Source organism: Pipra filicauda, unplaced genomic scaffold, assembly GCF_003945595.2.
Source record: "Pipra filicauda isolate LSUMZ 115617 unplaced genomic scaffold, ASM394559v2 scaffold19_size4547281_pilon, whole genome shotgun sequence".
NCBI classification, from domain to species: Eukaryota; Metazoa; Chordata; class Aves; order Passeriformes; family Pipridae; genus Pipra; species Pipra filicauda.
Window position 1 is genome coordinate 2,147,093 of NW_024104309.1, and position 60,948 is coordinate 2,208,040.

At 45.5% G+C, this 60,948-nt stretch overlaps 1 protein-coding gene across 1 annotated transcript; it reads right to left on the reverse strand.

Moving 5' to 3' along the window:
- Positions 1-16,132: 16,132 nt before the first annotated feature.
- PLPP3 (phospholipid phosphatase 3) lies at positions 16,133-60,738 on the reverse strand. Its single transcript, XM_027748692.2, has 6 exons — positions 60,145-60,738; positions 35,668-35,825; positions 30,757-31,040; positions 29,658-29,715; positions 22,350-22,526; positions 16,133-17,956 (listed from the first exon to the last, which is right to left on the reverse strand). Exons 1-6 carry the CDS (start codon positions 60,281-60,283, stop codon positions 17,831-17,833), a joined length of 942 nt encoding a protein of 313 aa, XP_027604493.1. The 5' UTR covers positions 60,284-60,738; the 3' UTR covers positions 16,133-17,830.
- Between the last annotated feature and the right edge of the window lie 210 nt (positions 60,739-60,948).

Here is a 60,948-nt window from a genome sequence, read left to right on the forward strand (position 1 = left end):
GTGTGGAGGCCAGACTTTGGAGAGGATTTCAGTGAGTTACTGAGGGTTTGGGAAAGCAGGCCTGAAAAATGATATTTGAAAATCTGGCTGGAGTGAGCATCCGAGAAATTTGACCCATTGAGTTCCCCAAGGATGGGGGCAAGAGGTGGCTCCTTCACAGCTGGATGGTACTCACAGCAGGGAAAGGGCTGCTGGTGCCAAATCAGCCTTTCACTGAGCCATCAAAAATTATGCCAGGGCTGGAAACTCAACCCAGATAAAATCAGTGCAAATGGGAGGTGGAATTGTTAAACTATTTCTAGTCATGACCCTTTCTAAGGGGCAACATAAAGACTGCTAAGGGAAGGCAAGATGCTTCTGGGGGTGTTTAGGCTGGGACTTTTTTTAAAGACATACTCTAACGCAATCAGGGAATTACAGGCTTGATGTAAAGATTATACAATTTAATTATCCAGCCTCTGTTATGCAAGAGGCCGGGAAAGATAATATTTCTGCTAGGCCTTTAATCAGTGATATGCCCATTGCAAAAGCACTGAATGATTTGGGGCTCCCTCAGTTTTCAGGGGTTCTGCTGCAAGAAGTCTGACTTTCCCAGGGGAGGTAACAGCTTCTTCTGGGAAGTCCAGCATCTTCCAAGGTTTCTACATCTATCTACACAGATATTAGGACACTGAAAATTGCTGTTCACTTCTGAAAATGGTTTTTCCATCATTGCACCAAAATATGGACTCCAGATATAGACAATTTAAGCCCCTAGGAACCCCTAAAGCCCCACTTTTTTCATAAAGACAATGACTTTCCTATAGTTTGACTCTTTCATCCAAAAATGTCCCAGAGTGCTCTGTCCATAAATGAATCTTTTCACCTGAGGAAGACATCTATCTGCTTCCCCATCAGGGCCATTTCTCTTCTCACTGCACTCCCAGCGATCTTGCTGTTCTTTATCTGTCTTTTTTTTTCCTTTCCTTTCTATTACTGCTGAGGTGATGGCAATTCCCTGTAACAATATAATCCCATGTAATTTATCACGATAAGTCTGTTCCGCTAGTGCAGTGGAGTCCCTGTTAGCTCAGAAGAAAAATTTACAGGCAGGAAAAATCATTGTAAGCCATACAGAACTTGCACACTACCGCAGCTGAAGAGCTGCTGGGGAAAAGCTTGCCTGCTGCTGATAATCAGTGCAATGTATCGCTGCTGTGGTCTCCTCATAACCCTTGAAATGAGGTTTTAATTCCTGAAGTCTTGCACAAACAAAAGAGTTGCAGAAAGAGAGAGAGACTGGGGTGGGGGGAGAGGAGCGGTGACCTTTGCAAGTGAACTCATAAGGAAACAACAACGTGCCTCATTCTTAGCCTGATATTTTTTATACTTTTTTTTCCTCCAAATGAAGTTGGCTGTTGGAAACCCAGAAGCACTGGCTGTCAGACACCAGCCAGATCCTGCGTGCTTTGTTATTCCGGTGTTTAATCCCAGATGAGGCCAAGTCACACTCAGATTTTAGATATGACAATTGGGTCTGGGCCCCTCATTGCTCTGGACTGTATTTCTGGCTGGTACCCCAGAAAAACGTAAGGAGGAGGCTGAGGTGATGAGTAGGTTTTATCACTGGAGTAAATCTCACCCACACTGAGCCTGGCATCCTTGTGCAGAACAGCACTTTCTTTGCAGCATCAACTTTGTCCAGAAGACCACAGATTAAATCATCTAGAAGGAATAACAATGAGGAATGAGACCCGTTATCCCATATATAATGTATATGATATATCATATATCAGGCATGCAGTGTCATGATGACCACTTTTCTTTTTGATGGTGATGATTCACGAAAAATAATTTAACAGCCCCAGTGATTTCCCAACTTCTCTTCATTTTCTTCAGCTTCTTCCTCTGTTTTTCTCTTGCTCAGGAAAGTGGGCAAAACTGTGGCGGGCTGAGGCTCCAACCTGGGGGTTGCCTTCCCATCATTTTGCTTCTGCCATCTTCTAAAAAGCCATTTATTTCCCCCTTGCTCCCTTTTGTCTGGGCTGCTTGTCACGAGTGCTATTGCCCAACATACCCCCCTCCACAGCAGAAACCACCATTTGCCACTATCGTTATTGTGTGAGATCCTGCACTTCTGGAAGCAAACAAAAAACACCCAAGTTGCCGCCTCTGGCTCCAAACTTTACCCGTCAGCTCCCTGACTCCACAGAGAGCATTCCCATTTCAGTCCTTGCTGGAGCTCCTCAGGGTAAGATTGCAAGCGCCAGGGAAAGACACATGTTTCCCATTACATGCCTAAGTCTTCGCAGAGTCCTGGTGACAAGAGATCTTACAAAATAGCGCTCGGTGGAAAGGGGCCGCAGGTGGGGGAGGGACTCGCTGGTTGCAGGGGCTGGTTCACAGAAGGGAACCCCGTTATTGATACAATAGAGGGAGGGTGGAGACAGGATAATAGAAAAAACTGGCAAGGGATTATTTTAGCAGAAAATAAATAAAAATAGTTGACTTAATAAAATGCTCTCCCAAGTTGCCCAGATCTTTGTTCAAATGCATCTTATATCATGCAAGAAAAGAAACACCTAACACCTCTGTTTGTATACATTACTTCATTTAACCCAAAAGTCATTTACAGTGCTGCTCTCACACACCACTGTCCTGCTCCCTCGCTCCTCTTGGAAGCACTCCCTTGTTTCCAGGGTTGTGTTACGATCCCATTTGTTTCTCACTATAAAACCGGCTCATTACGTGGCTCTTCCCATCCCTGCTGTTCCAATACAGTGTGCAATTTTGCATTTGCTCATGACACACCATGATCCGAGCAATATAAATATCATGGCTGATCTGGTGTTAATCATCTTGGTCCTGTCTGATGAGAGAGCAATTGAAGCTGCAGTATAGCTCTGCAGGTTATTCATAGCATCAACTTCACTAATTTTTACTGAAATACATTCAGATTTGAATGACATGTTTATTGGAACTTCTTTTGCAGTCAAAGAGTGTTATTGTGGGCATGGGTGAAATGCATTCAGCCATTATATTCTGCAAGCCGCAGTTAAATGCCAGACTAGGGTTGAGCTGGGTTTGAACAGCCTATCTATAAAATCTCCTTCATGTGTCACCAGAATAGGCTGGCTAAAGAGTTTACCATCTTAATATATTAGCCTAATACATTAGCTCTTAGCCTAATATTAAAATAACAATAACTGCCAGAGGTACAAATGTTGCGGCCAAGCAGAGAGCGCTTGGAAAACGCAGCCCTTGAAGGGAGCAGGTCATCAGCCAAGAGAAATAAATTACCTTCAGCTCCCAGCACACCAGCTGTATCTAAATCAGCTTAAACTCACACTATCCGCAGACTGGTTTTATCTCCTTGGAAGCAGAGGAGGGTTTGCTGTGCTGTTTGGCTGTCGGGGGCTTCTCTTTGCTTTGTCCTCTGGGGATGGCCAGGTCAGAAAGCCTTGTCTCCCAGGTCTGCCAGCCCTATCTCCCAAGGAAATCTGTGTCTATATCAGATTCTAAAGTACTTGGTGGTTGCTTTTTGTGGCACCGCGCTGTCCTCCAGCTCCGGCTGCTAATGCTCCCACTGGCTCCTGAGCCACACTCCCCTAGGTCGAATATGGAGAATATTCGTTTGGGAAGTGAAGTCAATGCAAAGATCCTTTTCTCTGATAGTTTATATAGAATAAGCATGTGTTGTCATGGAGGACTGGTATTTAGAGGAGCTCCATTGGAAAAGAGACTCCTGACACTTTCCCACTGTGATGGTTTTATGAGGCACATTAGCACCTCCATGCCAGATCCTCCTTCACTGAGGGCAAGGGCCCCACTCAGGATGGGGTTCGATTCCTCCTCTGCCCTTGGGAGCCATGTAAAATAGAAAACAACACACATTTCAGGTTCGCTGGGGACATGAAACTTGGCAAGTCTTGCACAAAACTCGGTGGAGACACAAATCTGTCCTCAGAGCTGCCAGCAAGCACAGCCCTGGCCCCCCAAAAGTCGCTGCTCCGCCTTGCAATAAAACGCTCTGTTGCTTCTGCAGGACACAAGGGGTTTTCACCTCAAGGTCAAGATTTTTTTGGAGTTTGTGAGTCTGCAACCGTTTGCCTTGCAGTGGGCCAGCTGATATTTGGGGGGAAAAAAAAGAAAATCAAACCAGCGCAAAGCACAGAGCTAAACAGAGCTACTTTGGCTTTTGTTGTGATCCTGCCCCTCCTCAAATGCAAAACTGAATGAGTAGAAACCAACACGGAAAAATTAAAGTTGCGAAGTGCACCTTTGTGTATAAAAGAACCTGGGATGCCAGTCTTTCTTTTGTCTCTAATTTGCAAATTCCTCATTTCTTAGGGAATATGCCTGTTCCAGTGAGGGAGGCCAGGACAATAATAGCAATAAAAGCTTTCATGGAGTTGATTCAGACAACAATTAAATGATGTGTAGGCTTCCAAAATTATGAGAAATAACTTCTTTCCATCTTTGAGCTCTCAGTTCCTTGCTGACACCAAAATGTGAATCAAAAACTGAAATAACTCTTGCTGGTATATTTTTGCCAAAACTTTGCACAACTATAGGCAAAAACTCAAAGATTGCTGAATGCAAAACGCAAATGACTTTATGCATTATAAACCACTCCAGCTCAAGTATTGAAGAACTGCTCAGAAAGAATCAAGGGAAGTTTTTTTAGTAGTTGGGTGGTTTGTTTTTTTCAAGAACACAACATTTCTTATTTTAAAAAATTGCTATTTTTCCCAGACCTCAAATTTAGAATGAAACTGGAGTTCTGATTAAAAGTGATGTGAAAGGAAAACGTTCAATTGGATAATGCAATATTAATGTTTTTCTTAAGAGTATAATGCAGAGGACATTTTTACAGGCTTGTCTTTTTTGGTTTTACTCCTTTTTTTGCAACTCTCTTGTTAGAGGGAGTGACAGCAAAAAGAGCCTGAGCAAGGCTTAAATATGGACAGGAAATTTCCCACATGAGGACAGGCAGAAACATTTGCTGAGGCATCAAAACTTAGCCCTGCTCTCCAGGAAGTGAATGTGAGACCAACACCTTTAAAAGCTTTCAGATAGGAAGACAGCTCATGTCTTGTCCCACAGCTGGTCACAGTCCAAACATTGGGGGATAAAATAATTTTAAATACTTTTTTTGAAAAATAGTTAAAGCAGTAATGTGGTTACTTTGGCTGGATGAACCATATATTTGTGAACAGCCTAGACCAGTTGCACCATTCTGGTGAGACCACAACCAGGAGCTGTGTTGCGGATAGGGAGATTTTGCCATGAAATCTGACACAGTTCTGGGGTTCCCACATCTCCACCAAAGGCCTTTGTGGCTAAACCCACACATTTTTGGACCACAAAGCACCTTATGATGTCAAGAAACCTGTCTTCAGGAAAGCTTTGTTAGAAAGAGCTGGTTCCCGTGAAAAGTTTCTTTTGGAAGAAAACCAGAACAAATAAAAGACAAAGCAGAAGTAGTTCATCCAAAACTTCCCAGGTGTCTCCTCACCATTAGGTTTTGGGAAACCTCATGCTAATCCATTTGAGACAGTAGGTCAGCAGCTATAGATTCTCCTTTGAATAATTCTCCTTTGAATCCCATGGACTCCTAATTCCTGCCACCCCCCTCATCTGATCACTAGTTTGGGACAGATGTGGTGTTTACCTTCCCTGCACCTCATTTTCTCTGCTGGTAATAATGGGAAGCGGTGACTGCTGCCTGCTTTGATGAAGTCTCCTGTGATCTACAAGTGAAAAATACAGTGTAAATGCAAGGAATGTAATTATTACTATCACCAAAGAAACTGCCTGCTGACCTCGGAGCTGATTTGTAGATTTGTAATTGATTTAGATCAAAATGGTGATGAGACATGTTTAAACATGCCATTGCATTCTTGCTATGCCCAAGCCAGTCTTGGGGGACAGTAAATATTGCAAGCATAGTTAACCCACATTTCAGGACACTGCAATACCTTCACCTTTGATAATCTACAGAGGTCCAGCTGCCCCAGTGATGCTGGTATTTGGAAATTCCCAATCGATACTCATTGTGTCACACAAGCCAGGTTAGTTTTTAGCTTATGTTTTGCCACGGCAAATTGTGCTCAGACCTCAGGAATGAGAACCCAATGCTATTTGACATTTACAGGGAGTATTTAATTTCAGAAAGAGGTTTTGTGTATAACAGCAATGAAGAGCCCCTTCCAGCCTGAAAACAGCTACTATTTATTATACCTTACTCTGCCCTTGAAAACAGAGGGTAAGGATTCGAATGTTGCATCCAGTTAAAATTACAGGAAAAGCCCCTATAGACCGAAAGCCATTTTCCAAATGGGAGTATAGCTGTAATTATGGGTCAAACAACTCCTCTTAAGTAAGAAGTGTCCTTATTTAATGATGTGACACAGCATCGCTGTAGGGGCTTTTCTTTTCAGCAGTTTTTTTCCTGCCTCTCATTTATTAAAATAATCTGGCCAGAAGGAGAAAACAACATAACCATGGGGAGGGCTATAAATCTTCCTGCTTTTGAGCAGAACTCAAGCCTTAAGCAAAGAGAGCTTGGGAAGCCACTTCCTCCATCAACAGGTTGTTCCATAATTATCCTCTCCTGGGCTTTCTCCACCTTCCCCTGCAGCCTGTAACCAGAGTTGGAGCCAAGATCCTGGGCAGAGTGGACACACTGCCAGGCCCCCTCTTTCCCAAAGTTGTGCAATGTATTCTCTGTTATCAGTGTCCTCAGGATCTTCCCACAGCTGAGACAAAAGGTCTGGGGTTATTTGTAGATGTCTATAATTTGCAGGGTCCTCCCTTTAGTTTGATTTGCTCTTAAATATAGGACTGGGAACTACTGTACAGAGTCGTCCCTCTTATTGCTTGATGTTTCCTGTGTACTAAGTGTGCTGTCAAAACAAATATTCCCCTGTCCTTGTTTACCACGTTCAAGTCTGGCATCTCATACATCGGGCCCGGCTTCCTCCCACCTGCTTATAATCACGATTGCCTGAACAGGAGCTATTAAAGGCCTTTAGCAGTTCTTTCCCACCCAAGAAAATTAACCCAATCATTCAGCTTCTTTCTGTGAAAACGGATGTTAGAAATCCACTTAGCTGCTGGGTAAGATCGGGATCATCTGTCCTTAGCTTCCAGCTGTCCCCCTGTAGCCAAACTGGCTCCTGGCTAGTATCCTTCGCAGATATTCAAAGACTTCTGTAGTATTTATCTCTCTTTTCTTTGCTCTTTGTGTGCTAGATCCTCGGGTTTGTGTTCCATCAGTTTTCATTGCTTTTCCCATGTTTCTGCTTGCTCCCGAGGTTGTGGATAGAGGAGACCCGTGGAGACCCTGTGGATGGCAGGAATGGGACCATTGCATTCTACAGCTGCTCCCAAGGTGCAGCATAAGGTGGGGCTGGTGTTTCCCACAGGTCCAGCCCACAGACCCAGCCTGTTTCACACAGAGCAAAACCTCTGTGATGGAAACTATCGAGCTTAGGCTGAGTTTTTTTCTCCTTTAGGACTACAGGCTATTCTGGACTTGTGAGCTGCAAGGGGACAAACCTGATGATTTATCCACTAAGCCACATAGGCCCCTCAAACAGCTCCTTAATGTGAAACATGTGCTGCCGAGCCCCGCAGTTAGTTCTCACTTCGGCTTAGCCCCTGTTTGCTCAAACGCCGCGCATTCGGACGACAGATTTTTTTTGGTAAGGAAAGCAGCATTCCTGGAAATCCCATTGCTGTAAGAACTTGCTCTTTCTGCTGGCACTTATTTTGACTCTGTCCTGAGTTATTTACAGAAGGTGAAGGATGTTTCGCTTGACTTTTATCTAATTATGATGGGCTTACGCAGATTAAGCATTATATGGCATGCTATTTGTGACAGCAGAACATGGGTGCAGTGTGCAGGGCTCATGCTCAGGACGGGGGTTCCGTACATAAAAGGTTATTTAGATCCCTTGTTTCCAGCTAGCAGTAGCTCCTGTTAAAATCTGCAGGAGCAGAGCATCCAAATAACGTGACAGAACAACCTTTAGGTGCTTGGCAGATGCCACTCAGCAAACTGAACGTGAAACCAGAGCTGGGCGACTTGTATTACTGAAGTCATTTTAACCCCCATCACTTCATTGTTGTTGGCATATTAGCTCCCACTTGTCCTCCCTACATTGCTCTAGGGAGAGGAAATGGGTCGTTACAACAAATATCACCTTCCCCGGAGGCTTTAGCACAGGGATGGCCTCACCATTTCTAAGCGTCCTCTAAAGCCTTAGGAGCGATTAGCACAGCTCGGGGGGAAGGAGACAGGTAATCTCTGCTGAGGAACCCGGCAGCTATGCCAGGAGGACCTGAGTTTTCCTGAGCTCTGGAGCTCTGGAGCGCGACTCCAGGCAATATCTCGCAGGATGGTAAGCAAATGCACTTGCACAACTGCTGTCTCGGTGAACACGAGCTCACCACACTTCTATCCCAGCCAGCGGGCTGGCAAAGAACAAGCCTTGCCACTACACTTACTTCAAAATAATTAATCTTCTGTTCCTCCTTGTACCATGTCTTGAAGCACTAAAGAAAAGAAAAATGTATGCCTCGAGTGCTTTGATATTTTAAGTGATGTTGGAGTCAAGGTCGCTTCTTCAGTGCTTAGTGCCTGCAGCTATGTGGGGCTGCACTGTAGAGGGGCAAAGAGATTTGCACAAAAATGCTTAACATTTCCTAATGGGGATTGTTTGGAATTTCCCATTCCATGGAAAAAAAAAAGTTAATATTTTGATTTTCTGACTCGATTCAAAGGAAAACACACAGTAAAATATTGGAATTTCTCGAGGGAAAACCCCAAATTCAAAGCTGCCTTAATAAAGTGAGGAATGGCAACGAGAAACCCCAAGCATTTTTGGTGACTAGAAATACCAGCAGATTGGCTTCCTCTTCATAAGGTTACCTACCTTGGCTGATAGTGTAGATAGGGGGAAATACCATACGGATGTCTCTTGAGGATACACTTCCCTTCTGACTCTTGACACCCTCGCCGGTTTCCTGGAGAACTTAAACCCACCCATGAAAGGTTTTCCATGGGTGGAGCAGGGTGACTGCTTTACAGTCAAACCCACCTCCATGCCCCAACCTCACTCCACTCCTGTTCACCTTGGCACCTTAGTTTTGCCTCTCTTTGTTCTTAGGCTCATTTTCTGTTTAATAAACCCCTTGATTACCTGGCTTTTATCTGCAAAAATGTATATATTTTCCTCATAACAAAAAATAAAGCACAGCAGCACAGCAGCTGATGAATGGACATGAACCGCCCCAGAAGGTTGCCCTTTCCCCACTGCAGCAGTGGGTGCAGGGGCAAATGAAGCTCTTTCCATGCCATTTTCCCCCCCTTCAGTACTTAAACAAAAATAGCTGCTCGTAAATATAAGCAAATTGGGAGAAAACGTCCTGAGGCAAACTGGAAGCTCATTACAGGTCCAGTGCTGTAAATGTTTGTGTTAGGTTTCCATTAAAGCACAATGTGTATTTTGGGAGGTTGGCTACAGGCATTCTGTTCTCTCCCAGAGCCTCTGGCTCCTTGCAGAGGTGCCAGCCTGTCGAAGGCTGTACCGCTATGTGCTAATATCTTCTCCCAGTGAGGTCTGACGGTGGTTCATTAGCTTAAGCAGTAATCCATGCTGCCTGTTCTTATTTGTATGGAGACCTGCTCTGCAAGAAAGCTGTTTTCCATGCTCTTTCCTCTGAACAGTTAATCCACCTGCTCGGTGCCTAACCCGGCTGCTTCTGCAGAACGGCTCCCTTCACTGCAAGATAAGACATGCATGGCTTAATGCCTCCAGTAAACCTGCCTTCTCTATTCAAATCTTCCTGCAAGAGCTTAGCCAGGCAATTGTCTTCCTATTTTCAGTGCCAGTTCAGACAGGGAGCAGGCACACAGTTATTTGAATATTTTGTCCATAATAAATAAGACTGAAGATGTAACCCTCTGTCTAGCCCTGCTAATACCCCTCCAGCCTATTAGCACAGGGTGGGTGGAAAGTCTTCTGCAGCCTTTTGTTCAGCCTGGGTTTGCTGGTGTCTGTGCAGTTATCCACTACCAACCCATCCTCTATCAACCCCTACTGCTGCTCTGTGCTCTCAGCAAGGTCACATCTGCATTCAGCTTTGCTCTGGCTCTGCTGGTACATGAGCTGCAGTGCAAGAATTTAGCATAGAGGTGACTTCCAGTTCCTCTGTAGCTCCTTTGGAAAGCTGGAATCTTTATAGATTGTTGTGCTCTGTGAGTTTAAAGGCACATATTAATACACGACAAAATCATCTTTCCAAGACTTAACCCTTCAGCTTCACATCACCCCATGGAGTCATCTCCAAACCTCTAAGACTTTTGCCATATGTTCCCTGGTTCATGGTGGCCAAGTTCACTTGCCTAGCAGTGTCATACCTGATTTAAACCAAGTATAAAGGTATTTATCCCCCTCCCCCAAGCTTGGGAATGATGCCCACCTTCAATGTTGCTTGATGAAATGCATCTTACACATTGGTTTGGAAGTCATTAATGCTCATTTTGAAAAGGGGCCTCTTCTGCAGCTACAGACAATCCCATGGAGGGTTATCTGCTGTTCAGAAGTGCCCTGAGGTCTAGCAGATAAGATGCCTGACTGAAGAAGGCTTGAAGCAGGGCAAATGCTGTCAAGCCTCTATTCTCCCAGGACCTGGAAGGTGGAGGGGTTAAGACCTGATAAGGAATCCCTCCTTTAGGAGAGCACCAGATTAAATCTGACCTACAAGCAGAAGGTGCTCCTGTCTAATTGCTTGTGCAAAGGACAATTGGTCCCCAGATGGTCCCTTCCCCACTGATTTTGTGAGAACTTGCAGCCTTTCTCATGTTCTTGTAGGGGAAGCAAAAGCCTGAGCAAATTTTAAACCTAGAAGCATTATTTATGAGGAAACCCCATGAAAAGTTAATCAGGGAATTCAGCTCCGGGAAAATGGCTCAATTTAACAAGAAAAAGCTTTGATTGATAAATAAAAGGAAAAGGATATGGGGCATGGGAACACAGAAGCAGTTATTAATGAAAACCAAGGGAAGAATTAACATATTTTTAACAGTGAGGCCAATGAGCCAGTGGGACAGCTGGCCAAGGGATGTGGGAAATCCAATTTAATCTGTCAACTTCACATCAAGCCTGGATGTCTTCCTAAAGGACTTGCAGTACCTTAGCCATAGGCAGCTAAGAGTTACTGGATGATTTCTGAGCAAGGGCTGGAGCATCCCACCGGCCTCAGCATTAAATAATTTGTTTGATGGTCACTGTTGGTGACTCTCAGAAGTAGGTGAGTTGGAAATGCCACGTCTAACAGACCCAGATTTGCACCATATCCTTCAAGGGTTGGGTCTGCTGAAAAGAATTACCTCTCCTGAATTAAGTAGTGTTTTTTCAGCTGCAGTTGTCTCATCGTTTACAAGCAAAACTTTCATAGACTTTTTCTGGGTTTTATTGTTTTCCCATGGAAAGAAATACCTTGTAAAGAAAAAAAATCCCCATTTTTTTTGTTTTAAATAAAAGCTTGGATGGGCTTTTTTCTCCTTCCCCTAAGTCTTGGTAGCTATTCTTCCTTTAATTTAAGCAAGGTTTATATCAGTTGACGTTATTCTTGTGCTTACTTGACTTGAGGTAAACACGACTAATCCTGCTTAAAACTGAACTAAGAATATCTACACAGTTTAATGAAATGGATTAAAATTTTACCTCATATTAAACATTAACAACTTTTCTTGTTCAGACAAGCCCTGGGAGGCTGGAACAATGTTACTCATTTGCCTTCAACATCACTAAAATTTCTTTGAAAATAAGCAAATTATGCACTTGTGCAGAAGGCAGGTCCCTTTGAAATGATGGTGCTCATGGGAGATCTGGCTCCCTTCCTCCTTTGGATAAAAAGAGGGTTTCTTTTCTTTTTTAGATTTTATTTTCTTTTTAGATTTTATTTTCTTTTGGAGTTCCTTATTAAAACAGCACTGTTCTTTCTGTTCCATTCATGGTGTTTCTCCAGGGGAAAAATCAGCCTAGCAAGAATTAAATGCTCCTTTATTTAATTTATATCGCAGGCTGACCTCAGCTCTCATGCAGTCACACCACACACCTGGAAATGGAGATGTCAAAGTGTGATGGGAAAGCCAAGATTTTCACACCAGTTCCTGTACAAATGAAGTGATGGCTTTGTTTCAATTTATTCATTTTTCAGGTGGGAAAGAGAAGTCACATTATTTCAAGTTTGGTATGTTTTGAATCACTTCAAAGATTTCAGGAGCAGGCTGAATTCCCCACAATTCCCATTTCTCCCATCCATAGATATGCGTGTACACATAGTTTGGTGCTTTGGTGGTTCTGTTTCTCAACTTTCTGCTGACACGTGGAAACACTAAAAGGTGTTTTTCTTAAATAATAGCCCATTGTTCCTGCTGGTTATGAACCCTTCACATAAAGTGAGATCAAACCCTGCAGAGTTCATGCCTTTAGACACTGCAGATGCTGATGCCTTTGCCACCAGCACTGAGTTGTCTGGCAGCTTCACACTTCACGTGTCCCGAAACGCAGCACACAGTCACCTGATGAAAGATAAAAACAAAAAACAAAACAGAAGCAAAGATGGTTATTTTCTGGGTTAAAGACAAAAATTAAACGCTGCACGAGGCCGCACCACTATATATTAAAAGCAGCGTTGCCTGCGAGCTACCGCCGCGGTGGCAGCTGGCTCTAGAGCGGGGCAGGAACTCGTAGAACAAGACTTTCTAAGGAAACTGGGAGATGTTCCTGGTGACTTCACTCCCTTCTAGCTACAGATAGGATGAGGCGGGGACTCAACACACACATTGTGTTGAGTTAATAACATTGGATCGTTATTACCCAAACACACACATAGGTGTAGTCTGTGCCCCGAGGAAATTATAACTCAGGACAAGCTAACGCAGGCACTCCTGCGCCGGCTGGTGCCAGTGGGGGTGGCGTGCAAAGGTGATAATTGAAAGTTGTTGGGTTTTGGGGTTTGTTTGTGTGTCTTTTTCCCCTCACTGAGTCAACAGGAGGTTGTTTTCTACGTTCTCTTTCTTCAGTGAAGGTGACAGCTTCTGTTCAGTTGTGATGTAGCTTGGTAAGACAAGCAGTTGGCCATCAGGACTGTGTCAGAAGCATCACCTGGCACCCAGGGAACAAGGGTAGGAAAGTCTGGAGGGAAGGGGCAGTAGGTCCTGTCTGTGGGCAGGTATAGGGACCATGTTTACAGAAGCCAGGAGAGAAGTGATTCATTTCATTCATAAAAGTCTGAACTTCTGATCTGGTCTCCAGAGGAAAACACAAGGCAGGAATCGCTTGCCTTTTGAGAAGAGAATAGTGGATGAAGGCAGAGGGTGTGTCAAAGGAAAGGGACAATGGGGGGAAAAATGCAATTGAAGTGGGGTGCTGACTCCAAGGACAGTCATGCTGCACCCCAGCCATGGATATGGGCTTGACATCAGCCCTCTGGTGCAGCAGGACCTCAGCCTAACCTGTCCTCTAGCTCCATGGCTGAATGCTGGTTTCAGCTTTACAAACAGCTGGGTGAAACCTTCGGACACCCAAAACAAGGCAGGTTTGGATCATGAGAAAAACAGGTCTCTGCTTGCGGGATGAATCTCCTTCCTCCCCCTCCCTTGATTGAGAACTTCATATCCGAAAATCATTGAGCAGAAGTACAACAGCTTCAGCCTCTGAAGGCTGCCAAGCATTCTTGCTGAGTGAAGCTGTTTAGGTACACCGAGACATGGCCGAACCTAGCGCTTGCGTAAAGCTTTCTTACCCTGGAACAAAGGACCTGCTCCCATGGCAGTCAGGTGCATGCACGAATCCCTGCCTTTGAAAACACGCTGAACCGGTCTCTGTGCAAAAAAAGACAGGTTTGACCAGAATGTCCCCTGGTGCAGAAAGGATCTGCCAGCCAGGCCCCAGCATCAAAGGCAGACGGCTGGGTGCTCCACAGCCTCCGATTAGCATCAGCATGAGCAGAGCCCAGGTTTTGCAGTACTAAAGGCCACAACCAGCATCCAGCCTCAGGCTCCAGCAACACGTCTTGTTTGCATGAGCACATCTGAGTTTGTTCATCTGTCTACCTCGTCAGGATCACTGCAGGGAGCTACAGCATGCAAACCCCAAAGTCTCCTGGCTGCTCAGCACCCCAGCAGGAAGGATGAAACACCACAGCACCAGCAGTGCAAGGTGCAAGCATCAGATGCACCTGCAGACACTGCAGAAGTGGTTGCCTCAGGATCCAAGTGCTCGTATGGGTTTGGGTTTGTTTTCTTTTCCATTTCACCCATTTCTCTTTCACTTCCTTCCTGCCCCTCAGGAAGTGCTGGCAATAGATACGCCCTGTCGCTGTGCTTAGGGCTTGAGGTATCTACACCTCTGCTCCTTTGGCTTTCACTTCTCTGTGGGGTTTCATTGAAATGCTCATTTAAAATCAGTGCTCATTTCCTTCTGTATCACCAAAACATTCCTCTGTGCTTTGCTATCCAGAAAGGTCTCCATGGACTGTGACACCACATATCACCTTCTCCCACCCATGCCTCCGGTAATTATCACTTCATTTAATTCCCAACCAGTCAGTACGGGTGAGCCCCACCAAAACTGCACCCACCCACCCAGCACATGCTGCCGTGCAAAGCTGCCCTTACCCTCCCGGGATCGGATGGAATCCGACAGCACCGGAGAGGCAGACAGGAAGCAGAGGAGGAAACGACCATTGCTCAGCCAGAAATAGGACTTGGCACTGCTGATGCTCAGCCCCATGCTATAGTGTCCAAGCCTGTTGCCTTCTATACATTTATCCATGGCCTTTTCTCCCTCTCGCCAAGATGACCTACACATCCTGAGTGAGGTCCCATGACTCGCTGGCCCCACAGCCCTGCCCTGGCTCTTATCACCTCCTGTGCTGTTTCCCCTCTGACACTTCTCCAAGCCCTCCTCTTTCACCCAGACATCTGTATTCCTGTTTTTTCCAAGTAGCTGGGGTTAAGATGCAAGCAAATACTTTTCTCAGCCCAGGGCTTGCTGCACCAGAGCCAGCTCTGCACATGAAGGGCTCCATGGGGCCAGGCTCCTGCCAGGCACAGGCAGACATGGCAGTGTTTCCTCCTCCCATGTGGATTAGTTATATCCAGGCAACATATTTTGGAGATAAACTGGAGATTAAGCGTCTGTCCTCAACAGCCATTGCCCTAAAGCTGATGTGTAACCTCTACAACCCACTCAATCCCCAAACACTTTTACACTCAAGTCACACATGGCACCATGAAAACTTTCTTTGCATTTAGGACAGGTGTGGGTTTACGAAGTTTTTCCACATGTAATAAAATATTACTTCTAATTAGGATAATAATAGCAAGTGCTAGCTGAGTTCTGCTGGCTTAATTTCCACCTGCTCTTTATTTGCAGTTTGATGTGGTATTCACTTCCTGTCATGCATTCTTGCATATTATTTCTGTGCTGTGTTATCTCGCTGATGTGGTTCACCCAAGGAGTGGTCGAAACGCAGCTCTGACCGTGTGTCACCACCAAGAAGTTCATTTGCTTCTGTAGGAGGAGGAAAATAACAATAATAAAAAAAATAAAATCAAGGCTTCCTCGTAACTGTATGCTGTGCACATGTGCCTTTCTGAGAACATGTTGTTGTGGCATTTTTTTTTCTTCTTTTCCCCTTCCACCCATACTTGCAACCCAGTGAGCTGCGTGTTTTTTTGTTCAGCTGCAAAGTGTCTGTTTTTCATGGAAAAGGTGTTTGTGCAGCCCTCCTAGGCAGGGGCTGTCCAGGACAGCCAGCAGCTGTTAATTTCTTTAAATAAACATTGCTAAAGATGCCCTCAATAAAATGGGATTTGCTTTAAGACCAGCCATACCAAAGAACAGATCAATGCAAAAATCCCATGAGTGTCCCCAGCCAGGAGCTGGTGGGACTTTCTCACATGCCCATTGAAAGCACCATCAGGTCCTTTTTATCTCGATGTCCTCCTGAACCATCACATCCCCAAGTGTCATCCAACATCCACATCACAATCCCAACTGGGCAGGGACCTTATTTCTCTGGCAAGGGAAGGGCAACCCAAAGGTAGAACACAATGTGCACCAGGATGTTTAGTTGTGTTATGAGCTTTTATTTAAAAAGCACATTTATACAGCAATAATTTCGCAGATACAAACTTCAGTTTTGTATTCTACAAAAGTCTTTGAATATTCTTCTCTTTACAAAATGGAACATTACAAAAATACAGACAATTTAATATGATTTTTTTATACAAGTGTCTCTAATTGTAGTTATTTTCATTAAAATATTACTACCACAGACCTACAATATTTTAGTCGACTATAAAAAAATTAATTCAATGCTTTTTTAAGCAGCAAAATGTAAATAACACAGGTCAGGACACAGTTTATAGTCATAGTGGATATATCTAAAATTGTTTCAGAAATAATATTTTACATAGTTAATTTTTAAGGTTTTATACATTATTTATATAATATTTATAATATAAAAAAAATCATAGCTTGCTATAAGTTGAAATGATAGGACGGATTCTGTAAGAAGGATGTGCAAATGGCCGTTCTGCATGTTTTGCGGGATCCCTTTGCAAACGCGCTTGGTGAAAGGGCTGCAAACCAAGAACCTGTGGTTTCTGGGCAAAAAAAATTAGTCATCACACTCAGTATCGGCACAACTGATTTACCACCAGTGTGACCCAGCGGAGCACAGGACCTGGTACCTGCCATGGCGCACACCGGGGTGCCCAAGGGAGAAAGGGGAGGAGGAGGAGGAGGAGGAGGAGGAAGGGATGCACAAACCGACTGACACCCAGGCCAGGACGTGCCGCCCAGCAGCCCGTCCCAAAACTGCAGAATAAAAGTTTCCCCAGGACTCAGCCCCGAGGTTGTAGTGCGAACGAGTCTTCGGCAGAGCCGCCGCTAACCCACTTGCAAACCGCCAGCTCCCGTGGGCACACAGAAAATCTGCTGTGATTTTTTTGGGGAGGGGGATGGCCAGGAAGTGGAGGATGCTCTTTTCATGAAGGGCCATGTTGGGGGCTCAGACAGGATGAACCCTCACAAGGGAGCGAGCGGAGAGGAAGAAATGTGGCTTCTCTGCGCAGAGGAGGGAGATCTCCAGCCTCACTGCGCGTCTCAGGGCCGCTTGTTAAAGGCAGGTAGTGTGAACAGAGAGAACAGAGACCCTTTGGAGATCTTGGACTGGGCAAGCTTCTTCTAAATTAAGTCACAGTATGGAACAGAGGAGGCAAAAATAAACTAGGATCAAAAGGAGAAAAAAGCATCTCTTACAAACCAACCCCAGATCTTGACTCAGTGCTGTTGCTTGTATATAGTGCTATACAATTTAGACATGAGTTGTTTTTTTTCTCGCAGGCATTGGAAATCTTCATAGTAAGAAAAAACCTAGGATGGCCAGCTTTCCAAAAACCCCTTAGTGTTCATTGGGCTATGAACAATTTGGCGTTCACTACAACATGAACACTCAAACCAATTGCACATCCAGAACTCCGGCACCTCTCTTTGTTTGTTCGGCTTTTGAGTTTTGTGGTTTTTTTCTTTCTCATTGTCACCTTTGCCTTAGTTGACCACCACCACCCCTTTCATCAAAATGTTGCAAGTTGAAAAGACCACAGAGTAAGACTTTACTGGTCGGGCAAGAAAGTCTCTCCCTACATTCTACTGTCTGATGAGATTTGAGAGCAGCAGGTAGTTGCTGTCAGCAGTCATTTTTTTGCCAAAAAAAAAAAAAATTAAAATAAAATACAACACCCATCCGATTTCTCGAAGTTCTACACCATGTTGTGATGGTTATTCCTCTCAATGATGTCCACAGGTGAAAGGATCTCCTTCCGGATGGGTGGTGGAGGCAGGCAAGTCTTTGTCTTGGGCTTGAAGAGATCTGAGACGTAAAACACCTGTAGAAGGAAGTGAAAAAGGCAAACTTAGCCACATTGGGTGATACTTCGTTTGAAAAGTTGGTTTACAGAGTATATAGACATCTCTAATCTGCAAAAGTAGCTCTTTTTGTGCTATTGAATGCCTGCCTGTAACACCAATAGCTGTGAAATCCCAAGTGCCTGCTACCACCTTTCTGTACAGTGCAGAAAAAGGCTCAAGCCTCTCAAAACAGTGTAAAAACATGACGGAACAACTTCATTTCTCACTGTGTAATCACCGAGTGCAACACCCAAACCTCTGCTGAATGGGTTGAAAAGCCAGGAAACAGATACACGACCTGCACTCCAATAAAATAACAAAGGTCTCCAAAGGGCTGTCCTCACTCATGGTGCATGGTTTCAGGGACGGAGTCAGTGTGAAACAATTCATTCAGCCAGATATCAGGTAGGCAATTAAAAGCTTTCAAATCAAAGCTGTGTTAAAAGTTATCAGCAATGAGTCAATGGTGAGTGATGCTCCTCATGCCCCCACCAAAGTACCGATACAGAGCCAGGGTTTGGTCCTGAAGCCAAAGGCTAAGGAGCGGAGGAGTTATTCCTGACTACTTCTTCCTACATATCCCGTGATGTAAGCCCTCTCCAGGATGTGAAAAAGGTTGGCAATTTCGGAAGGTAGCAACACAATAAGAAACAAAATGCTGGGAGGAAACTTCCACATCCTCTTTTGGCAGCCACCGCACAAAGCTTATCAGTCCTCCAGGACCGGGGCACTTTCACCCTTGCCAGAGCTCAGCCCTGTTCCAGAAGGGAAAAGAGTCAGACAGCACAGATCCTCTGGACGGTGTGAGAAGTGGCAAAGACTCATAATTTTGTTACCTAGCACCAAAGCCTCAAGCTTCCGTCCTGCCACCAACTGCCTCTGCCAGCCCAAATTGGCCAGCTCATCTCGGACATCCTTAAGCCCTGATAATCTGGACCGAGCTGTGGGTTTGCTAAGCTGAAGTCCCAGGATGAGCAGCACGTGGTCATAGGAATTAGCAGTACATTTGTGTTTTCTCCCACAGTACTCTAATGCAACATTTAAGCAACCAGATAAATCAGGTGAAAAAATAATTCCAAGATGCTCAAAGAATAATATTAGATTACTACTTCCAGGCTGGGTAACACAGGAAGGAAGCAAAGGTTTTCCCTACCTGCATCTCCATATTTTCTAACTACCCAGAGCCCTGTGCAGCAGGTCTAGGTGTCCTTGGAAACAACTTCGGCAAGTCCCTATCAGCAGATAAGGCACCAAGCTGAACAGACAGCAAACCTGTTGCAAGCAGCAATTTACTCCTACAGTTGTAACTGGGAATGCAGGAAGCTGAGCTGTTGTTGCTTGGCTTTTATTGCTTTGTGGAAAAGCAGAGAAGGAGACAATTTATAAAACAGTTCTTTTTTTAGTGTATGTGCTGGTGTCTGGCCATCTAATCGTATAACAGAGACCATAAAGTTGTTTACAGGGCATCCAAGTGGCAGCATTTGTACCTTTGGTTAAATAACAGGATCCAGCTGACCTCACCAAGGATCACAAGCTGGAGTCTGGCCTCTTGCTGCAGCACTATGCTGTAAAAGCATGTTGAACTGCTCTGGCACTGGGTTTCTTTTGGATTGTTAATAACTCTAACCCCCCCATTTGGCTGGTTTGGTGCACTTCTGATACCATCTCAAATACTTGTCCACCTTGGAGAACTGGATTCAATCAAAAAGATGTCGAACTTCTGCACCAAGATAGCCATGACAAATCAATTTATGGGAGGAGACTGCTGAGTGCAAGAAGCATATGGGGATTGAACTGAGTTTGGTCCTTATTTTGGACAGGAATGAGTTATGGTGGAGTGTCATCCTGGGTATTTTAGCTGCAACTGTGCTGCTTTTCAGGGTTTCATTCAGAGACTGGTTAAGAGGTTTCATTTCTCTTTAAACTGTATTTCACTTTAACATGGCTGGAGGTTACATAAACATTTATAGGAATCATGAAACGTGATCTATGGGGGTTAAAAGTGTGTTAAATCCTCCTAATGCTTGAACTGTTTAACACAAAAAAGGACTAATAAACGTGTGAAGTTTTTCACTTGGATTAGCTCCATTTCCTGTAGAAGGTGCTCTCCACCCATAAAGAAAACTTGACAGGAGAAGGCTGAGAGCATTTTATACAAGTAAGCCAATATCTTATATTCCAACTTAACAATTCCTATTACTTTTCATTATATTGAAGAAATTTTTAATCATATACAGAGAGGTTAAAACAACTCATCTAAGCTAACCAGAGCAACACTGGGAGCATGTCCTTCCAACATCCCCCTTTTCTCTCTCCCTCAGATGAGACATAAACTACACAACACATAGCAAGCATATAAAAACTATTTCTATTTAAGAAATCCTCATCGTATTTCATCCTGGATCCAAGTCTGAATGTTTCATCAGCTGGAAGTGCTTGACATTAATGTCTTCTGCTTGTTATTTCAGGCACTGAAAGACAAACGTGTCTGCTGCAGCACGACCTGGATTTAAGCTCTGGCAGCCTTCAGAGATGAAATCCACAATTGGTTTCTTCTGAAAATTATGGCCTGATAACTGTGGTGTTTTAACAGCTCTTGACTATCAGCAGAGTGGACTCCTGAGTGCTTTGCTGGGGAAGGGGTGGTTGAGAGCACCCAGGGTTGGAGGTGATGAGTCTCCAGGTCTCTCCCTCTGCTTCAGAGGCCCAGACACAAGAGCTGGGCAAGAACCACCAGAACATACCAATAATTTTAGCAAAAAGCTGCTAAACCACTCATTCAATGAAAACTCCAGGGAGTGCCAGGATGACTCTTCCTCTTGTCCCTCGCTGCCACGCCCCAAGATGGAGGAAAGTCTGCCAGCCCCTCCTAGGCAAAGGGTCCCACCAGCAAAGCCAGGTTCTAGAGAACAGCAACATACCTGATAGTTCCTTGCAAGCTGATGAAATGGGACAAGGGTTGGGTTTAAACCCTGCCCTGAGTACTAAGCTGTGGCCTGAGACATTCCGAGTCACTGAACTATGCCTGCAAAGGCCTTGGAGACAACTGCCCCTTCCACAGGCCAGCTGGGAGAGCAACACAGGTTGCCCCAGGCTTGCAGGCAAACCAGAGCCTGCCTGGGAAACTCCAGGCAGCTGCTTCCTATGTCGGTTTACCTCGACACAGGAAAACTAACCCAGCACCGCCACAGCCTCCCCTTCCCAGCACAGCTTCCAGCTGCTGGAGGGCTGGGAGGGGACAGCTAGGCCTGCTGCTTGTCCCAGCCAGGAAGCAGCCGGACACCCATCCCGAGCATCCGGAGAGCTATTGTCTTTCTGAAACCACTGCTGGGATCCTGGGATGGATTGTCTGGTCCCTACTCCCCTTATGTACTGCTGTTATTCCACTTCTCAAGCATAAAAACACACACACTTCTCTCACTTCCCCCTCTGGATTTGCCAGCCCCACATGGGACACCAGCATCAAGCAGTGGGAAAACCCAACAGCTACTGCTCAGAGAGTTAATAATACTTCATAAAAACTTTCCAACAATGACATTTTTATTTCAGCTTTGGAATATTATCAATGAGTGGGAAGTACATAAATAACCTATTCTCTCTCCTTGCAAAATGTAACATTAGTGAATTTAACTCCTTGTCTCCTAGGCTGACATACTTTTAGATCAGCTAAAAAAAAATTTTAAAAAAACAACCCAAAAAGTGGTGAGCTGTTAAAATCTTGCTTTCAGGAGCTTGCACAGACACAGAAACTACCACAACCTCCATCTCCTTTGTGTCTATCTGAGGCAGCTGCCTGACCTGGTGTTCCCCATCCTGCCAGCTTTAAACATCTTCATGTGTCACTTTGAGTTACGGGGCTGTGCAATCAGGTCACCCTTTGGAAAGCAAATGGCATGAGAACAAGCCCAGCAGCCGAAGACAAGAGGGTACAGCTTTTGTTTGCCACTTTCTCACAAGCCCTTTTGCTCCATGAAAACCCACCACCCATCAAGGCAGTCTGCCTCCCCTTATCAGTCAGACACAGCTCCTATGCCCGGGAACAGCTTCTGGATGGACTGGGAAGTGCCATAATCCCAACTATCCCAGACTTTCTGCTTGGGTGCTGGTGGAAAGCCTTGCTAATGAGCCAGTGCTCATTACTAAGAACAGCTGGAGAAGCCAACGCTGCTGGGCAAGAGGGAAATACTCTCCCTTGACTGAATGCCTTCCCAGCACCCTGATCTGCCTGGACTGAGCCTCTGGAGAATGCTGCCTCCTGTCACTTCCTTGGATCTTAAGGGGAGTTACCTGAGATGGCAGAGGCATCTGCTGTTCCCCAAGGACCCTCCCAGCATCCCTGGTGCCATTCCCTGCCCGGTTTTCCATACTTACCACGCAGTAAGCCACCAGGGCTCCCTGTGCAAAGCCTGCCAGCACGTCGGTGGGGTGGTGCTTGTGGTCTGACACGCGGGACAGGCCGGTGTAAAATGCCATCATGATGAGGGTGAACTGGAGGAGGGGACGGAGCAGGCGGGCTCCCTTCCATGTGAATCTGGCCTGCAGATAAAACTGTGGGAAGAGAGGAAAACAAAAAGGTTGTGTAATAATTTGCCCAAATTTGCCCAAAATATGCACATACAGCAGCAACTGCTCTGTGGGGCTGGCCGTGGGGAACCCACAACCCTGTGGGTCAAGGAGGGTGGAGCTGTCAGAAAAGAAGGATGCTCCTTGCACATGTGTGGCCTCCATCATGCAGAGCAGAGTGGAGCTGGAGGGATTTTAACTCATGGAGGGGATGTAGACAGAGGTGGATGGGTGCAGATCCTCCTCAGTGAGCCAAGATCAGGGGTTTGGGAAACCCTGCATCCCGGTTCACACTGTGGCCCCACTTCAGCCTCCACACAACATCCCATGGGGCTGAGTAAGGAAATTCCTCTCCATCGCTATTTACTATGCAACAGAAGCAAGGTCCCAAATTTGGGGTATGTAGGACTCACAGGATCTCTCAGAGGCAAAAAAGGAATCAATGCAGGATGCTACACCTTCAGAGCCAGTCCTGAGAATTTCCAGACATGGCCACAACCACTGATGATGTGCACAATGCCATCCTCTAACATGGAAATTCCCTCACTGGGTGGGAATGACATGCAAAGTCCTGGCCCAACCCAAAAAGGTGATGTAGACATCATGTCAAATAGGCATTGTACCCTTGTCGCGACTATCTCAGGCCCATTTCCGTTTTAGTTGAGGGGCATGGCTGGTTCCTGTGGGAACCAGGAAGCTGGGCGGGAAGAGAGGACAGGAAAACGGCAACTCACTGCCCATAGATGAGCACAAGGAGGAAGGCTACGGGAAGGGAGGGATGCCAGAGCAACCTTCAGGCTTGGGGGAGCAGAGAGACTCAAAGAGTGTAAAAGGTGTGGCAAATGCAGCTCAGCTCCTGCAGCTCAGACCCACAGCCCATGGGCTCAGCTGCAGTAGGTCTGTTCGGCCTGCTTTTAAATGAAGCACTAGAAGTCAGACCTGGTGTGTTCAAGGGACTCTGCAACATCAGAGGGCTGGAAAGGGGTTTAATTCCCATTTATGATCCCTTTTACACACCCAGAGCACTTTGCACTGCCTTAATATGAAGGGAACGAAGCTCTTGCTGGGTTCCCTGAAACCACAAATAACTTAATGACACCATTTACCTATAAAAGCAGAACTAATTGGGAAGCTGATAAGGGGGAAAGCATCATTTTGGCCAATTTAGTACGCTTGGCTGTTGCATAAACATTGTATTTACCCCTTTTTAGAAAGAACACACACTGGGCTCTTCAGAAGAAATGAAACATCATGTCGTTTAAATGGAGCAGATGCTCCAAATTATCCAAATTGTTATCCAATTAACATGGAAGAGAGCAGCACCAAAACAGCTTGGTGCTGGCTAATGCACACTATGATACTGGGGAATATATGTGCAAACCAGCCCGAGCCTGGGAACGGAGCCACATCCCCACAGTGCACACCCCACACCATGAAAACGTGTGCACACAATGTAGGGGATGAGTTTCAGCTCTCAGACCCCACAGCAGACCCACGCTGATGCAGCCCAGCACACAGACCAGTGGGGTGGTTCTCTAGTTTGTGACGATAATTTTCATTGCCATGGTATTTGTGCACCCAGTGATCCGCCCCTGAGAGTAACTGTGCAGGCACGATACAGTTGTGGATGCCCCATCCCTGCAAGTGTTCAAGTCCCAGGGTGGATGAGGCTTTGAGCAACCTGGTCGAGTGGAAGGTGTCCCTGCCCATGGCACGGGGGTTGGAACTGGGTGATGTTTAAGGTCCCTTCCAACACAAACCATTCTAGGATTCTATTTTCATGTTCAAGAGCCTCAGCTCAGCCCAGGTGACAGTGCAAAATTCAGGTTCAAGTATCTGCTGAAGAGCAAAGTTAGCTGCAAGTATTATATATTATAAACCATCACTCTTAGTTCTACCAGGAAGACTTGAAACCTGACGTCTTATTTTAATCTTGTGTCTCTGTCACATCAAACCCCTTAAGAAATAAATTTGCTGCCAGATAATCTGACATTTGTCACTTTAGCAGAGTCTTGACTCCTCCTTAAATCATTCCATCCCACAAGCCTGGACTAAACAGGTCATTGAGAGGTGAGGATGCAAAGTATCAATTAAAAATTAGCAATAAAAAGCTAATACCAGGTTTGAACACCCAATAAAACAGACACTTTTGGGGCTGAACTGTGTGCCTAACTACATATACTTTAGCCCTGGAAAAGGAGTGCAAAGGCAGTGTGGCACCATACAGGGTGTGCTGGGTGTCACTCAAGCCCCCAGCACTCAACTCACACCCACACATGCATATCTTGGAGGAGTAAAACCCACAGGAACAGATGACCCTCAGACACTGCACTACCAGTGTGAGGATCTTTGCTGACTTCCTTTTACTGCCACAATAAAGGTCATGGAAAAAGTGCTCTTTATTTCCCCACTCACAAGGAAAAAGAAAAAGAGGGTAACAACACTTTTCATATTCCACAAACATATTTTGAACATGCAGTATTATGGAAACTGCTCTGAAACACCTCAGGGTGCTGAGGATCCCCTAAATACTTTCAAGGCAGGACTCAGAGTGCTCCAAACCTTGCCTCTGCCCTTAGTATGAAAGTAAAACCCAGATAATAAGATCAAAAAGTGAAAGTAGAATTTAGGGGCTGAAAAGATTAGAATTTCCCTAAAGCAGGAATTAGTTCTATTTCCAAGAAATAGGAAGTTCCTGGAAATTTATCTGAAAATCTGCTTATGAAGGTGTTTTGTGTTTTTTTAAACCTGGGAGCAGATCTGAAGTGCTGCCTGCTATGGATTGCCAGATTTGTATGGGAATGTATGGCTGGATGGAGCCCTGCCCGAGAGGGGGTGGAGGAGCAAGACCACAACCGGGGTTATTTCCACCGCAGATCATCACAGGGCAGTGAAAACCAGGAGCATCAACAGGAGAAAGGGTGGATGGAATGATATGAAATAGGATCATACAGAGCAGGAGTTATTTGGAGTTTCCATCCACTGTCTCCTGGCAGAGGCTGAGTTACCACAAAGCAGATGGCTTGAGGGATGTCACATCACTCTTCTTGTGCCAGGGGACTTCCGCAGTGCTGGTGGGGACAGCCCACAGCCACACACAACCCCTGGGCAAACCCATCGAGGAAGAGCTGGCAGGGGACACCGTCTAAAAGAGTCATGTCCAGCCTCCCGGGGCTTTCTGCTATCCAGAAATCCCATCCTGTTCACACTCTCCCACCACAAGGCTGAATTCCCTCAACCACGACCCTTAGTCACACCTAAAGTTTCCCTCTGGGAGACGGCTGGGCTTGTTTCTGGCAGTCTGACCTGAAGTGACCTCCGCCTCCAGCCCCATCTGCAAAGAGAGTGGTGCCTAAAGTGGTACAGGGACAAAACCTCTCAAACCCAGACTCACTCCGGTGTAACACATTGCCCTGGCTGGACAAAGTCAGCTAGAGGACAGGGAATGCAGAATTTGGCTTTTAGCACCAAGTTGGCTAGAAGAGAAGGACAGGAGATGGGCAAAAACCTCTCAGGACAAAAGGCATGTGCTGTTTGCTTCTTCCCTGCCTTTGCTGAGCATACAGCATCCTCCCACTCCATCAGGAATACCCCCATCAACTCAGCAATGCAGCTGACACCTCAGCCTTGGCCTCTGATGTGATTCCAGTTTATTCGCTTACTTAGGTCACCGCTAAACTTGACTCCACAAGTCCACAATCACCACAGGGGTTCCTTCACAAGGGCATGTCATTGCTCAACAGCACGAGGTCACTGGACCTTCTCCGCCCTTCAGCAAGAAGCTCCAGTGAGAAGCCTCATGCTCCCCCTCACAAAACAAAAAACATCTCTAATTTTTTATTTAAATCAGTAGAACACACCACAATCCATTCTGATCTGAAGTCTTCAGCCTCACCCACCAACACACAATAAATACACAAGCTGCCCTGGTTTACTTGCATTTTATCCAGAATCAGTAAACCTTGTTGAGGGATATTAATTTAGATTTTCTGATACTTAAATTTAGCTTTTCTGCACCCTCTGTGTGGTTGGCTGTGATGTCAGGCAACTTCATGCTGCAAAAAATAACAGCGTTATGGTCTCACATGCTTGAGGGGTGCAGAAAGCATCCACTGCTCTCTGCAAAGACTCCCCCACATCCAGAGAAACAAAACCAAGAAGTGTGGGTCACGTCCAGAGGGTTGCCTGGAATAAGCTGTTCCCTACCTCCTCTTTCCTCAGCCTACTATAAATATATATTACAGCTCACTCAGCCAAGGAGTAACAAAGCAAGGAAAATTAAGACAAAGAGGATTACCCAAGTGTAATTTCCCTTTTTAAATTTTTTATACAAAGGCCTGATGTTAATTGAGTATTCCTGGTGACAAGAAGGCTGCAAGAAACTTAGCCCTGAAGTCTCAGCATTTAGAATGAAATCCCAGGGGATTTTCCTGTATTGCAAGTGCCTTTCCCTGGGACTTTTCCTCCAAAGCCCTCCAGGGCTTGGCATCTATTGGTGTTTTCCTACCAGGAGCCCATGGATAATACAGGGCTCTGCTGCTGGGCTGGGAAATGGGGAAGCCATGGTCACTCATCCACTGCCCACAAAATACCTGGACAAATCCATCCCCATGGTGCAGGCAAAGCCCTGTGGGATCCGTGGGAATTTGCGTATCTTTTAATAGACTGGCTGAATTTTTCTGGCACCCATCTCCATCAGGTGAGGCAAACATTTTAATTCAGAATGGGCTCTGAGAGTGAAGCCAGGCAACGCCAGGAAAGACGGGAAGTGACTTATCCTTGAAATATGAAGTATTGTTCAATCGGGAACACACTTGGGATGCAAGTGATCAACCAAACCTCTGCAGGACACACTCAGCCCCACAAATACCCCCACTCTGCAGAAGCTCCTGGCAAACTCCTGGTATCCAAAGCGTAGGCAGCAACCTGCTGCAGCACAGCCCTCACTTCCTAGGAACCAGTGAGCTCTTGATTGAGATGATTCCTTGATTAAATCCATCAAACTCACCTCCTGCAGGCACTGGAATGGTGGATTCCACATTTCTAACCAGGTTGAAAACCCCAACTCATTAATTTTTTTTTTAAATTATTTTTTGGTATTATCAACCTCTCCCAATCTGACAGATGTTCTGCTTCCCTTTTTCTATAAGATTTTTCATTCAAGTTCAGTCAGTGATCAAGGATCTGGATGCTGCTAGACATGTTAGAATCATAAAATCATTTATGAAATGAATGATTAAAGGTCATTTTCTTTATTTAAAAGACTCTTAAGATCATAACTTCATCACCTCTGATACACATCACATCACAATGTCTTGTCACAAGTTGCCTTTTTCTCCCTTCAATTTATGACCAAACACTTGATGTAATTTTCCCCAACTTCTTAAGGCACAAAGCAACTGGACAACTAGTCAAACAGAGCCTGCTACCAGCCTTATCAGAGTTTTGGGACAAGTTAAAAATTAAAAATAAAATAATTTGTAAAGGGATTGGCCCTCCATGGAAAGGGATAAGTGGAGCAGCCTGTTGTCCTGGATCAGGAGGTGTGGGACAGGGGCTGCTCAGTGCAGATAGCTCAAGTGCTCCCATACAGGGACAGGGAACGCAGCAAAGGAAGACCAGAGGCAGCTCTCTGCTCTGATGCCTCACCCTCTGAAGCAGGTCTTCCATGCATTCTGTGGGAATGTTGAATGTACTCTGCAGTTTTGGGGTCTCCAGTGCACTCTCTGCCACCAGCCCCCCCAGACACTGTATTTCCATTTGTTTCTCACTTGCTCCACAAGTGCTGGATTTTCAGAAAAACACATGGAAAAAGAAACTGGCAAAGCAACAAGGTTTGTCCAGCACCCTGCAGAAAGAGGGTCAAGCCCTGGCAGAGAAACCATCACCAACTTAATAGGGACTGGCAGTCCTTGCTGTTTCCAGATGCTGGGCTCAAAGGCATCTCAGGGTTGACTTATCTGCCTGCCCACAGATCTCCTCAGAAATAAATAAATGCTGGTGTGAGCGATGGTTTCCAAACTCAGCTCAGAAAGTTTTACGATGGGCTGAGCCTCCTGTGAAGCATCACCAAGGCAGCTCTTCATTGTAACATGGCTGGGAGGAAACGGCCAAAATCTTTACTGAAGAAATTCACAAGTTTTCCAAAAACAAAATAAAGTAAGAGGGAAAACAAGGAAATAATTTAATATGCCACCCACAACTGCCTGGAAAGTTCAGTGATTCAGTTACAGAAATTGCTCAGAGGGAGGGGGCATCCAGGGCTGAAAAGGCAAGAGGGAGCAGTGGTCACTTATCTTTGCAGAGGGTAGTGGATTGGGGGAAGCACTGCTCATAGATAAAAGCTCATGTTTAATGTTTTTATCAGTGCTGTGCTGTTTCTCTGGTTGTTAGTTAGAGCTCACAGGGGATGGAGGAGGTGCACAAATCTTAAAAGGAATACAAAATCTTTTTTTGCCTGATTTTTTACAAAATAAATAATTTTTAAATAGGGAAAACCAGACACAAATCACTATCCAGACTCTCCCAAATGCTGTGTGTGGGTCCAGCCCGTGTGGGCAGCGTGCCTCCTGCAGTCCTGGCAGGAAGCACCTTGGCAGCCACCCCAGCCCCCAGCCCCGGCACAGGAAGGGCAGAGCCATTTCTCACTGACAAAGAAAAACAAGTCCCAGCCCTCTGCTCCGGAACCAGGCAGGCAGAGGTTGCTCCACCTGCTCCACTGGCACATTTCAGAACTGGCCATCACACCCTGACAGAGCCACGACCGCCCTTCTTCCCCCTCCATCCATGAAACTTTTTGCCTCGCCCCAAACTCTCCTCAGTGGAAACCACAATATAGGGTGAACAAAATTGCACAGGTCATCCACAAATTTGGTAGGATTTAGATTTATTTGCAACCTTGGCTACATCCCAAAGCTGCACAGCTCAGCTATCACCCCAGGAGTCTCCATCCTAAATAATGTCTGAGAGTGGACCTTCCCACCACCAGTTCACTCTTTTTTTTTTTCAACCAACTTTCTATCTCTGATGCTCATAGTGCCATTAGTGCTATGGAACGTGGGTGAGTGCTGCAGGAAAGGGGGACAGGAGATCAATCAGCTCAGTGAGGTTACTTACCACTAAATACAGCATGGTGTACAGGGAGAAGGACGCGTGCCCGGAGAAGAAGGATTTCCTGCAAAACAAAGCAGGTGCTAAGAACCAGCCAGCAAAAGTTTCAATATTATAATTTAAATACAATACGGTGACTCTCCTGCCTCTACTGAGGGTGCCAAAGCAGAAGGATCCACAACATCCAATCCTTTGGGTTATAAAACCCCCACAACCCCCAATCCTTTAGGTTATAAAACCTGTGTTATCCGCCCTGCTTGCTCATGAGGCAGAAAGCGAACGGATGGACAGGATGCTTGCATTGTTTGTCCCTTCCTGGTCTACTCGTGGGACAGCAGTTATTTCCAGGATAACCCGATAACTCATCATCTCGCCTCAAATAACCAGGAAACTGTAAAGAAATAAGAAGTGAGCGACTTCTCCGGTCGCTTAATTGCAGTATGTGAAATGTGTCCCTGGAAAAGTCAAAACTGACCATCTGATGGATTTGATAGAGAGCTCGAAGGGGAGGCACAGCAGCCCTGCCTGTCTGGTGGAGCCTTTCTGAAGGAGAATCTCTCTGCTCCACCACACAGGACAGCTCAGGCTGTTCACCATGAGCTCAGCTCATAGGGTAAATTCCCACACTGAGCAACAGCTCTGGGGAACAATAGTGTAGGAGTACAGAGAAAGGAAAAGAAATATTATTCAGCCAAGTGCCACACTTCCCAAGGGAAACTGCCGGTCACTGGAAAACAGATTTATGGCCTTTGGAGAAAAAGCAGCATTTCATAGAATAACCAAATGGTTTGGGTTGGAAGGGACCTTCAGGATCATCTAGTTTGAACCTGCTGCCATGGGCAGGGACACCTTCCTCTAGACCAGGTTGCTCCAAGTCCCGCCCAACCTGGCCTTAAACACTTCCAGGGACGGGGCAGCCACAGGTTTTCTGGGCAACTTTTGCCAGTGCCTCACCACCCTCACAGGGAAGAATTTCATCCTAATACCTAATCTAAACATGCACTCTCTCAGTTTCAGATTTGAATCAGCTATTGCTGACAGAGAAGCTCCTGAGACACCTTTAGTGGCAGCAACTCATCGCTTCAGTGCCACTTTGGGCTCTCACCTGGCTTCCTGGACCCTGCTGTCGTTTCCCCTGCAGGTGTAGTTCTGGATGTAAACTCCCTTGGCACAGTTGATGACGGAGAAATCCACGTCACAAACTGCCAGGAAATGTGGCCGCAAGCGCCCGACGGACACTTTGGCAATGTCTGTGAAGGACTGGCTGATGGCGCAGCCGAAAACGAAGCAGCCCACTTGCTTGTAGAGCGCTGCCACGTAGGGGTTCTGGATAAAGGAGCGGGATTTCTCCTTCAGGTAGTGGATGCGGTAGAGCTCTCCTGTTATAATCTGTGGAGGAAACAGAGAGGTTAGAGAGCAGGAAAAGTGCTGTGCAGGACCCCTGATGCGTGTAAATACAGGGCTGAGATATCTCTTTGTGCCCTGAGCATCTCGAACCAGGAATCTGCTCCCTCAAGGAGGAAGGAAAACCCACAGCTCAGTGTCTCTCCATGCTCCTCTTCTTCCCTCTCAAGAAGAGATTGCAATGCTCAGAATGTTGTTTATGGAAAAATCCGATACACAAAAACAAGGTAGATTTTGCATTACCACATTGGCATAGTTTTAAAGAAGTGAAATAGCACCCCAGAATAGTGGGGGAAACATTAACATCAATGAGATAAAAAATCAGTTTGTATTGGGAAGGAGAGGCCAGATCCACTACCCTCTTATCAAACTGATTTTGGGAGAAAGTAAATGAACAACCTGCTTATCTTACTCTCTTAAAATCATGAACACAACAAGGGAAGAACCAGAATGTCCCAAACTTCATATTCTGGCCTAAAACTTGCTGCCACCAGACCCAATTCAAACCTCTCAAAGCCTTCATAAACACCAGTATTTCAAGGCATTTCAAGGGGTCTTGCGTTTGCGTGGCAGCAAATTATGTTTTTCTTGTGTCGGGGGTGCTGAGGTTTGACAATATCGCCATAAATCACTGTCAGGGAGCAGAGGACCCAACTTCTCACATTCATGACTCTTAAAAGGCAGGTTAATGAAAATCAGGCTGTGAAATGAAGTCCAAATGTCTCACCTCTCCCAAAGAGGCAAAGGCTTAAATTGTTCTCCGTCACGCTACACACCTAAGTTTTAAGCTCCAGATTTACAGCTTTAGGATTTTATTCATTACTTTAAATGTTTTTATACCTGAGTAATAAATCGAGGCAGAGGATTTTTTTTGGGTGCCCCCTTGTCCCTGCTTCTCTCTAGTCATGGAGACTATGATATGTAAAATTAACTGTCAGGAAAAATGCCTTCATGTTAATCCCTTTCTGGAGCAGCCAGCAATATTCCTCCTGGTGTGGCAGCCTGCCAGCTGTAAGCAGCAGACGAAGCTCCCCTGCCTACCTTTTTTAAAAGCTTGGCACAGCCCTTGGAAACTAATAAACTGGAAAAGTATGGCAATTAGACTAAGAGGAGATGAAGCTGTATCATTGTTTGAACTCACTCGTACCAGGGCTTGAAAAAACAAAGGTTGACCTAAGGCAGCTGAAATTGCAGCTAAGCAAGCTTTATCAAAGAGAGATACAACTAGAATAATAAAAAATAAAGGCCAAGCTAGAGTGTGCTCTGCTACCATGCACAGGGAAGCTTTGGGTGGCTGCACCGTCATTTTGGAGTTTACACGTCACAGCTGAGATTTACTCTTGGAAATCTGTCAGTGACCAAGAGTTGTTTAGGCAGCTGCAGCTAACCAGCTACAGCATCATTTTAATTCTCACAGTCTCCAAAGACCATGGTTTATCTCCATTTTGGACCATTTTCCAGTACAAGCTGGCAAGCCAGGAAACTTACTGGCATGAGGACTGCAAGGTCAGGTTGTCCTGGATGCACACAGAGGCTCCTGTACGAGGTCAAAGCACCACTTGCACTCCTGAAAGCCTAAATTCACATGAAGGGGAGCTAAGAGGCTCAAAACTCATGGTTTTCACAGGGGGGAGATGAGACAAACTAAGGATGATATCTCATACTGGCAGATGTGCCATTACTCCAAACTCACAAACACGTAAACCTGAGGCTCTTGGCCTTGGAAAGGCATGTGACCATTTTAAACAGGGACCAACAAAGGTCTGGGGATTAATATTTTTCTCTCACCGTTGGTGGTCTGGGTAATTGCACACATGTAGCAGATTGTAAACTGGAGCCTTCATTCCCTCACTAACATGCTGCTGGGTACCTATGAACCCTCCCCACTCAGTGAAAGGCATGGCTCAACCTTAATGAGAAGGTAAAAATTGGGTAAACTTGTTTTTTTGGCAGCGATGTCCCAGATAAAGCAGGACGGTGAAAAACTAATGCAGCACAGATGTGCATGGACTGGAAGGACATCCTGAAAAGAAAACAAGTTTTAAAGATATTAAGCTCTTCTCATGCCTCACATTTCTGGCGAGCCATCCACATGGGACATATGCCATTCCCAGGTGATGGGCACAGCTCCCAGGGACTGTCTCACACATTTAAGAAAGATGGTCACTAGAGAGAAGCCAATATCAAACTTTTCTGTCAGTGAATGCTTTTTGCAGACTTTTGGTTGTCATGCCCATTTTATTCTTATTATAAGCAATTCAATGAGCCTATAATTACTTTTAGAGCTTTTCTAGTCACTTATGTCTCTAGTGTAACGTTCTCTGTGCTAATCACATTGGTGTATCACCTTCAACTGCAAAACACCCAGCTAACCCAGCTGTGTAACGTAGATCACCTAGGAAATTAATTTTCCTAGGAATATTTCAAAGGCTTTCAGGTGTGGGGACACAGGAGACCACAGCAGTGGTAGCTGTATGAGGCTCAGGAAGAGGAGAGTGTCACCTTCCCCTCGCCATCCAAGGGACCACCAACATAAAATTTACAATTTCCCAGCATGAAGAGCAGTCAGGAGAGATGTGAGAGTGCACAGCTCAGAGGCACGAGCCTATCCAGTGTCATCTGCACAGAAATTTGCCTGAAGTCAGTAAATATACAGATATTAAAACCAAATGTATATCCTCTCACATCCTGATTGAAGCCAAGGACTCATCTCTGCCGTTTACTTAACAAGCTCTCTGGGTGTCCTCAAGCCACTTAAAACATGACCTGGACCTTTTACCCCAGGCTACACTGCCTGTGACGGCACATAAAGCAAGGGCGTGAAATTTTGGCTGCCCCATCCCAAATGCCAGCTCCGTGGAAGTCCTCACAACCACCGTCCTGCCTTCCGAAGGCAAATGATGGGAGCGAAAGGAGCAGAGTCAGTGCTTTGTGGATTTGGAAGGAATTCCTATTATGCTACAGTAATTCTGGTATCTGGGTTACATCTGAAAAAGGAGGTCAGGCTGACTTGAATTTTCCATGCAGGCTGCCTTAGCAAAGAAATCTGTTGCTTCAATTCCTCGTTAGCCATTTGTGTCACTCAGCAGCAAATAACTGAGCTTTTGAATTTACCTTATTAAGTTACATTTGTTGTGGGCACAGTGAAACCAGGGCAGAAACATCAAATTCTTTGGGGATTTTCTTTCTCTTTTAATTGACCTGCTATTTCGTGGTAGAAAGTTGATGGATCACATAGGCAGCTGATTATGTTTCCAGTCTCTGTTCCAACTCCTATATTTGCCACTGCCTCATTACAAATCAGAAGAGCACTGCACATGGAGCTGGCGTGCCGATAGCTCAGGCAGTAATGCAAAAATGAGAGGCTTTTTCATTTTGTTTTTATGGCTTTTCCACACTGGGGGTTATTCACCTGCAGGGTAAAATTCTGCTGTTTATAGAATTGGGGGTTTGGCACCTTTTGGGCTTGCTTTGGGAAGGGAGGGGGCATAGGAACAGAGCAGTTTTGGGGACCTGCTTTGCTTAGTGAGTGTATGTGGTCAGGAGATGATGGAGAGATCAGGAAGTGATGCAGATATTCATGTCAGGAAGCAGCAAGGCTGAGGATGGGGTATTACCAAAACAGGCACTGTGCCATCCTAAAATATCTATTGCCTATGACATTGCTTCTATGAGGAAAGACAGAAGCTACAATGAGAACAAGTATTCCTGACCTCTCCATCACCATCCCTCCCAGCTGAAGGACTGAGAGGAAGGCAGCGTCACTGGGAAAGCACCTGAGCATTTCTGGCAGCAGGTGAGAAGGAAAATATAGGTACTTTTCATAGGAGAATTTCATCTTAGCTGGAAGCGTTTAAGCAACAACCAGGAGACAGCTCTTGTCTTCTGCCCCAGCACCAGGTACATGCTGGCATAAAGACACTCAACTCTGTGAGCTGAGTTCAGCATTTTGGCTGACACTGAAAGCTCTCACCATGCAATCAATTCCGGTCTAGGGAAACTGTCAGGAAAAGGAAAACGAAGAGACATTGGGAAGGTGGTGCATTACCTACTTTTTACAATGAGGACTCTGGGAATATGCTCCCCATGGAAGGTTTTAATTGTCATTTGAAAATGGTTGTAATATGCAATCTCTTAAAAACCTAATACTAACCTGTTAAACTTTTCCAGGCACTGGTTAGCTGAAAAGATGTATCCTTCCTTTGTTTTTTAAACCTTACGAAATAGGCAAATACCAAGAGTAATTTTAATAGGGACAAACTATGCCAAGTCCTTACTGACACTCAAGTGTTTTTGCCTCTACTCTGAACTCCTACCGGAGGGTGAAAAAGCTCTTGTGAAGCTCACAGACTTGCCCCAACAGCTTTGGGCCTGTTTACGGGCTTCAAGACTAATCTCATTCCTCTCATTACATGCTTTCATTTGCAAATGTTTGCTGCCATGCTTACAGTGAAGTCAAATCATTGCAGAGGAGATGTGAACCTTAGTAGATCCTGTGAACACACTGGCAAGACTGTGTTAAACTCCCCTGCTGACGGGATGTTGGTGCTAAAAGAGGTGACAAAAAAGCCCCTCAAGGGACAGAAGAGGAGATTTCAGAGGTGCTACTTACAGCGAGGATGGCAATGAGGATGCCTGCAGCACACAGCACTGCATCGTTGATAGTCTCCACATTCTTCTGTGGGTACCTGATGCTTTCATCGTCGCAGTAGAAGCCCCGCTGGTAGGGCTGGATTGTGCTCGTTTCAATGATGAGGAAGGGCAACCCAGCTGCAAAGAAGGGGAGAAACAACCAAACCCATTATCAATACAGGCAAACACAAGCAGCTCACAAAAAAAAACTCAACTAGAAAACCCCTTGCAAACCACGCAGCACCGTTCCTGATGCTTGTCTTTCCATATTCCTATCTTTCCAAAGGGAATAGGTTTGGGATTTGTTTTTCCAAGTCGGTCTTGCGGGGAAAAAGCATCTCCTCTGTTATGGTTATCAGATGTCTGTGCAGCCTGGTTTCAGTTAAGCCTTGTGCATTGCAAATATTAACTTACAGGAACAGACCCCTGAAGCAATCCCTCTGCAAAAGGCCATGAAAACTAATCTGGCACTTTTCTCTAGGGAGGGCCCGATGCTCTGCCGAGCGCCCCATGGCCGGGCAGCCCAGAGCTGTGCAAACAAACACTGGAGGATCGAGTATCTGTATGGCTTCTACCTGGTCAGCCCAGCTACACTCCAGGCCCATCACTTTTATGCCTTTGAAGCCTTCCTTGGCTCACTCCTCTCTGTATTTACAGGGTATATGTGTGTTTGTACCTACTCATGCAACAAGTATGTGCCTTGAGCAGCTGTGGGATACCCATCCTTGACCCACCCATGCAAGGACCAGCCCCTCCACAAGAGCCAATGGAGTCCCATCAGAACCTGTTCACCTTCAATCACAATAAAGCCATGTGAAATCTGTTTTTTAAATGCTATTTGTGAACCCTCTGTGCAGGATTTCCTGCATCTGCACAGCTTGGCTGGACCTTTGCACCAGGTAGGGGGCAGATCTGCTCAAAAACATGAGGCTAGGACGTGAAGGGAACACCTGGAAATTGCTGGAAATGTCTGTAACTCCAAGTTCTTATAAGTTTTTCAGAGAAATACAGCCTTGCCTCAAAACTAGAAGGAAAACCCTAGGGTGTTTCCCAGCCACAATGTCACCTTGGGCAGGGCACCCTCCTTCCCTTTGCCTCAGTTTCCCCATCCACCTTTGCTATTAAGTCCATCACCGAGAGGAGCACTACATCCCCACCAAAATAAGCCCCAGATTCCCCGAAACCCACATTCAGAGTAATCACAAACCACAAGGTACAGGAAACCCTCCTCCCACTTGCAGAGCGAAACCCAGGTAAGGGGAAAAACAAATGCACAGTGGTTCAAGCTGTCCTTGGGCCAAGACAACAGGTCTCACGCCCAGATCCTACAGAAAGCACTAGGGAATACTTGTCGACCACTAACTTGCTTAAGTATCTGTGGGTTTGTTTACACAGCTAGAAGTCAAAGACATCAGAGGGTTTTTCCTTCTAAAATTAATAAAAAAGGAAATAAAAAGTGAAGTGCTGTTGGGTTTGACCCAAATTTGTTCACAGTACATTTGTAGTGAACACAGTCTACTAGATGTGATTAGCAAGGGCATCATCCAGGTTGCTACAAAGTGTCATCGAAATAATGTTCCACATGTTCTCCACATGAACCACTCTCTGGATCTCACTTTGCGCAATCACTTTTGGCTCCTCTTCCTGTATGTTAATAGGTTTGCCTAATCCAGGATTACTACAAGGTTTTCTTAGTCTTAAGAAAAAGGAAAAACTCCATCACCTGTGAGCAAGGACAACACACACAAATATGAAGCTATTCAGGGAGCCAGCAGCGGTCAAGGCCACAGCTCAGGGCCCCTTTCAGATCCTCTCTAAAAGCTCTGGAAGTAGGTTAATTGCAAATTCTGGGCTCCGTGATGCTTGGCAAGGCAGAATAGTTTCCACCACATGTGTGAACCAGCGAGGAACAGTTTCAGAACTGCCTGCCCAGCTCAGATTTGGTAAATAAAATCGGACATCTCGCGTGAACCCAGTTGATCTTCATTCCACTATTTAACTGTTTTGATGCCCGGCCAGCTTGGCCCCAAAACGCACCTCTGATGCCAGCAATCCCATATTAATAGGCCACTTAAAAAATCTTTAAGTTTCCAAATGAAAAATGGTAGGAGAAGCGCTAACGCCGCTCGGCGCGATCCGATTTCACACGCGCTCGGAGCGGCAGCGTAACAGTTGAACTCGGGGAGTAGACATGCCACGGTTACGTGGCTTATTGTTATTCCTCCAGTTCCTCTTGTTAATAGCTTTCACATGACAGGTCTGTAAAACACATGTTCCCACAGACAATAAAATACATCTGAAAGCTAAAACTGGCTTAAAAAAAAAAATAAAAAAAAAAGACAATAGTGTTCCTATATATTATGTGAACCCAGGAATAATAAAGATTTGTTTTCTCTTCATTCATTGAGCAGCATGGGGTAGTATTTCCGCGATTCAATTATGTGTACACTTGCCACAGCTATAATAAGCGCATAAGTGACCTATATGGGACACATTTTCATAAAGCACATAGGCATAGTTTAGAAAATCCAATGGGTTTGTTTTCTCTCCTACAAACTTGTGGTTTAGTGGGATATTGCCAATCAAGTCTTGATATTTTTCCAGCAAAACAGTAACCTCAGATTACCTTTTTTTTTCCCTTCCCCTTTTTTTAACATGAGAAACATAAACACACTTTCCATACCTAAACGGATATTACTTATAAGACATAACATGCCTTTAATTTTGAGGGCTGGGTGAGAGGCTGCTCTTTCACCCAAGGAAGAGAAGACCCCAGCCCATGGCAAACAGTAAATTGTGCTCAAAATGGCTCTTCTTCCACAAGGTTATTTCTTGGAGGATGGGTTGTCTAAGGGACTAGGTCACTGCTCACAGTTTTTTTGGCAAGGGGGTTGCAGCACAGAGAAACTTGTACCAGTACCAAAAGACAGCCAGAGTATGGGTTTTGCAAAAAAAAACTCTACAGAGGGAAGTCTGGAAGAAGATAGAAAATTAAATGCCGAGAGAGATGCCCTTGGAATCCCCAGCAAAACACTAGAGACATTATTCACACTAGAAGATCTGCCAGAGGCAAAGGTATCCAGAAGTGGGGCTACAGTCCACACACCTTGGAAATGGAAGGCAGGCAATATAGGTGTAGGGTTGTACTGTGAAGATGAAACATCTGTCCCCATCACCTTTTCTGCCCCAGTCTGCCTGTTGGATTCAGCATTTTAGTAGGAAATTCAGACTGTGCATCCCTGGCTGCAGGGATTTGGATGTAGAGATTCAACAGCCAAAACCCATAAAGCTGCTAAGTCTTCCCACTCCTATACATGGTACAAAACTATTGAGAATACAAGAGGTACATTTCAGAAAACAGTAATTAATGGTGACTTGCACTGAAGTGAACAACAGAAATACAGGGCAGGCAAAAAAAATTCCACTGATTTTGGGGATAATCGCCCTTCTCTGAAAATAATCCTGCCCCCTTAATACTGGTATCTCCATGCTAAGAAACAACACAGCAGCCTGTGGACCATGTCCTAAAGCATGGGGGCAACACTGGTACATCCATATAGAACTGTGCAAGCAGGGAAGGGCTGCTATCCCCACCTCACAGACACAGGAAACTAAAGCATAAAACAAAGGGATTTGCTTGTTCCAACGTATAAAAGGTAAATGGAGCTGAAATTACCTTCTGAACTCTAACATCATTCACAAGGTGAAGGAAAGTTTTTTTTGTTATACAAAGGGGATTTTTTACTTTAATAAAAGAACAAGGGAATCCCAACCACAATCTTTCATCCAACTATGCTGTAGGAGATCAAACACAGCTCCAAACCATGAGCATAATAGAAATCTCTTGAGGACTGATCCTGCCCCATCCAAACAGGCTCAGCCCTGCTCCAAGTGTCATGGAGCAGGTGTGGACACTAAAGAATTGTGCAAGGCACTGCAGGATGCTGTGGGACTGGACATTGAAAAATGATTGTTGGGAGGAAGTCCAAGTGACTTGGTGACCTCTAACCGCTGGTGTCCTACACTAAGGTATTTCAGAGCAGGGTTTAAATTTACTTGTCAAAGTTTGGAAATCTAGCACCAAGGAAAAAATATTCCTTTCTCTGGTCAGCACCTTTATTAAGAGGCAATTAATAGGCAATAATCCTGGGAAGGCTGGCAGCATGAAAGCTAAAACCCCACCACCAAGCCTAAACAAAACTCCCGTGTACTCTCTGACCAGCCTGAAATGTGCATAAAATCAAAGCCAGGAGAAAAAAAGGGCTCTGTGTTGGGTACAGCGCTTTGAATCTCAGTCTTTGAAAATTTAACACTTGTGCAGATTTAATGGGGAAAAAAATTTAAAAGGGGATAAGCTTTCATTGGCCACTCATCAAAAAGCAGAAGGAGCGGAAGGCAGGAGGCATTTCTGCAGCGACCCACCCATGCCACTCTCATCTTCCCAGCCCAGCCTTCACCTTTGCACCAAATTAAACACCATCACTGCCTTTTTCTTTCTAAATGTTTGGTTTTGATGGAGGTTGGGTTTTTTCCTCCATTAAATCTTTCTTCTTTCAACCCTGCAGGTCAGTGGGATGGTGCTGGCTATCTCAACAAAGCAATGGTAATTTCTAACAAGCATTCCATGATGTGTTTGCCTGCCTGTGTCCAGGCCCTGGGTGTTCTTAAGGTTTCGGTAGATTAGACATCCAGCTTAATAAAGTGAAAAAGACCATTAAATAATTTGGCAGGGCTGAGTGGAGTCTCTAATTCCTCATTTAAATCACACTCTGTAAATATTTGGGTACCTACAAGAGATAGGCTTTCTATTTGAAGTACTTAGTGGCTGATCTTGGGAACACATAAACCTTATTTGGTTTACAATACTTGTACATATTTTAAAATGCATAAAAACTAGATTAGCCTACGGTAGGCTTTTATTGGGGCTTTAAAAGTTGGCTTCCCCAACTTGTAGAGAGGAATTGCAGCACTGCAAGACCAGCCTTGGCATCTGCTACAAGAGTGAACAGCTCTTGCAGCCAATTTACATTGTATGTATGTATATATATATATATATATATATATACACACACACAAATAAAATGTAACAACCCAAAGAATAGAAGTATTTCCACATTTTCCACATTTCCACCATATCAGGCATATGCTGTCAATCAAAACAGAGCCCATTTATGCACCAGCACTAGGAGCATCTGAAGGAATGGTAGGAGCGTCACCAACCAAAAAATAACCTCAAGGGACCAGATCCACAGTCCAGTGACAGACAAAAGAAGGATCCTACCGCAGACTGGATTGAGCCATTATGTTGGGATTTTTAAATGTCTTGAAAGCAGCAGTGATGCACCTCCAAGACCATGGTTTTTGACTGAATCTGGATAGTCAAGGGCCATATATTCACTAGGACAAGAAGGACTAGGATGCAATTAGGCTAACCATCAGCTCTGCTATTTTATTACCTGCGCAGTCTTAATTGTTCTTTACCTTGGTTCCAGCAGTCCAGAAGATTGCTCTGTGCATATGCCTGTATTTTGGAAACACATCTAATATCTTTGTTTGCAAAACATATTCCCATTCAACTCTATTACAGTTCCACTACTCTCAGCTACACAGACACATGAGGATAGAAAATTCTCCACACAAACAAACCCTAGACTTTACAGTAAAACAGGTACCTGCTTTAGAGTACTAAAGAACCTATAAACAAGGATCAGTATATATTGCATTTCTCTGATTTGACCTGTTCAGAAAAGTTCTAGGACACAACAGGTTGATTTCCACAAAAACATAAAAAAGGCAACAAATTATTAGTTAATTTCCGACTTGTTGTAGGTTCTTTCACGTAACTCACATGAACGTTTGCCCCTATCTATGTCAATCTGTCTGGTGCTCTTCCTATGAAGAGTGTGACATTTCCGTCCACTTTATAATTATTAGTTATATTTCAGCCAAATCATAGGAACTTGAACGTAAACCTCACCATTTTTAGGTCCACCAGTCGCTACAGAGTCCAGAAGACTTCCTAGTGGGCAGACACAGATTCATTTTGAACTAGATGATATTTTCTGGGTCCTTACTTTTTGGGGGGTTTTCTGTTTGTTTTTTAATAAGAACTGGTTAACCAGGAACACAGAAAAGCATCTTCTCATGCCTGCTAGTGCACTAGCAAACAAGAAGAAAGCCAGGAATATTCACCTTCTACATGGACAACCATGTAACACTGATGACCCCAAGCTGCAGAGGTACTTGAGATGAACCTTTAAAAGGAACCAAATGTGGTGTCACAAATGACAGGTGTCTTTATTTGCTGCCCAAGCCCATCCTCCAGAGACATATCCATCCCTGGAAGTGTTCAAGGGCAGGTTGGACGAGACTTTGAGCAACCTGATCTAGTGGAAGGTGTCCCTGCCCACAGCAGCAGGATTGGAACGAGACAACCTTTATGGTCCCTTACAGTCCAAACCATTCTAGGATTCCATGATACTTATCCTTTTTGGTTAATACAGCCCTGTGCAACATGGAGCATGTTTATTGACCCAACCATCCTAGGAGAATATTATTATAAAAAGGTTCTTGGTCACAGGCACTTTAAACCAAATGTCAAATTATTCTCATGCACTGCAAATTCCTCTGGATTTGAAACCTCGGTAGAAACACTTCCTAAAGTGGTTGGAGCACAATGTGCCAGACCCACGCTTTAAGAATCTCCAGATGAACAGGAATGCTGCCATTGGTTTTGCTGGGAGAAATAATGCTTTCACTGAGTACCTGTTACCTATTTTCAGAGGTAAAGACCACATACAAAGGAAGAAAGAGAAGAAGGGAATTCTACTAAGAGTGTTAAGCTGTTCCTCATGGGAGTTTGGCATGAGCTGATGCATTAAAAGAGCTTTATATTAAAGAGCACATATATTTTTAATACCTAAAAATGCATTAATAAGACAAAAGGTCTTATCCAAGCCACAATATGTAGATGCATATAAAAGTTTGCATTTGTGGGGTAAAACAGATTTAAACCAGACTGGCCAACCAGCAAATTTGGAGAGGGTGAATAAAAAAAGACATTACCAACAGGAATCCAGAGCCAGCTCCAGCAAAACATGATGGGAACAAAGCCATAATTTCACATTGTCTACAACAAAGAATAAAATGCGACACACCGTGAAAATCCCAATGCATCAGCATCTTTTGAGGTACCTCTATACATCCATGTGCTTTGGAAGTCTCACAGATATGACAAGTCTGACCTAGGATAACCCAGCCTGAAGAGAGGGGAAAAAATGTAAAAACAATAAAAATGTGCCTGTGAACTCTGCAATACTGAAGGCAAACAGATTGTGTGAAAAATACACTGTGGCGACTATTATGTTTTCAATTACAAACGAAGCGAACAGGGTTTACTCTGCCGGTCAGTGGGGTTTGGAACAAGCCTCACCATTGCTCCTCAGGGCTCAGCCTTCGAGGAAGGGCTCAGACCACCGCCCAGCCCCACCAAAACCCAACACCCTGTTTCTTTGGGGAAAATCTAAGAGCTTTCTGTCAAATGGATGCAAGGATGAGCAGAGAGTCTGCTCCCTTCATCCACCTGCACACATTGGCTGCATGAGCTCTAATATTTCCCCATCTAATAACAACTCTGTTTTCTACTCATATAGATTCATAGAATGATAGAAAGGCTTGAGTTGGAAGGAACCTTAAAGATCACCCAGTTACAACACCCTGCCATGGGCAGGGGTGTCACCCACTAGACCAGGTTGCTCAGGGCCCCATCCAACCACTCTATCAACTTCTATTCGAGAGGAAAGCTTTGTGAGCTGTAGGCATTGTTTTAATATATAAAATCTCAAGCAAAGATTCCTTATCTCAGCTTACTGCCCCCCAACACCCCCACATACAAGCCCTGGCTCCTTCTCTTTGCACAGCCACCCCAAACCATAACAAGAACAAGTGGAGCCAATGGGATGCAGTCGACAAAATCCTCTTAATTATTTTTAAATCAATAAAGACACAAAGCACTTGAAGCAAAAATAAAGCCAGTTAACCAGGTCAGAATTCATCTGCTGAACTTCCCAAACTTCCTTCCCTCATTCCTGAGCATCCTGGCCAGGCACTGCCATTGTAATTAAGCACGTTTTCAGGAGCAACTGCCCCTGTGTAGGAGGCAGCAGAGCCCCTGGCCACAGCACTGATGCCTGCCACCAGTAGCTTTTTGACCCAGTTCTGTCAATGTACCTATTGTAAATGCAAAATCCTTCTTCTGATTTGAAGCAGCAGCCACCTGCACAAATAAGGCCGGGTTATAACTCTGTAACCCAATACAAGCACTGGAAGCTTAAAAAGTTTGTATTACAAAAAGCACTTCTGACCTCTTCCTTGGAAGTTCACTAATCACTTTTAATTCATAATTTATTTCCTCTTAATATACTTGCTTTATGTAATACCCCCCTTTCCCTCCCCTCCTTTCTTTTTTCTGGAAGTTCCCCAGGAGAAAATGGTATTACACAACTCCCTTGATTAACTGGAAATGAAACTTTTCCCCCTCGGTAGTCGCGATTTGGTGGAGTTTCCAGGATATAGTGCACAGCACACAGTGCTGAAAGGCAAAGAGACGTGAGCGTGGGTGGAAGTGATCCAAAGGGCCCTAAAGTGATGGGGGGTGATCTCGGTGGTCCCTCGAGCAGATCTCGGTAAGGTTTTGCCTGTTCACCAATGGGTTAAAAAAAGCATAATATTATCACTTTTCTGGCTCCCCTGTGTTTTAATTGCAGTTACTACACAGAGTGACATCCTAATATAGAGCAATACATGATATAACTGAGATTGCACTGGTAGTCAGGTAATATTAAAAAAAAATCATGCACCTAGTTAAAATAGCTTTGTACTACAAGGAAGGGAAATTTTGCAGGTGGAAGGCAGAGGCTGCTGCCTTGGCCCTGCTGCCACCTTGCTATCCATAGGAGTTTGTGTTTCTTTGATGGAAAACAGCTGTGAACGGGATACTTCAGAGACAAGACATCACCTGCAGTTACAGAGGTGTCCACCCTATACTGCTCACAAGAACTTACTTATACTGACCCTATCTGCCCCTGGATGACACCCCTATGAATTAGTCATGTCCCTAGAAGTCAAACAGATTTTCTGGGGACAGCATGGTTCCATGTTGCACACCATCTTGGAGTTCTGGGTGCTTTCATACCGCTAAGAAACTGAAAACTCTGCAAATCCAGGTGATGCAGCAGTGAAATAGCAACACTGAAAATTTCACCACCCTCTTCTGCAAGCACAGGGCCAGCCACAGTGGACACATCCTTCTTGTCACACACAGTGTCACACCAGCCCCTTTCCCATGCACAGCCCAAACCTCCCCTCGTCAGCTGCATTTTGCAGCCAGGTGACATTTCATAGCCCCATTTCCTTAAGGGACAGTATAAATTGGGCCACATCTGACTGGCACAGGCAATGGCCAAGCCTCTATTCACACGGACTCAAGGGACACAACATGTACCGTGCCTTTTAAAATCCAAAATGGATAACTCCCAATTTCCCTTTCCAGCCTCCTGTAACAATGCTGTGCCCTGCTGTCAAGGAACGTGTGAATAAATTGAGGAAAAAAGGTTAAAGAAGCCCAAGGGAATAGCAGTCTCTTTTTCTTTATTGCAGTTAATTTTGACAAAGGCTCTTCTGTTTCCTCCCTCTGCTTTTTTTTTTTTTTTTTTGAAGGGCTTCGTGCCAAGCTGCATTATTCCTCTTCACCATGGTACTTCCATGAAACCCGCCTGGTATGTTTGCCTGAAAATCACAGGTTTTCATGGAAATTGTTTTTATCTCAACAACTACTCCTTTTGTCATCTCAGACATGAAAAGAGGAAGATAAGGGTTCAGGCTCAAATCTGATCCCAGCAACAAAGCATCCATTAAAAAGCACCACGACCTTCCAAATCCAGCATCACGAAAACCTGCCCTCCCAATGGGGCAGAAACCCTTCAAAAACCCTTTTAACTACCTCCCTCAGAACACCGATGCAACTGCAGATCCATGTGAAACTCCGAACCCCACTTTGCACAGCCTCAGTATCAAACACTGAGGAAAAAAAGCTCATCGTATTGGTAGGATTGTTTTGAACTATTTTTAAGTGGAAATAGTTTCTTTTCTTGCAGCCCATCATGGCAACCAGAGCCCACTGGCTCCTGTCAGCGAGGCAGGAGCTCAGGAACTCCTTGGGGGTGTTCTCTATTTCCAGCCTATTTACTGCTCTGTTGAGAAAGGCGCCTATAGATGCTCCAGTTCTCAGATGGGAGTTTGGAGGGACTCGGTTATTCAACAAACCAACCCTTTCTAAACACGGTCAAAGGAGTGATTTGATGCCTTTCAGTGCTTACTATACAAAACGCTGAAAGACCAGCGGACTTCAAAAGCCGCAGAAGCGGAGCTGGAGTTTGGCAGGAGTTCATTAGCTGCCTGTGTCCTTCTGTGTGTGGCTTGTAATTACATGCAGACCTGATGCCAACTCCTCATCTACTGAGGGGTACCAATTAACATGCTGCTGGATGATTCACAGGTAGCTAATGTAAGGATTTATACAACTGGCGTGCCAAGTGTCCCATGCTTTATTATTATTATTATTTTAAGCTGGCCTTTTTTGATTCTCTTCAAGTTATCAGACAAAAATGTGGGTTTGGCAGTAAAATTGGGATTGTTCAGCCTGTTCCCAGGCCACACACTGGTGGGCCTGATCCTGCTGTCACTGTGTACCACATCTGCAGGGAAATGCACATCTCTTGGTGCACTGGCCAAGGGCTTCCAAGTTAAACCACCTACTGTATTTTACCTTTGTATAAAGCATAGTTTTCTGCTCCAAGGAGAAAATTCTAAAATTGAGGTACAATTTGTCCTCCATATTTGCCTTTCCTGCTGCTTGCATCCTCTTACTCCTACAGGTAGTAAAACAATAACAGAGGAGTTTAACAGCAGCTGGAGGAGCTGAGGAAACAGGTACCTAAAAATGATAATTCATTTTTTGGAGGGGAAACGTACACAAAACTGCATCTCCTGCAGGAAAACATAACAGTTATTAGCTCCTCTAAAAAAAAGATAAAAAAAAAAAAGTCTTTCTTCTCTTACTTGAAATCTGCATCCCTTTGCAGCCAGCTGGCTCTCAGTGCAGCCTTTGGCAATTAAAACCTTGGGAAGTCAAACACAACAGCATGGAAGTGAGCCTTTTGTTTTCCTGCTTTGTCATTCTTGTCTTGTGTTTCATCCCAAGAAGATTTCTCAGGCTACGGGGGAACCATGGGCCTAGTGGAGCATCTTGGCACTGACCTGGAGCAGACCTCCAAGCACACTGTTTTCCAATGCTGATGTTTTTCCCATGGAGAAAAGGAGAGTCAGTCCTCATTTCCTTCTTCTGCTTGACTTTCTACTTTCCAAAAGTCAAGGTGAGTCCACCGAATTTCCCCTCCTCTCAGTCTTCAGCATTTCAATGGCCTCTTGTCCTTAAAGCCACCAAGAAATGAATGGCACATGAGATGGGCATGATTTTAGATTTACTAGAAATTTGATGCTCCTGGGCAGAAATGAGACTGTAAACATGGGCAGCAAGAGAGAATTTAAAGAAATTATCCCAGCCACAGGACAGCTACGCACTCAGTCACGGTGTTGGATGCATTATGGATACACATATAGCATCCAGAGACCCTCGTTAGCAGTAATTTGGTGGCTTTTGCTCTTCTTCCTTTATCTTTGTCATACAACTTCCCCCAGTATTCAATCTCTGTGTTAACCTTTCTGACAGTGGTCCAGCACACAGACACCAATCTGTATCATCCTCCCCTTCAGACACCCCCATTTCCATACATCTTCCTCTCTCCATAGGAGAAGCAGTTTCTCCATCACACTTTTTGCTCCAAGACCCTTGCATAAGGCCTTCAGCCCTGGGGGATAACAATTCCAGGAGGGCTGCAAGTACAGCCCAACACCCACACCATTTTATCCTTCTAATAAACCTTTCACTGCATTTGACACAATACAGGTCTTGTCCAACCATGAAAGCTTTCTTGCTTATCAGGAGAATTTTTAATCAACTAGAAGGGAAAACATGGCCTGACATTTTATTGCTTCCTTGCACTTTGCTTTTAGATGTTTTGGGTTTTCCCAATTTGTACTCTTGCTAATCTCTTTAGTCAGGGATTGGTGGAAAGCCTCAAGTTTTCCATGCCCAGCAGCTTCCTTCAGATCATTTGGAGGCAGGGCAGGCAGAGGAGCATGGGGGAATGGGGAGGCTTATGGTGGGGTAGGAGAAAAAGGCACCAGGCACCAAACTCTCCACTCATTGCAGGTTCTGGGGCAGGGTTTTGTCCTGGCCACAATTACAAAACAACAAACAACGTCTGTGCGGAAGGGTCATAAGAAGTTCAGCTTTCCTCTATTAAAACCATCTGGTGCCTATAAAAAAAATCCAACTGGTTGGTTGGGATGGTTGGTAGCACCTCCTCCCTGCTCGGCTCTTCCTGGCACTTCTCGGGAATGTGGTGGCACCAGAGGTGTCACAGTGAGGGAGAGGGCTGCCATGGGAACAGGGGACTTGGCAGACACACTCCCCACTTTGCATCCCTCCTGCTGAGAAGAAGGTGCCCCAGAATACACCTCATTTCACTTCTTATCTGAGCCAAACTCCTTTACGAGGTGTCTGTCCCCTCAGGAACACTGTCTCCTGCCAGAGTGCTCTCAGTGAGCCTGTGAGAGGGCTGAGCTTTCTGTGCAAAATAAAACATCCCTGTGAGGCCAGCGTGGGACCCAGCAAAGGCTTTCTCCAGGTCAGAGTAACCAGTGGGTCCCCCTCCAGCATCAACAGTGAGAGGCATCGCCAAACCTGCAGGAGATGGGAACCTTTATTAGAATAAAAAAAAAGAAGGCCTAAACCTCTCCTTTGTTTTCAACAGAAATAAAAGGAAGGGAATAAAAAAAAAAAGAAAAGAAAGGAGAGGAGTGCTTACAGCCAGTTCCCCAGTCTGTAACACAAAACCACGCTGTGCTGGGAAACCTTACACCACGCAGCATCCAGCTCATGTACTCCTGCTCCGCTCACCGCCTCCCGGATGCTTCCCCAAGCCCAAACTGCCCTTGAGAGAAGCCAAGCCTCAGCCTCTGCTGAAAAGCCTCTTTGTTTGGATTCGCTTTCCAAATCAGCGTATCCTGAGATTGAACTCCCTTCCACCCCTCTGCAGGGCTTTTTAATGTTCAGATGCCTTTGGCAGCAGCCAGATTTGCCAGCAGGTTTGCGGTCCCGTAATAGCGTTCAACCCTCGGTGCTGGGGCACGTACAGTGCTAGGAACTTTCTTCATGATAAAGGAGAGAGGGGAGGGAAGGAAAAGTATTGCAGAATTACTTCAAACGATCCTTTAATCATGAATTGTGAACATAGGAGCTAAGTTCTCCTTAATTAAACAATAGCTTTAATCAGCCTTCAGTAGCTGACATTACTCAGAGGGTGGTGAGGCACTGGAACAGGTTGCCCAGAGAAGTTGTGGATGCCCCATCCCCGGAATTTTTCAAGTCCAGGTTGGATAGGGCTTGGAGCAACCTGGTCTAGTGGAAGGTGTTCCTGCCCATGGCAGGGGGTTGGAATTATATGGACTTTAAGGTCTCTTTCCACTCAAACCATTCTAGGGTCCTATGACATTAAGGCACACCAATGAGATGACCATTTTTTCTCAACTGGAATAACTGAAAGAAAATTAGACAAGGCATCAAAGAAACCCAGGCAAAGGGTCTAGACAATACATGCATCATGAGAGGGTTTGACTCCAAGTACTGCCATGAGCTTTCCATGCAACCTCAAATCCACCACTCACTGAGGTCCTCAAGATGGATCTCAAGTCCGCCACTCACTGTACAGAGAAATTAAATGCATTCTCTTGGACTGCCCACTCTCTCTGCAAGCTCAGGGCACAAATGTGCTACATCCATACAGCCCCTGACATGCAACAGGGTCTCCTGTCTCCCTTGGGGCTTGCAAGCACCCCAAAATCCTGCATTCTCACAAAAGGCAAGAGATATGGTACTCCCAAGGCAGGACTTCTGCTCTAGCACAGACCCAGCTGAGACCCACAAATGGTACCAAAGCAATAATTTCAGTTACCACTCAGATCTTGCAGCAAGGGAGTGTAATGGGAATGTCAACCTGGCACATCACCCAGACACTAAAGGAAAAGTCAACCCTTTTCTTCAAAAACAGCCTCAGAACCAGGACTTGAAGCAATTTCATGGGGGGAAAGTTGTTTTTCACTGGCAGTTAGCTTTTTAATCGACCTCAGAGTTACATCTTTCTCTGTGACAGCTAAATGCTGAGTATTTAAGCAGGTGGATTTTCAGACTGTGGACACAATACCCACTTGTTGCAGACAATTTCAGCGAGAGCAAAGGCAAAGTACCTGTTGTTATATCCACAATCTAGATATATCTCAAACCCTATCCCACTTCTCTGGCTGTTTTAAACATGCTGCGTGCCTAGATTCTGCTGTAGCTCTGAGAGTTTTACACACTGGAAAACCTCTTTGTGCAAATGCACATGGTGATTTATCAAAACAGGCTTTCTCCAAAATGCTGTCTGGCTTTTCTATGGCTTTTGCATTTGACAAAGATTCATACCAGCTCAGTCAGAAAAATAAATGCCACAAAACTTCTCCTTTAAGGAAAAAAAAATCAAAGCACCCAATCCTCACAGCCCAATGCTTTAGAAATGCTTCCACATGCTAATCAGCCTCCTATTCAGTTCCAGACTGAATAGGACTTCAACAATGACAAAGAAATACGCTGAACCTATCCCACATTTCATCCCCTTCACTCAAAATGTTGCTGTTACCTTGGTTTTCAGCTGCTTTGTGGGAGCTGCAGCAGAATGACAGCTGCATGCTAAAGCTGCAGGGATGGTCAAGAAATGAGGAGCGCTGGATGAAAAAATATCTGGCCCAGATTATGGAGGGGAAAAAAAGAATTATTTGAGGAGATAGTAACAAATGCTGCAAATTTTTATAAGAATTAATAAGAAAAAATCTACAAAAACCCTCTTGAGGCCTCTACTAAAAGCACATCCTCTTCTGATCAGGCAACAAAGGGAATCTTTTTCTCAGCCTGGCAAGTATGAGTAGGATAAAGCCCCCTCCAAGCCCTTCCTGTGAGAATTACCCATCTGTGTTATGTATTATCAACTGGCAGATGCCTTAGTGCACCTTTTCCTCTGTATCGTTAACCTGAAAAATTTCAGCTCTTATCTGGGAAAGGACAAGCCAGCTCCCGCTGCAACGGGTGAATCCAAGATTGTTTCCCTTTTCTGCAGAACACAGAAGCACAGGAACAGAGCCACCTGGGGAAGTTTTTGCAGGAATTAGGGTGGGAAGCTCCAGGACAGGTGCACACATGTCCTAGGGACATGCTTCAGCCCAAGCCCTGGCAGCCACAGACTCCTCCACAGTAGTGCATTTCTGAGGATCTGATTTCAAAAGATACTTTGGAAGGCTGGTGATGGCCCGGCAGGACTGGCAGAGGCACTGAAGTCTGCAGTTTCAATGAGGAATTCAGTGAAGAATTAGAGGTTCCTCAGTAGCTCCAAAAGCCCCACTGGGCACCTGGGTGCATCTGTACTGGAAACACTGCCTTCAAAGTGTGCCCTCCCCGGGCTCCAGCACCCTGCCCACGCATGGAGGTGATGCTTCTTCATGCTCCCTGTCTCCTTAGATTAGAAACTCCCAGAGGCACAAACCTCTCTGTGACGTGCCTGGGCAGGACCAAGGGCAGCAAGGCTCACATCCTGGCACAGGGATCCTCTGGGGCTTCAACCCAGCAGTCAAACAGAGAAGCAGCTCCCCAAAAAGCAAGGGCCATCTGATCAGTGATCAAAGAGCCGCTTCAGAAACCTGCTAACACCAAACTGATTCACAGCTATCAACTTCAAAGGAGTTTTGCTGCCTGCCATCAGCTCAGCAGCCATCCAAAATTACTCTGTGAGCATCACTCAGAACATAAATGTACCCAGTGATCACTGACCAGACCTGCTTATCATCATTTTGCCACACTATTTTCGATTTTCCCTTTGGAAACTAACACTTTAAAGAGTGGTGGGCTTTGCAGAAAAGCCTTGGAAGCCCTCAAAATGCTTGGGATGTGCGATTGATTGCCACTGCCACTGTGCTGCTACAAAGACCAGAGCAAAGACCTCATGTCAGCATCAGTGGGAATGATAACCAGGGCTGGGCTGCCTATTCACTCCAGCCAGCCTCAGGCTGAGCCTTGCAGCCAGGCTTAAAGGAAGGCCCATCACACCACCTCAAATCAGGGGTCATAAGTAGTGTACTGAGCATCAGGATGATAGTAAGCCCAGACCCCATTTGGCACGCTGGTTTTCAAATTTAGTGGCTGGACACTTGGAGGCATATGATGATGTCTCAGCTTCTGTAAGCACACGCTGAATTAACAGCAGTGTAAGTAATATCTACGTGCAGTGCCTGTCTCCAGCACATGCATGATCAGACACAGGGGCACTGCTGTAAAAACTTTCAAAAATGGCTGCACTTAATTTACAGCAAAAGCAGGTGAAAGCTAATTGCAGGATGCCATGCAGCTCTTTGCTCCCTTTGTGCTGACACTGCTGGAAGAAGTGAGATCTCTGAGGGAGCATTTGTTTCAGGAGGGATGGCTGCCCAAAACCACTAACCAGTAACTTTCACTTTTTCTGTTTAGAGCCGTGGAAGGAAGAACCACACTGTTCTCAGCTCTGCCAAGCAGTAAAGGTGATGTGGCTCTAAGAAGTGCAGCTGCCATCTGCAAACTCACAAAGCAGTGAAGGACACCTCCATGCCACAGCTACCTTGGTGTTCAGGGCAAGGTCTGAGTGAGCCCAGCAATGCCAATCCAGCCTTAATTTGCTGTGTTTCCCAGGCATCATAATCTAAACCCACTGGTATGTTTTATCAGAAAGGCTGGAGGCATCTCCCAAGCTTCTCTGTGCTATGATCAACACACTTTCATGTTTTTCTGGGCAAGGGATGAAAATCTATGGGAAAGTACCAGAGGATTATGAACACTCTCCAGTGACTCAGTGCCACCATCACTGTCAGACCAACTGCAGTTTCATCTGGGCTTTGGTTGTCAGTCCCAGCCAAGTTCTGATGGAGAGCACCATATGCTCTGATAAAACAAGCTCATATATGGATGCAATCTGCAGGCAAGGAACATCCAAGGCTGGAACAAGAACACACAGCATAAAGAGCACAGGCATTTTCAGAGTATCAGAAACTCTGGAGTTAAATTACATGTTCTGCTTATAACATTTACTTGATGCAGAGAGTCTGTTTTCAACCCTCTGTCTTGAAAACATCCAACACATGTGAAAAACAAGCCCACTTACGTGACTGACTTGAAAGGATGGAGTCCATAGGAATTTCTGATACTTAGAAACCTGCCAGGACAAACCTAATTTTCAAACTCATCCATACACTCCCTTGCTAACAAATTTATGCTTAAGACAAGCTTTCTAACTGTTTGTATCAAAAGCTGTATGAAGACACTTCGAATTCCCCATTTTTGATGATGTTCTGCCTTCTCAGGTCCAACTTTTGGAGCAGCTTCTGCTGATCCTGATCCCACTGTTGCAACTAAGCCATTGCGTGCAGCTAAAAGGCAAGAAGGGATTCTTGAACGTAACCTCCCAACAGCTGCTTCAACACAATCCCGGGCACAGACATCCGATCCACATGAAGAAGCTTTCCACCTGCTAAAATTGTGGAGCAGGTAGTGCCTCTCCAAGGTAGATGTCATGGGAGAGGGTGAAATGGAGACAGGGTGGCTTTGAAAAGGATACGAATGCCCTTCTGAGAAAGGGGCCACGTTGATCCATGAAGAGATGTGACAGATAGGGCACCCTCTTCCCAACTTTTGGCAAGGCCCACCCAGCCGCGGTATCTGCAAAGGCAGATGGAAGGCGGGGAACAGGCAAGACCTCCAAACACGTTAGAAAGGGTGGAAGCATAGAAGTGTATTCAGAAGGCTGACTTTTGATATTATAATTACAAAATAAGCCTTATATTTCTTTAATTCTTTAATTCACCTCTTTTGTTGAGGCTTTATCATTCTCATTTTTAAGCCTTTTTTTTTTGTTTTAAATGTGAAACCTGACCTATCAACAGAACCCAACACAACCGCAGAAGCCAAGGCCCTAAGACAGAACAAAAAGGAAGAAAGAAAAAAAGTAAATATATGACAGCACTCGTACCAGACCCCAGATGTCATCCTGCTGTGCAGGAGGGAAAGCTGCCCTGGGGAGGGGGTTTCCCTGCTGCCCCCCTTGCTGGGACACAGCCCCCAGGATGCCCAGGGAAGCTGCTGTTCCCAGCACCGGCTGTGTGGATGCTGGGATAGGAGGGTTTGAGGGCTGCTGCCTTTCCGTTCAACAGGCAGCCCTTGTTCGAGGCGCAGGCAGACCGGGCGACCACAACGGTCCCTTCTGGATTGCCATGGATGAAGTGGGAGTATTGTATGAACGAAACGGACAGGATGGAGTCTGCTCTGCCAGAGTGAGCCATGGAGCAGAGCTGGGGCTTTCCTCCTCCCCCTCCTCTTTTAAGTAATTTCAGACAGAGACGGAAACACACAAACACCTTTCCTATCTCAGATGCAGGCGCTGAAGAGGAGCTCTGGTTTGCAAGATGGTGCCCGTGTGAGGGTTCCCCAGCTGTGGTATGCAAACCATTTTTGGGCGGTACATGGAGGCACAAGCATCTGGAGATACACCGTCAGCCTGTATCTAGACAAACAAAGTCAGACCAAAACAGCCTAAGAAAGGCATGCATATTAAATTGAGATTTAAAGGGTATAAAAATAATCCGTTTGATCTGGGAGTGATGTTTATATTATTTTCTTTGCTCACTACAAACAGACAATTAAAAAATGTCATCTGCTGTAATTGTGATCCCATCTCCTGCCTGTCTCAGCAGCAGGTACACAGGATTCAAAGCACTTCTGGCCATGAAGCAGTTGCACGTAATCCTGCTTTTCCTGGAGACACATCTTCAGGCTCGCCAAATTCCACCAACTCAGGAAAGCCAGCACATTTGTACCCCTGAGGACTCAGTCTGCCATAGGTACAGCATTTCCTTGTTCTGCAATTAACACCTCAAGTATAATTGTCACTAATCTCCTTTTGATAGGTTGGTTGGTTTTTTGGTGGTTTTTTTTTTCTTGTTTTTACAAAGCAAATCAAAGAACGTGGATTTTAAACACCTCCAAAGTATTTCTCTTGTCTTTACTTCCAGTTATCTTTGGCTCCTTTGGTCTTTCAGGAGAGGCATCAAACTACAGATTGGTATTGCACTTAGATCCTGACTGTTGCTTTAATAAGAAGCTTCCCAAGGCTCAAAAAAAGCTCCTTTACTCCCAAGTTATGGTAGAATATAACTGCACAACCCCATGCCAAGATGCCACTTCTGCCAACCTGCCTTTGCCAAAGCACTTCCAGACCAGCCATCCCTGCTGCCTCGCAAGGAGCTCATGGCTACCAAGAGATCCTACAGGTATTAAGTGATACATAAACATCAACGACCAAACCCCATCTAGGGATGCCCAAAACACGATGACAACTCTCCACCCACACAGCTTCTTGCATGTGGTATGGACTCAGTCCTCCCCACCACAGAGAAGACACAGCATGGAGAAGACAACACCAAGGGGTTGGGACTGTCCAGCTGGTTTAGTACAGTCAGGTCTTGTTGTCCCTTGCTGAAAACCAGAAATCATTGGCTCAGCAGTTTCTTCAGGTGTATAGAAAGACCTTACCTACATGACCAGTGAGTGCTGCACAGCAGGATAGTCTCAAAAATAAAAACAACAACCCCAACCCAAACAAAGCAAAGTTGCTTAGCTCATCAAATCCAGCTTTACAGCATCCAAATAACTCTAACCTCACCCCTCATCTTTAATTCCTCCCACTCCTTACACTTAAATGACAATCCCAGGCCTGTTTGCACCAATTTTTGTGACGAAGCAACAGGGCCCATGGCAGAGCTTAAATCCTTTTTGTTCTGAAAGTTGGAGGATGATACAATTTTCTACACAGAAGAAGAAAGTTAAGATTAATCTAAATTGTTAGCCCAAATTATAAGATTATATCCCCACTTATATAAACATGTCAAGGTCCAGCTAGTGCAAATATTTACTTTCAAAGTTCATTTTAGCATCAAGCTTGTTACAGAAGAGGAGATGCTAAATTTGTAAGAAAGCTGCAGAGATATTAAGGTTGTAAGAGGTCTATCCATCTGTTGCTTCAAAAACCTCTGCAAGGCAGTAAAACTTGTGTTGTACAGATTAACTGGAATTGACAGAAGAGAGAAAATTAAATTAGAGGCAGAAAATAAGAAGGGCAGTAAATTATGTGCAGTTTACATCCCGCCAGCCTGAAACATATGCTCCCATAAAGCCAAATTCCACAAGCCTCGGAAGCAGGTATGCCAGATGAAATCCCTCTATTTTATGGCACAAGCAAGACTTTTTGGAAGCTGTTCTACCTGCGCAAGCTGCACAAATACAAGCTACTGAAGACCCTCATCTGCCCTATCGCCCTTGCTGACACAGCCTTCCCCTCTTCTGAGATTAAACGCTTGACTTAGCACCCATCAGCAGAGCACAGGTGGCTGCTCAGAGTTTGTTGAGCACAGGGAGTCCCTGCCAAGGGAAAAAAGCAGGTCTGAGAGGAATAAATTTAACCCTAGATGCTACATCTGTGGGGCCAGGCTTCCAAACATCCCACCTTAAGGGTCAGGGCAGAAGGCTTTTCCCCACCTGGCCTACATCTCCTGCATCAGGAGGAGGTTGGTGGCTGGTTGCAGAAGCTCCGTGCAGTGCTGCATCTGGGCAGCAAAACCCCAAGGTACTGGGGAAAGCCCCATGGAACCTGCCCCAGCCAGGGTCACCCCAGTTACCCCCCATAACAACTCCATGCTCCAGGAAAGAGCTGCAAGGAACTCCTGGCAAAGGGACAGGCTGCAATTGGGCTGAGGATGATCAGATGAAGGTGGAGTGAGGTCCTCCCATCATGCCTCTTGCTTTGCAGCTCAGAGTTCCCCACAGCTCTACAATGTGAAGACACCAACCGGCTCAGCAGGGGCAGCTTCAGACCCACCCAGCTCTTCAATCGCATTTTCAGATGTGTTGCAGTGACCAGTGAGACAGGGACAGGGCAGCAGGGACTCTTCCACACCACCAAGCTCGCCTGTGGCCCTAACAATTTCAGGAAGCATCTTCTAAATCTCTAAATAGAGCCCTCCCGAGAGGAGGAAGCAGATGGAGAAAGTTATTTTCCCCCCTCGGATGACCTGCTTTATTAATAAATGCACACTCAGTTCTTTTCTGCCTTTTTTACTGAGTTAAGTGCAGACATGGAATTTCTGGGAAGTTCACAGTGTTGGTGATGAAACCTCTTGTTCATGCAAGAAACCAAGGATTTATGCGTGCCAAGTGCACTCATTAGAAGAGTAGGTTGGTTATTCAATAAAATCCAGTTCCCTGCCAACTCAAGTTGGAAATGCAGGAGAAATTGGAGGTCTGGTTCAGTGGATCTTCATCCAACTTACTCCACCAGCAGTGCTCTTCTGGCAATGGCTCCATGACTCTGCTCCCCAAGATCCTCAAGAAAAGAAGATAAAAATCTTCCTCTTATGCATTTGCTATCAAGATAACCATTGCACTACTTTTAGATGAAAGACAAGAGTGGATCCTTCTAACAACTCTCGCCAAATTAAAGCTGAAGGAAGCTCCTGATAGCTCTGCTTTACTAATTCAGACTTTCTTAGATGTTTATGATAATTGTCTTCTGGGTAATTTGTTTAAATTTGTGTGTAAACAAAGGGTTTGTACACATCTACAGCCTCACAAAGAGTGTGTCATTTCTGAAAGACATTTCAGCCATAGTTCATTCTTTTCATTTTCCCCTCAGAGAAAACCAATTCAGGTCCAAATTATGGCAGTACCTGCTGTGGAAGCCAGTGCAGCATCATAGGCCTCTGCAAATCAAATGACCAGTTTTAATATTTCCTAAAGAGGTCCTCAAATGAGAAAAAGCCTTCTGTTTTCCTGCTTCTGTGAATGTCTTCGGGCAGCTGCTCAAGAGGCGTAACTCAGTTTAACTGCACTGGAGGCCATTGGCCTTGTGCCTACATGCACAAGCAGAAGACCTTAGCTGAGTCCCTCCACCTTAAAAGAAGTTATTTCACCCAACTGGGCTCCTCATTATCTTACATAGGACTCTTTTTTTTTTTTCCACTGAACATGTAAATACCCATTAACTTGTACCTGTCCAGCTTTCTCTTACAGGAAGGATTCAGCTAGGGCACCTTTTTTTCCACTTTCCAAATGTTTCTTTAGTTCTTTTTTTTTTTACAAGCTCAGAAAGGGAGAAAATGGGAATCAAGTGCTTGGAAACTATAAGCTCATAGTCTTCCCTAGCAAAAGGCAGAGAGAAGAGCAAGCCAAACCTCCTGTGAGTAGGGCAGCTGCTTTCACAGCAACTCATGCCCAGTCATCCACTGGCAGGTCCGATACTACTGGTCTGGGTGTATTTGAAAAGCCCATCCCCAAACATGCATCATGGGCTATCCATCCCCAAACATACATCATGGGTTATCCATCCCCAAACATACATCATGGGCTATCCATCACATAATCACCTTCCTTACCATGTCCCACCCATGCTCTTCACCTGCCAGTGATCTAAACCAGTGATCTAAGCTGCTGAATTCATGTTTTTACTTTTAAATGCTCCTCACCCTAAAAAACCCCCAAACCAACAACAGAACAACAACAAAAAAACCCAACAAAAAAACCCAAAAACCCTTAACAAGCCAACTCTGGTGTTTACCTTCCAATTTCCACCTGTAGTAACCTGAAACAAAGCAACAATCACAGTTTTGCTGTATCACATTATTCCCTGCTAACAATGCCTTCCAGTGATGCTTGATAAGTCCTGTTTACCCAAACTATCACAAGTGGAATAACACATGTCAACTAACTGCTTTTTCATTTAGGACCCTTAGTCTTGAGAAGGGGAAGCAAAACCCTTTTCCCATTCAAATAGCACCTACTCATGCCAGGAACGCCTCAAGTTAGGAAAACTTGCGTAAATAAAAGTTTAAAACTTCTGATCCTAGGAGTTGTTTTACTAGGAATCCAAACCTTCTGTTTAAATAGGTGAAGTAAGTCAAGCTAGTTATGTTTCTACTTATATTAGTTTCATATATGGGATATCAAGTATTTTTATTTTTTCCAGATCTGAGGAGATGAAGCTTTCTGCACTGGCCTCTATTCTTGTGGGAATATAAAGAGAAAACCATGCCTCTCTTCTTAATGTATTAGTGCCTCGTAATATACACCAGATGATCAATAAACTACATAAAAATTAAATCAAACTGACAGTCTTTAAAAAATGGGCTCTAAGCAGAAACAATTGTTTTAAAGATTGTGGTGTCTGGAGTATTAAACTCACGTGCTGTTGTGTTATTAATCTCTTTGTTGGAAGCCAGTTGATTTCCCCTGCCTGTGTCTGTCAATTAAATATTCAGCATCGCAGCCACAATGGAAGGGGTAATGTTTTGGAATGCAAAAAGTTTTTGGGAGACACACTGTTGACAGTTCCCTTCCATGCCATATCATCTCCAAAAACCATAGCAGCTCCAAAAACCATAGCAGGCAGGTAAACCCAGACCTCTGCCAGCGGCTGCGAGATGCCTGAGAGCACTTTAAACTTTTAAAGGAATGAGTTTAGCGAGATGTGCGAGTGGGGCGAGGGGAGAAAGAGAGAAGCGCTGGTAAACCGGACACCCGAGCGACACACAGTAACCAGAGCGGCAAGAGTTTCTGTTTTTCATGATTAACCAAAACACGAGTCACCCCGGGCTGGGCGGTGGAGCAGCCGTAGAGCACTGCCTCCACCTGGAGCTGGCCCCGGCGCCGCCGAGGTGCCGCCGACCCTGCCCCGGGGTGCGGGGCCCGGCGCGGGGGGACCCCCGGGGTAGCATCCCCGAGCCCACAGTGCCCCCTGCGCACCTCCAGCGCCTGGCCGGGCTGCTCCCCCACCCTCCAGCGCCGCTCCGGGTGCGGCAGCGTGGGGAGCGATACAGAAATAAAACAATATCGATAATACTGAGCAGATCGGGGTGCGGGGCTGCTGTGCCCGGCGGACACCCGGCTGTTTCCCGCAGTGACCCCCGCGCTTCCCGGTCCGGCCCGATCGCTCCCCGGCCCGGCTCTCCCGGCGGCCCCGCTCCGCTTTTGTTTGGGAAGCAGAGCGGCCGAGGCACGGCCGAGCTCTGCCCGCCCGCCGCCGCCAAACTTTCCCAAAAGTTTTTCTCGGTGGTGGGAGACGGGCTGGGGGTGCCGGGAGCGGGGAAGAAGGGTCGCGGAGCCCCCCCGGTTGCTCACCCATGACGAGGCAGAGGCAGTCGAGGCAGATGAGCAGGGCTTTCTTGCTGCTGCTCTTGGCCGGGTTGTTGTTGAGCGCCGGGCTGCCCCCATTCTTGCTCTCCGGCGGGATCGCCTTATCGTACTTGTAGCTCTGCATTATCGGGGGCGAGCGCCCGGGGCGAGCCGTGCCGAGCCGAGCCGGGCCGTGCCGGGCCGCAGGGAGCCGCTCCGAGCCGGGCCGTGCCGCGCCGAAGCCGCGCCGCGCCGCCGGGGCTCGCACGCCGTGCGCCGGGGAGGTGCTGCCCGCGCCGCCGGAGCCGCTCCCGGCCTCTCCGGTGGGGCACGGGAGGCGAGAGGCAGGCGGGTCTTCCAAAGGGGAAAAAAAAAAATCAGAGCAGCAAAACAGCAAAACAAAACCAAACCAAGCCCAAAACCACCAGCAAAGGGGCGAAAGGGGGAGCGAGGGGAGAAGTTTGCGGGTGTCCCAAGGCGGTGGAAAAAGTCCTGGAGGAAAAGCCGGGGGGAAGGATTAAAAAAAAAAAAAGTGGGTATATATGGTATGTATATGTATGTATCAAGGTCTCAGTCCTCGGGGAAGAAGGTGCGGGGCGAGGAGCCCTACGATGCTTCCCCGTGGGCAGTTGGGCTCCACACATGTCTCCGCTGCGCTGCGCTGGGGGCTCCCGCCGCGCCCGCCCCGTCCGCTCTGGGATCCACCGGCTCGGTCTTGCACTTGTATTTCGCGAGGGGGGGTCGCGAAGAGGCCCTTTCCACCCCTCAGTAAAAAAAAAAAAAAAAAAAAAAAAAAAAAAAGAGAAAGGG

Bases quoted from the DNA above. Each gene is read 5' to 3' on its own strand.
- PLPP3 (XM_027748692.2), bottom strand. From the start codon at position 60,283: ATGCAGAGCTACAAGTACGATAAGGCGATCCCGCCGGAGAGCAAGAAT. The intron at 31,041-35,667 runs GTAAGTAGCACC...TTTCCTCCACAG, and splicing joins TCCTCATTGCCATCCTCGCT to ATTATAACAGGAGAGCTCTA. The intron at 29,716-30,756 runs GTGAGAGCCCAA...TTTGTTTTGCAG, and splicing joins AGCAGGGTCCAGGAAGCCAG to GAAATCCTTCTTCTCCGGGC.